General features: G+C 33.4%; 3 protein-coding genes and 2 non-coding genes across 5 annotated transcripts; 4 read left to right on the top strand and 1 right to left on the bottom strand.

The window, feature by feature from the left end:
* Positions 1-1,500: 1,500 nt before the first annotated feature.
* Positions 1,501-12,204, bottom strand: LOC132633412 (ABC transporter G family member 35-like). The gene is made up of 22 exons (XM_060349821.1): positions 11,537-12,204; positions 10,124-10,333; positions 9,500-9,584; positions 9,237-9,396; positions 9,062-9,138; positions 8,888-8,941; positions 8,308-8,398; positions 7,013-7,314; positions 6,034-6,632; positions 5,513-5,673; positions 5,234-5,343; positions 4,949-5,102; positions 4,707-4,862; positions 4,452-4,627; positions 4,029-4,361; positions 3,662-3,952; positions 3,467-3,550; positions 3,228-3,361; positions 2,917-3,144; positions 2,638-2,809; positions 2,203-2,457; positions 1,501-2,106 (listed from the first exon to the last, which is right to left on the bottom strand). Exons 1-22 carry the CDS (start codon positions 11,926-11,928, stop codon positions 1,834-1,836), a joined length of 4,497 nt encoding a protein of 1,498 aa, XP_060205804.1. The 5' UTR covers positions 11,929-12,204; the 3' UTR covers positions 1,501-1,833.
* A 26,539-nt stretch (positions 12,205-38,743) lies between these two features.
* LOC132633411 (gibberellin 20-oxidase-like protein) lies at positions 38,744-42,180 on the top strand. The gene is made up of 3 exons (XM_060349820.1): positions 38,744-39,646; positions 40,454-40,823; positions 41,790-42,180. Exons 1-3 carry the CDS (start codon positions 39,111-39,113, stop codon positions 42,012-42,014), a joined length of 1,131 nt encoding a protein of 376 aa, XP_060205803.1. The 5' UTR covers positions 38,744-39,110; the 3' UTR covers positions 42,015-42,180.
* A 2,982-nt stretch (positions 42,181-45,162) lies between these two features.
* On the top strand, positions 45,163-50,575 carry LOC132633410 (protein SAWADEE HOMEODOMAIN HOMOLOG 1). The gene is made up of 9 exons (XM_060349819.1): positions 45,163-45,326; positions 45,522-45,607; positions 45,700-45,745; positions 45,842-46,052; positions 46,875-46,947; positions 48,688-48,739; positions 49,584-49,727; positions 49,874-49,993; positions 50,079-50,575. The coding sequence occupies exons 1-9, from the start codon at positions 45,273-45,275 to the stop codon at positions 50,139-50,141; spliced, it is 849 nt and encodes a 282-aa protein (XP_060205802.1). The 5' UTR covers positions 45,163-45,272; the 3' UTR covers positions 50,142-50,575.
* A 2,026-nt stretch (positions 50,576-52,601) lies between these two features.
* On the top strand, positions 52,602-52,674 carry TRNAK-CUU (transfer RNA lysine (anticodon CUU)). Its single transcript has one exon. It is a non-coding gene; the product is annotated as a tRNA-Lys (tRNA).
* Positions 52,675-53,280: 606 nt separating this feature from the next.
* Positions 53,281-53,353, top strand: TRNAK-CUU (transfer RNA lysine (anticodon CUU)). Its single transcript has one exon. It is a non-coding gene; the product is annotated as a tRNA-Lys (tRNA).
* The last annotated feature ends 18,736 nt before the right edge of the window (positions 53,354-72,089 follow it).

Below are 72,089 nucleotides of genomic sequence, written 5' to 3'. Positions count from 1 at the left end.
CACACTTCCTACTTGCTTCACCTTCTTGATTTCCTCCATGGGATCATCAAAATCTGTACCAAATCTTTCCACCATCGCCATGACATAATCATTCCAAGTAGCAGGTTGAAGGTATTTTCTATATCTCATAAAGGACAAATGCCATTGTATGGCTTCACCCTCCAATTGTAAAGCAGCTACATTAACTTTCTCATGGCCTGGAACATTTTCCATTTCAAAGAATTGTTCGATTTTGAACAACCAAGAACTTAAATCTTCCCCAGTAAACCTTAAGAAATCCATTCTTGACCATTTAGAGAAGTTCGAATGGTGAGAAGTATAGCTAGCAGGGCTCCTTCCTCTTTGGACCCTTTCTTCAGTTCTGGCCCTTCTTTCTTCTAAGTGATCCACCCTAATTGGATCTTCTTGTTCGTGTTCCATTGGAATTTTATCTCGCCTACGTCCATCTGTATTTGTGAGTTGATTCTTCAATTCGAGTACTGTTTGATCCAGTTTCTTCAAATTGGATACATCACCTGCCAAGGTTCCCAATTCTGCTAACATCTTTTGCATCATCTCTCTTAGTTCTCCCGTTTCAGAAGAAGAATCTCCACTAGTTTGTTCTCCATTTTCCCTAGTGCCTTTTGCCATTGATGCCGAGGATTCAATGGCTTTGATACCACTGATAACTGAATTGCAGGATTAAGAACTAATCGAGAATTCAGGTAACTGTAGAGGAGTTTCAACAGAGGAAACTCGAGCTTAACAGTTAAGAAAATGGGGGATTTAGGTGATTTTAGGAAGAAAAAGTAGGATAAGAGAAATGATATATTTTCATAGATGATTCTAGAATGAATTGAATACAATGCTATATAGATCACAACTGATCCAATTTCAATAACTGCTCCAACTGCTTAACTACTTTCTTGACAGCTGTAACTAACAAACTAACAGTTCTGGACTAACTAACTGAGTAGGAAATTCTCTAGAATCACAATATTGGCAACTGAATTACAAGACCACAAAATACATGTATCAGATGATCAGCAAAATATAACCCAAAGTTAGTCTCCAGTTCGTCTGAATTCACTTGTAACATCCAAGCAGCAGAGTTGTAATTTTCTCTGTTTTAAGGAGAGTGCTAGAAGAAGCAGGTACTATGTTTATCCTAATGTAATTTATACTCATGTTTTGACACAATTTCTCTTATTGCGGTTGTGATAATATTCTTGCTGCTTTAGAAGTAGGCAGTAAGGCTTGATGAAAAGGTTGAGCATACTACTCTATGCAATTTGGAACCCAATTTGTTAATTGGTGAAATAGGTAATGGTTAGTTTAATTAGCAAGGACCGTAATTCTCGAAAATGTTAATACAGGTGGCAACTAGGACACCTCAACAATAAGGAAAAAGAAAGGATTGTGCATTTCTGTGTGAGTGTAGGCTAGTTTTATAACTTAAAAGTACCAAATTTATGGATTGCTGATTCTTCATGTAAACCATACGTATTACACTGCATGAGGTAAACAAAATAGATTATCTTATTGAATAAAGCACTAGTAATTTACAATTACATTTTGCCCTCTGGAAGAAGGGTTATCGTTTACATTTTTATGCTATTCTGAGGAAACTACGCTTGAGTTTCATAACAAAGAATATCCCTCAGTGCTATAGAAATAATTATCTGCAAAACTCCTAAATACAACACATACTAAAGATCCTAGAGGTGTATACCCTTTTTATGTCTCTTCCCATATGATTCTTAAGGATAATATATAACAATTGCCACGAAATATTGTGAAAAAATAGGTGGCTTCAGGTAATATTTACAAGCCTTTGTAACTATCCATATCTATCTATCTAGTTTGGAAGTTCAATGTCTTGATAGCATAAGCATACATAAAGGCGAAAAAGACTGCAAAACCAACCAAAACCACAGCAACTGGTGCCATAAAGTCCGGATTGTATCCGAAATGATCTTTAATGTAGTCCTTAATCATAGGGTCTGGAAATACACCTGGAACTTGGATAGTATCCTCCACATCACCATACTGTGACACAATGCAACCATAAACAGTCCATGCAACTGGACAGATCCAGTAATACCATATCCACCACATGGGAATTCTCTGAGATTTTAATGAGAAAAAGTAGTATTAGTATCTTCGTCATGTTCAAGATTTATTTTTATATGTTTGAATGCCTGTAAAGAAGAGTTGACTTACTGGTCTGGGGATGAAGAAACCCGAGAAAAGATTGAAAAGAGAATAGAAAGCGGCAGCAAAAATCGCAGCTACTTGGTGGTTTGGGGTGATAGAAACAGTCATCATTCCATAGTATGTCCAGTATAGGAAGGAGAAGAAGGTTATAAAATAGAACCAGAAGAATTTAGCCGCCGTCCACTCAAAGCCCACCATGGCATACACTATAAGAGTATAGTATGTTGTTTGGACGAGTATGTATGGTATTTCCGCAATTACCTACAAAGCCAAATGTATTATAGCAATTACTGAGACTGAGTAAGAAAATATGTCCTAAAAATATCATACGCATGCTTAGTATGTGTTAGTTTTGTCTTGTCTTTTTCTTTTCATCCTGGTGCTAGTGATTTTAGATTAGATAATCTATATGTTGTCTCAGTTTTGTTGGATGATCCTTACCTGTGCCATAGCATATGGTAACGCTGAATACATCCCAGCAGCCCTTTCTCTATAAAAGACGGTTCTTTCAACAGCTACAATTGGCTGTACGGTCGAACAATTATTGATTCCAACAAACAGCACAGCTGCATACATTGCCCCGATGACTGTCATTAGATCACCGCTATTTTGTCTGTAGCACAGAAAAAATAAAGGATGGACTTAGTGATCGATCTTTTAGATTGTCTGGTTTACACAATCCCATGAAATCTATGGGTTAGTTTTAAATTAGGGATATACCTTTTACTGCCAGCATTCCAGAAAATTGTCCCTATCAGTAGTGCTGCAGCCAGACTAAAGAAGAATCTGACAAGGTTATAGTCTGGACTTCTCCAGTAAGTCCACCATTGTTTCCATAAGCAGGATTTGAACTGGCCCCATGCAGGCTGGGAATATTGTGTGGTAAAGTTTAGGTCTTTGGCTCCAGGAGGAGGTATGCTCAACTCTTTGACAAGAGCCTTATTTCGTCTGCATGAATCGATATACATTATTACAGTGTTTTATTTCAAATGTGCCAAAGACATTTTGCAGTTTCACTCATTTTGACTTACTGATGCAAAGCTGACGATCTGTAGTATTCAGCAAAATCCATTCCTAGTCGAGTTTCTGTGGAAATTGAACTCGCCTCTAGCATCCAGGTAGCTGGATTATATTTCTCTTTAATTTTTTGAACTCCTGGAATTGCCTGCATTAGATGGTTGAATTAGTACACTTTTAGGTGACACTTATAAGCAAAAAATGAGGTGGTTCTTTAGTAATTTGTATGTATAATTCAGCAATCATTAAGTACCTCGAAGTACTCGATAATTTTCTGAGAATGTCGACCTAACGGGCCTGCATAGATTACTTGTCCTCCTCTTTTCATAAGAAGCAGCTGGTGTGCAGAAGAAAGTAGTACATATTAGAGAAAGGGGGCTTACGGAGCTAAGAGACATTTTTTTTTCAGACTGGATGGTCCGGAAGTTAAGAAGATCACGTATTTTACCTCATCAAATGCTTCAAATATATCGATACTTGGTTGATGTATTGTGCAGACGACAGTTCTTCCTGTGTCTACTGTGTTTCTCACAGTTCTCATAACAATAGCTGCTGCTCTTGCATCAAGACCAGAAGTCGGTTCATCCATGAATATAATTGAAGGATTTGCAACAAGCTCTACTGCAATGGTCAATCTTTTCCTTTGTTCTGTTGACAAACCAGTAACTCCTGGTAGCCCCACAATTGCATCCTTCATATTGTCTAGCTCAACCAGATCCATTACTTCATCCACAAAAACCTGGAAAAGGCAGAAAAACTCGGTATTTTTCCTATAAAATTATTACAGTATAACATAAGGAGGTATTGTTCCGTACCATCTTATCTTCTTTGCTGACTTCTTTAGGGAGCCGGAGGAAAGCCGAAAATATCAAAGATTCATGTATAGTTACTTGAGGTGAGTGTATATCAGTTTGTTCACAATATCCTGAAACTCTGGCAAATGTTTCTTGCTTCTTTGGAAATCCAGATATTCTTATATCACCGTCAATATAACCTCCAGTCTTACGTCCAGCTAGAACATCCATGAGGGTAGTTTTCCCTGCTCCACTGACTCCCATTAGTGCTGTCAATACTCCCGGCCTAAATGCACCAGTTACTTCGCGAAGCAATTGAAGTCTTTCCTCTGTCACTCCTTGGTCCCTCATCTCCTGAAAAAAATCATTAAGTAGGTTCCAGTTCAATCATCGGATACTCCCTGATAAGCGGATTGAGGAGCAATAAATTAGTATGGCTCTTACAGGTGGCATGTCGACAAAGTAGCTGACATCCTCGAAGGACATTGCCAGAGGGGTAAATGGCAGAATCATTCCTTTCTTTGCTGCAACACCATTTGCAGCCTCAAGATTTGCATCGTCGTTTCTATGGAGTCCAGTAGAGCTGGTACGACTGCTCATTCGTCGGATTTCCATTTCTCCTGCAAAAGAATAATTTTATTGTAAGCATTACTGATATTCCCCAAGCATATTCTGTGGTTGATGGGCTAAATAACATACTTGTCCTGTTTCCATCTGCTGCAGATAAGGATCGAGGGAGATCATCTCTTATCGACTTGTTGATTCTGAGTCTAGGGGGGTCCGTGCTTTCTTCTTGATCAGCTTCCATAATTCTGGCTTGCTCTTTGGATAGTATAGCTTGTGGCTTGTTTAGAGCTGATAGGGTAACAAAAGGTCTAATAGGTTTAGATAATACACTCAATAGCAAATACCATAGTACATTCTGAGGAGTGAGTACTTACGGCTGAGATACATAAGGACAAAGGTGAAAAGAATGTTGAAGAGAATTGTGAACCCCAGAAGAGCAGCAGCACCAATCCAGAACCATCTTCTTTCGGTAAAAACGCCAAAGTTTTTCATCACTTGCACACCCAATCTAGTAACTCCATCTGGGGCCTGTGAATGGGATTACATATGGTTATGAACTTAAGACAAATAACATTGTTTCTTTTTGGATTGCATCATGTTTCACTTGATAATATGGTCAAGAGAGGTAAGTGCCAAGGAGAACGTAGAAGCAAACTTACAAATGTGTTCATCCACCTTGGAGCAAACATTTCGTTTACAGTAAAGGCGTTGAACGCGTAGGAAAGAGGTGAAACCCAAAATCCCCATCGCCACCAGACTGGAATTGATGCTGTTACAAGTAAGCCAGCAAGCACTTTGTCAGTGATTGAAACTTTGTGAACTATTCCCCAGAAAAATCAGGCATTTCTAATTCTTTATTCCGGCTGTGATTTTCTTAATTGGTATCAAATAGAAAACAAATGGTAATATCTTCTACATGTTACTGTTCTTGAACTAACCTCTAGGCAGGATGAAACCACCCAATAAGAACACAAAAAGGAGCATGAGTGCTCCACCAGTGTTTGCGATAATCATAGTCCTACAAACTCCTGCTGTGACCCTAAATAATCCAGCAGCCATTTGTTGGATCAGAAACACCAACAGTGATTGCTTGAAGAACCTGAGCAAAGGAGAATAACAGCAAAGCTAATTTTAATAGTCAGCCAAGGAACGCAAATTTCCCATTTAAAACTACCAAATCATATAATTTTGCAGTGTTGCATGCTTTGGCTAGTCCCTTAAGATCAGTTGTACAGTCAGACCTCTCTATAACAACATTTCACTATAACGGCCTAGTTTTCTTTGGAACTGACTTTTATATTATGTTATATTATATGTTTTCTATAACAACATCTAGCTAGTAGCAGCCAAAAAATATTTGGACAAGCGACACCTTTATAGAGAGATTTGACTGTATTTGACATCTTTTCCTTCGATTCAAATATACAAATTGAAATGTGCGAAACGATTGTCGAGTTACCTGCTAGCTTCAGGGGCAAACCCGATTGTATAATATGTCATGACCATCCACACAATAGTCTCAAACACAGAAATTGGAACCTTTAGGAGCACAGTTGGTAAAGTGAAAGCCCAAGGTGGATGGAAAAGAAGGTCTCTCTGCTTGTAGAAAACAGGAAGCCTCTGTATCATGAGCGAGAGTTCAGAGAAACCATTAAACATATTGGTGACCATTCCAAATAGGAGTGCACCAACGTAGGTAGTACCGTCATCTACAGTCCTGGTGCGCATTTTGGTCCTCAAGAACACGGTTGATGCAATGAGTGCAACGATAACGATTTGTACAGTCTTGAAAATGTAAACAAAAGAGTTTCTCTTGATCAATAGCCATTCTTTGTCTAAGTTCGCCTTTAGAAGCTCTAGTTTAGGGATAGTGTACTTCTTGAATATTAGAGCTGCTGGGTGACTTCTTGATTTGTCATAGGGAACTGAGAGCTCATTTTCTATACGTAGGCCAACATGGAAGCGCTTGAATCTCTTTGCAAATTCAGTTACTGAAATGTACTGATATGGCTTATGTCTATTTGCCCAGTACTGCTCTTGGTCCTTTCTTGATGTAACCTATTCAACAAATTACATGTTAGATTATGTTGCAAATACAAAAAGAGATTCAACTAATATGCATGGCATTGTAAAAATCTTTACACTATTAACTTGTTACAGGTTGTCTATTTATTTTTCAGGTTAATATATAATAATTCATGTTATTACAAGGTATGTTGCTTGAATCCTCCAAAACTGCCGCTGCACCAGTGCCTATACTCCACTAGCCGACATTTTTGAAGGATAGCAACATAGATATGAGTAGTTAGTTACTTATCATTACATCTTTGAAGTAATCTGATAGTGTAAGATTCTTTTCCATTGCTAGTGTTAATCAACTTATTTGAAATAGTGGGTTTTGTAGGCCCATTAGTTCTTAAGGTCCATTTGATAATTACCTCTTGCAAGAAGTCAGCAGTGCCCTTTCTTTCTGGACATCTAAAACCACAAGTTTCAAAGAACTCAAGTACATGTTCACGTGGGCCCTGATAAACAATCTGGCCTTCAGATAAGAGAATAATATCATCAAAAAGATCAAATGTCTCAGGAGCAGGCTGGAGGAGAGACATCAAGATGGTGGCCTCTGTAAGATGTACAATTTGCTGTAAGCATTTTACTATCTGAAATGTAGTGGAGCTGTCCAGTCCAGTTGATATTTCGTCCATGAATAGTGTTTTTGTTGGCCCAACAATCATCTCCCCTGTTCCAAGCCAATATTATTAGCCCATTACTATTTAGTTTGATAATGCACTGCATTTTGATTGGATGTCTACAAAAATAATCTTATTTATTTAAGAGAGATGATTAAAACTATGGGAAAATAGCATGGGTAGAGAGATTCGTGCTCCATTTTTGCTGAAAATAATGATATTTTTTTTCTTTCAAAACATAACATATATACTGTATGTGCGTGCTACTGTATCAATATATATATATATATATATATACAAATGTATATACACTGATACACTGTGTATATACATTATAATACATTGTATAGATAAATGTGTATACACACTGATATATTGTATATAATTGATAACATATACACAGTACATGTGCGCATACAGGAATAGTGCCCACATTTAGTGATACATGTATCAACGTATATCTGTTATAAAATGTAAAATATAGCTAAGTTTCATAATTATTTAAAAGTACCGCTATAAAGCTTAATTATGAAGCATAAGCAATTATATTAGGTACCTAACTTTAACCTTTTCCAGTTCTCATAGTAAACACGTTTTATTAGTATCATTTTGAGGCGATGTGTAAGGAAATAGTCTTTAACTCTTAATTGATACTTTAGTCATTTCAGAATATAGTCAAATAGAGTTAGGTGAAGTACATTTTGGTGGTCATCCAACAAGAAAGTGCGTTAAAGTTGCGCAGACCTATATGGGAGATGTGGTTTGGTAGTTTAACTCCTTTCATATTAAGTCAACAGAAGCATTATTTGGTTAAAAGTCTTTAGATAATTGAGTATTCTTCTTCATTAGAAGGTTGATTATATGTCGCAAAATATTTAAAATTAAAAATCTTGGAAAGACTTGTATTTCAATTTATATGTTCTGATGCCTCATTCAATGTAATTTTAACATGTTATTAGCTTTTATTTCTCAAATCGTGTTTGTTATAGATAGTTACTTGTTATTGAATATAATTTAACCTGATAAAGGAGTTTAGAATTAACCTGTTGTGACACGCTTCTTCTGGCCACCAGAAATTCCACGTATCATTTCATCCCCAACAATGGTGTCCTGACACACATCAAGTCCCAAAATCTGCACTTTTTTTTTCCATTTTAGTTCACCACAAATCCAACTGCAATTCTATATTTAGTTCAGCAACTAATGTTGTGTTTGTTTACCTAACACCTCTATCTTTCCAAAATTTTCTTAAGATACTTTTTTTTCACTACAGAAATAATAAGTTCTAATTAATTTAATAGATGTTAAAATTTTCAAATCAAAAAATCAAATCTCAAAGAGGTCAAAGTGGTGAATGCTCTGTAGACTTAACATCAGAACAATAGAGTTGGTGAGTATAGAAATTTGACCCAAAAAACAAAAAATGATAAATTTTCAAGAAAAGGTGGGAGGAAACAGGAAACAGGGAAGTGGTTAGTTCAGACACATCAAAACTTTCAAAAGTCAATTATCAAGTTGTAAGTAAATACCCACTCCTATATATTTTTATTGCTTTATGAAACAAATAGGCATAAAGTGAAAAGTAATGAAATTAAGTAATGGTAGGGTCTCAGTCTCACTTACCCTGAGTGTGTAATCAGTGATAAGGCTGTTTTCAACTCCCTCCATAGCAGTTGCCTAAATTTAACATTAAAAGAAGCATTAGTATATTGTTGTGACATCCATGCAAGTGATTAAAAAAACAAAATCATAGAACATAGAAAATGTAACATAGTTAGAATGTCACCAAAAGGTTACCTTCATGAAAAGATCGATTTCAGCCTCCGGGAAGATTCCAGCATCCCTTTCTCTCCTTGCAAGCTCCGTTAGAAGTTCTACGAATTTAAATAAATATTTTATTGTATGTAATTAACAAAAGAATATATCGAAAATGAAGGGATTAGGGAGGATTGAAGAGTAAAAATTAAAGTACCATAACGAGAGCCGACCCCTTGGCATCTAGCAGAAAAATCAAGAGTTTCTTTGACAGTCATTTCAGCAACATGAACATCATTTTGACTAATATATGCCGATGTTTTTTGAGGTACAAATTCCTTTAACCCATGCCCGTTGTATGTGATTTCTCCTTTAACCTGTTCCATAATTTTCATATAATTAGCATGCTTGTTTAAGTTGACAATTCATTAATTTACAATAACATGTGTAAAATGTGAGTTAATATGAGAAGTAACTGACCTTTAGGCTAGGGTCTAATTTTCCAGCTAAAGCCAATAGAAGGGTCGTTTTCCCAGAAGATGGCGGTCCTAATAGAAGGGTCATCCTGTAAAGATTGTGTTTACACATGTTTATAAAAAGTCAGCATTGGATATGTCATGGTTACGTAACATATGACCAATTGGTTAGTTCTCATTTTCATAGAGCAAATTAAATTTAAATTTTAGTGAAACTGGAATTTTTTTATTATGGATATAGATGACCAGAAACAGTGAAGTGTTGCTTTAATATTACTCTCTTCGGTTAAAAAAAAAATGTCCACTTAGCCTTAATTTTTTTAGTCAAAAAGAGTATTCACTTATTAAATCGAGAAAAAATCAATCTTATTTTTTCAGATTTGTCTTTATTAAGTGTTAAGTGACCAAATTTCAATACTTATTTAATTAGGGATAGTTTAGTCAAATCACTTATTTTTGCCTACGAGTTATGATTTCTTAAGGAGTGTGCAAATGATTAAGTGGACACTCTTTTTGAACCAGACGGAATAATAATTTACGAGTAATTAGTACTAGCACTTACCAAGTAAAAGTATATGAGGTCAATAGTAAGAAGACTAATGTAATACTAATAATTAATTACAATTACCTAGATGGCTTGATTATTCCAGAAGCATCTTTAAGGATTGTTAATTTTGTTTTCTCTGCCAAATTAATTCCTACACAACTCAAAGCTGATTCAGCAATATTTCTGGCAGCATTAGGCAGCGAGGGAAGAGCTCTGTCACCAATATAGCAATCAGCCTCTATTGTTAAATGTTCGTACCGAACTTCTACTGTAGGAAGGGTAATTCCAACTCTGCAACCACAAAATAATATATGTATTAAAACTTAAGTAAATAATCAAATTGTTCGATATTTAGGTTTATTAGATTATAAAAGGAGTTAACTTCAATACACGGATAGTGTAAAAAAAATAACCATTCAATGTATCCGTCAACAAAAAAGTGAAATTAGTAACATATAAATTAAACTTTTTGTGCGTATAAATTAAATCTTTATAATATTGTATATGTGGACCTGTCCTAAGAACGAAGATTTTTGTTTTCAATGGTTTGTCAGATAGTACATGTAGGGTGGAGAGAACGTTTTCGGCAATAATTAGCATCATTGACTTTTGCGATGGATTTATGTGATCAATCTTTTTCTTTTAATAAATGGTTTCATTTTTCATACGCCTTCTGCATACATATCAACTTTTCCTTTGTTTTTACCTCAACTTAACTGCGTAAGAGTAACAAGGATCAAATTTTCAAAGTAACAACACTAACTATGTCCCAATCATCATAAGCAAATTAGACGATTATATGAATTTTCACCGATAATATTGCTTTATTTAAACTTGTCATAGCTAGTCCAATGATATATAAGCAAAACTTTAAAAAATGCATGTTTATTTGTGGATAGAGCGGGTCAACTATACTGTTGTGGATTTGTTAGGTTTTAAAGCATTTTGGCTTTACATGACTTAGAAAAACAAAAAGTCAAAAAAAAAACGGTTTGGTGAGAGCAAGTTGCATATTGTGAATTTGTGATGCAATGCATGTGTAATTGATTTGAAATGGTTCATGATAAGATATTGAAGAGTCCATAATTATGTGTACATGATGTGTTGTCATTGGAGATTTGACTCGTTCTTATAATTCAACCAAAGACACTTCGATAACAAACATGACTTCACAAATCACAAACCCACCCCACCCACAAAAGAAATCAAATGTTTACTTTTAAAAAAAAAAAAAAACTCTTTCCTATCAGCTCTACGATCACAATCATAATCGCTGCATAGTAAAGCTACGTGCAACGAAGGGGTTCAATTAAATTCCTGTCTTCAAATTACGTAAATAGGCTAAAAGCCGAACTTGTTGTAAATTTATAAATTTTCAAATCTCTTTAACATAATGACGAATATGATTCAAAAATGATAAATTTGAATTTGGTTTATCCTTATTATGGCTTTTTCACGTGAAGTGCAGAAAAAGTAACAGTAGAATAAACTTACTTGTCAATTCGACTCCTGAACTTTCTCAAGAACTTTTCATTATCTTCCTCAGCAACTCTAAAAAATCGATCAATGAACTCTTGGCGCTCATTCATTCCAAGATTTCGAACATCAACTTCCTTATGAAAAACTTTCTTATTCCCTTGATGATTCTCACTCTCAGCAAACGATTTAAGCACGGTCTTTCTCAACCGATCGTAAGTCGGCAATTTCTCTAATGCAGCCCATGTAAGAGCTTCTTCATCTTCTTCACCACGTGTGCTTCTTCTACTCGACATTGGATTAAACACATCTTCTACATTCCAACTTGCTCTACTCATCGTTCTGCTCATTGTTCTTCCCAAACTACTCCTACTACTCCCTAGCCTCCTTGGTCCCCCATTTACTTCCATTTTTTTCACAAATCTAACTCGATAAATTAACGATTAGAATGCTCAAAAACGGAGCAGAGAAATGTTTTTCATACGGGAATAAAGCCTCAGAATTGTCTCATCCAAATGCAGAACTGGAGAGACGGTTTAAATAAATTTTTGTTGTTTGGAAATTTGTGTTGTTTGATTATTTCAAAGGAGTTGTAGTAATTGAAAGGGTCTCACGCTCTTCTAGTTGTGAAGAGGGAGTTTGGAGAATGAGTGCTCCAACAAAAATGGTGGTATGAGTCCATTATCTAAGAAAAGTTATAGGCTATTTATATAAAAATAAAATGGGGATAGGTGTCAATAGTTGGGTGATATATACATACTTTACTGTAGGAGTATTTTTCTTTGATATTTTGTTTCTCCGTTTCTTATGTTATTTATTATGTTATTACGGATTTCCACTTGCTGCTCTTGAATTCATTTCCAATTCTTAAATTATTCTACTACGGTAACTAAAAGTTTTTTTTCTGGGTTAATTTCAATCAATTGAACTTTACCATAAAGTCACAATTTTATTTTATTTTTTTTGTATTCGTTAACGTGATCACTGATCCCACAACTATTTTTTGTATCACTAAAACCTAGGATGTCAATGGTACGGTTTGAGCGTATATTTTATAAAATTTATATCATATTAATTTTTCGATTATTTTATTTTGTATAATTAAAATTAAACATTTTGAAACCGTCCCATCATCTGGGTTATTCTTCGGTATCGGTACGGTTCAGTTAATCTTTTGATATTTCATAAAAAAATGTCATATAAAAGTCATAACTAGAAGTTGTACACGATACTAATAAGACTTTGGCAAAAAACTCTCTAGACATTTTATTGTATAAAAGGTGAAAAATCAAGAAAACATGAATCATGACAAGAATAGAGATCCATCCCACTAATATTAAACAAAGACAAGGAATTTAGATCGCACGAATGCGAAGTACTCAATCAAGATGAGACACGAGAACTGAGTCTAATAAGATTCAGTATCCGTTAAAAGAACTTAAATCATACGAGAGGAAAGATATCTAATGCTTTGTAGCTTGCTACTCAAGATCGTTGGAATACCTTGTAACTAAGTAGTTACTACTCGAGGTGCTAGATTAATATAATTTCAATAGGAGTAACATAACACGTTTCGGAGTTGGTACTTTAGTGGTAATTACCTGTTGCCGACTTGTAGTCATTTCCATCATCCTACACGACAAAAAATTAAATGTTTTATTAATTTTAAACTTAATATATAAAATATATTTTACACATAAATATATTTGGTACGGTTGGGTATTTTTTCGATTTATTTTTATAAAATAAAGAACCTACGCAAATTTTCGATACAGTTAAAAATTTATATAAAAAATCCTAATAATTGGTTCGATATGATTCGGTTCGGTCAGTTAAATCGGTTTTTACAAAATCATTGACACCCCTATTAAAATCCACGAAGTAGCAATTAAAAGTGTGGCGTAGTCGTCAATAAAATGAGCAGGTTAAAATTTTAGCATAAGCAAAAATAATTGGTGATTTCTTCATATCTATTTAAGTCTTGATGATCAAAGTTACGCGGTAACCTGTTGAGACTATGCGTTAATTTGTTAGGAAATATAACTCACTGTCAAGTTTCGGCAAAATGACAAGTCATTGCCATTTCAATTCCCTTTATTTTAAAGATCTAGTTTGTCATAACCGTATTTTAAACTAACAATGGCACAAAAGATGAATCAAGATAGAGCAATCATAGACTTACCTCAGAGATCACGAAAATAGAGCACACGAAGAAGATCACAAATTGGGAGCTTCGTCTATGTCACTGTCAAGGACTATCTCTATTTGTTCTTTTCCTTTTGTTTCCTTAGGCGTTTTAGTTTTTTGCCTTCCAGGTTAAAAAAAAAACTAATTGATAATTACAAAAAACATTAGAACTAAAGTATTATGGATGTCTTTTTTTTTTCAAAATTTTTATTACATAGGGGGTAGGGGAAGGGAAAATGGGGGAGGGAATTACAATGTGGGGACTCGAACCCTCACCAACAAGGTGAAAGTTCAAGTAGTCAACCAACTGAGCTACTAGATCCCTACTTATTATGGATGTCGACTTGGTGGTCCTGATATTATTAGAATAATGTACAACTAGCAACATAATTTGAAATTAAAAAAACATTACTCTATTTCTCCTCTTTTTGTTGGGTTCGAAAGATTTGAATTCAAAGATGAAGGCTTAGTCCACTTGCAAAACGATGCTTCACTGGACTGGGCTTGGGTTGGTGATGGTCAACATAATTCTACACTGCTTCCTGGAAATTACGTACTCCATCCGTTCCAAATTATACTAGACTTGTCGATTCCCGAGATTTGAATTACATGAAATTTGATCAATATTTAAGATGTATTTTTTCACCGAATTGATATGAGAAAAGTTGAAACTTATAATAGTACTTTTCATATAATTTTTAAATATATAAACTTTAATCTCAAAATATTAAATTAAACTAATTCAATTTAGGCCAAAGTTTATTAAAATTGACTCTCAAAAAATAAGTAGTGTTACATAAATTGGGACGGAGTAATACTATTCGGTGTCACTATTATACCAACATTGGGTTCTCCAAATTCTTGTTTTTATACGTGCATGCTTGTATTAATTTTTCTCAAGACGTAAGATGATTAATTAGATAACTATATATATTAGCGACTTGTTCTAGATAGAAAAACTTTTTTAACGAATATGCATGCGGCTTTCCAATTCAAAGTATTAAATTCAGTAGATTAAAATATATAGAGAAAAAATCGCAAAATAGCATATTGTGAATTGACTTATTCTTAAGATTTAACACGGTAACCCTATATTTTTTTTTGGAATTTAAGTTGTATTGACAGTGTAAAGATACACCATTAGTTGAAGATTAGTTCTCGGTGTACATAATTATTAATTATGCTTTATCAAGATATTTATGTGTAGCTACCTAATAATAATAATCTAGTTGTATAATATTTCTTACAATGTCAGTACACCTTAAACTTTTTAAAAAATTACATATGGATAAGAGGAGGAAATAGTGAGGAAAATGCAATATTGACTGATTAACGAAAGAACAGATTGATGTTGTTTGGTTAATCAGCAAATTAAATAATTTAAATGTAATTTGTGGAACCCTACCCACATGGTGGAAGTAATTTGTGGAACCCATCAAGTCAGCAACCTTAATTATTTTAAGTAATGCAATATTGACTGATTCAAGAAAGAACAGATTGATGTTGTTTGGTTAATCAATAAATTAAATAATTTAAATGTGATTATTTGATACAGCCTGCCAAACCCCACTCCTGATTCCCCCCCCCCCCCCCCCGCCCCGCCCCGCCTCTACATTATCTATTTTTATCAAAACCATTTTCATAAAAAGTTTGCAAAGTTGCTTAAACATTATTTAATCATGTCAAATGGTAATTTAATTTGGCTAAACCACTCAAAGCTAAACTTCTATCATTTAGGACCGAAGGTCTCTGATTTTTCTTTAATTAGAGGAGAGTTTGATTATTTAATTCATTAAATTAATTAGAAGGTACGTCTAAATAATTGAAATTTTCTTTTCCTTGAGGAATTTGTTTATATCTTTTCAGGCATTAGATTATTATTAAGATAAACTATCAATTCAAGCAAACTAAACATCTAATTTTAAGGACCTATTCGGCCATGAGAATTTTTCAATTTTTTTTTTTTAAATGAGCGTTTGGCCATGAAAATTTCAAATACAACTTGAAGTTGATTTGGAATTTAAAAAACACTCAAAACCTTGTTTTCACTATTTACTTTTGACCCTCGCTTTTGTTTTTTCTTTTTCAAATTTTACCCCTAAATTTTTATTTCTATAAATTTGACCCCATTAATATCACCCAACAACGCGGGTAAATACCCAACTTCATCATTTCTTGAATATTTCACCGAATTGAATATTTCCCAATTTGGTTCTTATTACTAATATTTTCTTTTCTAGATGTGGAAACAGTAATATATTGCTTCAAGTTTAATTTCCGTTCTATTCTTTTATATTTTTAAATTCATTTTCAGACTTTTTGAATCTATTATTGTTAAATCATACCTGGTAAAATTAAAATTAAAAAAAGGTCGGAAAGGAAGAAGAGGAAGGGCGTGGGGAAAAAGGTTAGGAAAACTAGTGGATTAAAAAAGCCTAAAAACAGCAAATAAAGCAATTTTTTTCAGCCAAATAAATGAATTATTCGTTAATTATGTCTGTGAGAATTTGTTTACATTACCAGTTTGAAGCCAAATAAAAGGGAAAAAATTATGTAGGTCAACCAACATAAACTTATCATTTCATGATGAATTTTCATAATACATACAACTTTTATTGAGACATGTTTACCTTAGTTATGCGTTAGAAGTGTTTGGAGTTAAAACGTAATTATTATTATTTGTTGGATAAAAAAACATGTCAAAAGAAGAAAGAAATACTACCCTAGTGTGAAAAGTAACGCCTTATTTTATCTTCTTCCCAATTACCCCACTTTACCTTTTTTTTTTCTTTCTTTTTTTGTAATTTGTTGGTGATAAAAGATATATAAGCACCCTCCATCTTCAACCTTAAGCACTAGAGTTAATGAGTGAAGTCTTATATATTGCATAAAATAATAACGATTAACGAATGTGGTTTTAATAGAAGAAGAAAATAATAAGGATGACAAATTCGGGTAAATTAGTTAAGTTGGGTGATTTTACTAGTTTTTAGAAATTGAAGGTATAAATCATATTTCATGTGTTTTAGGAAAAACAACCAAAAATTATTTGCAAAACTATGACCAAACACAACTCCAACTTCAAAAATTCCAAAAAAAAGTGAAATTGTTTTTGGTTTTTATGGCCAAACGCCGACTAAGTATATATGTAACACATATACCATATTACATAATTAAATTTTATAACTATATAGGCCATAGTAAACATAAAACCACATGAAGCTTGTCTGAAAAAAATTACTCCATCAGTCTCATTTAACCTTTAATGAGATGTTTTTATAGACACACAAATCTTATGGCATGTCTAAGAACACAAATTTTAAAAAAATTATAGTCACACAAATATATTATAACTAGTTAATTTGCCCGTACATTGCACGATCATGAATGACCTCATTGAACTGCAAGTGATCCTTCTCCATATTTGAACATATTACAAATGGCACATTGTTATAAAAAATAAAAATATTGAAAATATTTCAACTAAAGTTAATATTAAAAATAACAAAAGGCATATTCTCGTAAAAAATCATATATGTTGAAGATATTCCAACTTAAATTAAAAGATAATGAATGATATAAAAGTATTACTCTTTAATCAATTTCCCCCCCTATATATTTGTATACATAAAAAGAATGGATTCTTCGTCTTCACGGCGTATTCTATACATCTTCAACAAATTTATGAAATGATCTTTCCGAAAATTTAGTAGAAAAATGAGAGATTAAATTATTATAATACCAAAAACAAAACAAAAACAAATATATCAGTAATATACATAAAAAATCTAGAAAAAATGCTTAAGACAGAAAACCAGATATGGATTAAGGCATTAATTACATTTGTACTTACTCAATGGTGGAGTCCTTACAGTTATTTTGCCTATTAGTCCTAATTAAAATATTATAAATATCAATCGATCTCACTTGTATTGTGCACAACAAGCTTCTTAAGGTCATTGAAAAGATAGTGTCAAGTCTTCATTTCAGAATTTACGTTGTGTTGAGAAACATTCCTTGAATTTTATTCTAACTTTGGAGGTACTACACTTTTGTCTTCATAAACACATTGAAGAATAATTTTCGATTAGTAAACATTACGCAGGTACGTGTGAATACGTAAGCGCATTCTTCAAATGTTTATTATAGTATAAAAAATTCTCCCCTATTCAGCATGCTTTTTTCTCTTTACCAAAATTTTAACTTTAAAAAAGAAAAAGAAAAAGAAAAACCTCTCTCAACAGCAATCAAATTGTCATTTTTTCTTCTTTAAATTTTTTGCAAAATTTTGATGCTTCAGCAAAATCTAGAAATAAAAACATGTTCTTTCCCATCGTTAGTTTCTCTTATCATTCATATAGCTAATAAGAAAATTGAAGAGAAAAAAAAAATGCTGGAGTGACACTATATATGTACGCCAGAGAATAATCATACCCAAAAATAAAAGCCGTAGTACTTTTAAAAATCAATACATAAGAGTACATTTATAGAAAATAAAAATTATGTAAATAATAGTGTTAATGACCCCAAAGAAGATAATTAAACTAAAAATGTAATTCATCAACTTTGTTACCTTCTTTACCGGAAATTCTAAACACCTCAAAAAGCCTACAGCTTCTCCAAAAGCACTCAAACAACATCATATATTAATAATTAGGTTAAATAAAAAATCAAAAAAATACGTATTGATTCTCAATAAATGACAGGAAATAACAGCGTATAGGCAAAGTAATGTGGAAGAATTTAATATAAAAGTAAAAAAAGTACTGTAATTCATCAACTTTGTTACCTTCTTTACTGGAAATTCTAAACACCTCAAAAAGCCTACTGCTTCTCCAAAAGCACTGAAACAACATCATATATTAATAATTAGGTTAAATAAAAATCAAAAAAATACGTATTGATTCTCAGTAAATGACAGGAAATAACAGCATATAGGCAAAGTAATGTGGAAGAATTTAATATAAAGGTAAAAAAAGTACTGATAAAGGAACGTGAAAATGACAGCATTAGAAGTAATGGAATTAGAAATGGATGAAGATGAAAGTAAAAAGGTGAAATACATCAAATGATACTTAAACTATATCCGAAAAGTCGAGTTCATATTTAAACTTTAGTAGTGATCTATTACACATCTAATATATAAAAAAGTAATATTATTTGCTCCCTGAAAATTAATGTGGCATAAAATATAAAAATAATTAAAAAATAGACGCGTTTTAATTAAAATTAATTCATGTTTTTTTTTAATACTAAATTTATATTTTTTTAATCTCACCCCACCCCCAACCCCCACCCATCCCTTTCTTCTTCATTTCCCCGCCCCTCCCCCCCCCCCACCCGTCCCTTTCTTCTTCATTTCCCCACCCTCCCCCCACCTGTCCCTTTCTTCTTCATTTCCCCACGCCTGCCTTTCTTCCACCCCCCACCTGTCTCTTTCTTCTTCATTTCCCCACTCTTCCCTTTCTTCTGCACTCCCTTCTGAAGAGGAGAAGAAGAATGTAACCATGTTTTGAAGAGAAGAAGAAATCAAATTTTGATGTATTTTGCCAATATCTAAAAGGTAACATAAATTGTTAGGATCAGAAAATCAAAAAGTGAAGAATATTGCTCCCAGTAACACTGCTCCAAATTTGTAAATCTTTGTTCTATTGATTGGTAATTTGTTCAACTGAAAGCAATGATACTGACCAACTTTAATGAAACCGGTGTCGTCTTTTGAATAAAAAGCTTCTTTTTGTTCTCATCTTTTTTTTGACTTGTTTTCATGTACTGATGCAAAAAGATTGAAATTGGATATTTTGTTTAGGTGCTGACATTGGTTGTGGATAGGGGTGCACATGGACCAAGTTGATTCGGATTTTTTAAACACCAAACCAAACCAATTGCGTCGGGTTTTTAAATATATACACCAAACCAAACCAATAAAATTCGGGTTTTCTTGGGTTATTCGGTTTTCTCGAGTTTTTTTGGTTTTTTTTTCTGGAATAGTCTTGATACAAAACATATAACTTTTACTTCAAATATTTCTTTAGTTCTAGTAAGATACAACTACATAATTAAGGTGTTTCTTAAAAAAATAACACAAAATGTGTGAAGAGTGATGACATTGTATTAAAATATTCAACAAAAGCTAATAAAATCGGTTAAAATAAATATTGCTAATTAACAAGCCATAAAGAAAATAACCATAATCTAAAAATACCAAGTCATGCTAAAATAAGTACGGCTAATAAGTATTAATTACACGACAAAGAAAAAAATTTAAGTTATGTATTTTCACTCTCTAAATCAATTATGCAAAACTAAAGAATAGATATCCAACATTATTGTCATTCCTAGTGGTAAATTGAATTTCTTTTATTAGCATTAGTGTTGAGTTGCTTTTGGTTTGGACTTTATTTGAGTTACTAACATCCATAGAATATAAAACTTATTAACATTCAAAATTCTAAGTTCAAGCTTGAATAATATGATAATGGATAAAAAAACTACGAAAAAATTTAAGAAATATTTATAAATTACATTACAAATAAATATTTTTATGTGTAAAATATTTTAAAAATTTAATACATATAATGTCGGGTTGGTTTGGTTCGATTTGACTTTTTTTCGTTAAAACCAAACCAAACCAATTATGGTCGGGTTTTTTTTTCAACACCAAATCAAGTCAAACCAAACCATTAGTCAGATTTTTTTTCTCGGTTTGACTCGGTTTATCGGTTTGATGCGGTTTGTCGGTTTACTTTGTACACCCCTAGTTGTGGATTTGGGGTAGGATGGGGTTTTGGAGGTTTGCTTCTTTCTTTTTTGAACTTTCCATTTTTGGGTTCTCAAAATTTCTTTTATTTCTCAATTTGCGAGTGCTTCCAATTTCTTGCTTATGGTTTCAGTGCTTTTGCATTAAAAAAGTTTTCTAATTGCTACCAAAGGGTCCAGCATTGAAACAGGAAAATATGTGTTGTACATTCACATTCATACTAATTTTGATATTTGAGCTCAAAATGTGAAAAAGAAAGGGAGTAGGGATAAAGAAGAAAGGGAGGAGGGTGGGGGAGGAGGGGAAAGGAAAAAAATATAAAATTAAAAATTAGAGGATTTTTTTAGGTGGCGCTGATGTGGACTGACGTAGCGCTGATGTGAGGAGAGAGTGTGTACGCTCTCCCCTAGTGCAACTGGTCATATTATATGAGGGAGTAAAAAATATCACTTTTTCATATATTAGGTGTGTAATGAATCGTCAGGATAGTTTAAGTGTGACTTTTGAGGTATAGTTTAGGAGTGTTTTGATGTATTTTGCCAAATAAAAAAGTTAGTAATGGCATGTATCAATGAAAGGGACATGGGTTTGTGGTCTAGGATCAGATGGGAATTAGTTAACTAATAACTCAGGAGAGAGAAAAGCAAAACTGTTGGGAGACATCGTTTGAAAATCATACGCAACTATCTGGAAAGAAAGTGTCGAGTATTTTTTTAACTAATTAATTAATTAATATAATAAAGGCAAAAAATTGAGAATTAAGATAAGTGCAAATGCTGGGCTTTTAGGCTACCACATTAGCGGACCTATGTCCTGCTTTTATATATACATACATAAGATAATATGCTTAGTACCAAAAGCTTCTAAAGCTTTCATCTCTTTCTTAATCTCCATGCGGATTCTAACTATATATCACATAAACTGGAGCTGAGAGAGTAAAATATATTGAAAAGATTGTAAATTTATCTAAAACAAAGATTCCTTTAGTGGACCTCTATTTTAGAAAGAAAAAAGAACTCCCCATGAGTCCCAAGTATCATAAACACAAATTATTTATGAATAGTATTTGAATAATTTGAATCTGATTGTTACGTTGAATCTGATTATAATTGGTCTCATTCTGGTAACTGTCAATACTAATTATCATAAAGATGAATGGATTTCATACAGTTGCTTCCAATTTTGTTTGAGATTGATTGATATATAATGAGCATAGAATTTAGGGAAGCTGGTTAAGATACTTAGGACTAGTTGGATAATCTTTAAGACTCGTTAGATAATTCGACATTTGGACCAGTAATATATCTTGTTCTTTTATGAAAATTTTAAAGCTTATTTTTCAAAATTATGTTATTAATTGGTACTGTCAGTGTCTACATTTACATAATCAACGAAATATATTAGTAAAAGCCGCCACATTGCATTCGCTTGGTGATTGGATTCTCCTTCCACAACCACCATATAATGACCTGCAATTATTGCGAATCCAACGTTTAAAAATTTAATAATTTAGAGAAATATTTTGTTGTATCTTGAATTGTTAGTTCATTAGAGACAATTATAATACAAAGTTAGAGTAGATGAATGGAACTATCGTAATGATTTATGAGGGAAATAATACAAGAAAAGTTGGATGGACAAAATAGGTTAATTTTATAACAAAGAGAAGTAAATTAAAGCATGTGGGTCGCATATATTATCTAATAAGTAAATTAAAAATGTATTAAAAAATACCTACTTTTGGTCTTTTAATGGTCACATTAATTTATTGGTTGTTACATTTTGGAAACACCTACTTTGCAATTTGGGAGCACCTATTTCTGTTTTCATTAATGGTCACATTTTTTTTTCTTCATAATTGGGTAATTAAAAACAAGTAAAAAGGAGAAAGAAATGCATTTGAAAATTATCCTTGACAATTGAACTTGCCTAAATGAGACATATAAGATGAGTATCATAATTACTGAGTGTCTAATTTTCTTTACCCCCCATGGGAATGGTTTCCTCCTCTTATGTTAAGAATTAGCTTTTTTTATAAACCAGACATAAAATTAAATTTATTTTTACGAAGGGTATACATACAATTCTCTGGGCTATTTTGAATTGTTTTTCTTGAACTGAGGTCTATCTGAAACGGTCTCTCTACCTTCCAGGCAGAGGCGGATCCAGGATTTAAATTTTGTGGTTCAATCTTAAGATTTTTAGTATTGAACCAATTACATTTTAAAAGTTATGAGTTCATATCTACTATATATTACAATTTTAATAATTTACTTTTCCCAGACACCATTTAATTATGAGATTATCCTGGAGATGTTGTTGTTGTTGCAGTAAAGGGCTACATACAACCTAGTCCCTAAAAATACTTACCATTCTATTCGAGTTACAATTTTCTTTTAATTCCTAAATAACTTTCGTCATTGAGTGTCAGTTATGTTAGGTATATATTGTGACTAGTAAGTAACTTTGTTTGCATTTTATTCAATGAGATCGAAAACACGTTAGTTGGTGGAGCTTTGACTATGAGAAAATTCTGTATTTTTTTAGCGCAAGATACCAATTTGTTCACACTTACTAAGGGAAATAGTCAAATAGGGAAGATACAATTAACCTTTAGTAAGTAGTTGGGAATGATGAAGATACTGCTTGCATTTCCAACATGTAATCTTCTTACTTTTCCATCAACTTTTGCTCGAATAGGACGCAGATAATAGATTTACGTCAAAAACAAAAAAAAAAAAAAAATAGAAAGAATGATACATTTTATATTCAAAAATAATTATATTTTAAATTTGTATTAACTTTTAATGTCATAATTGTTGAGTAGGTCCCTCCAACATGTGGGGCCCACCAGAGTTGAATAGTAAATACACGTGGTACTGTTCACGCGTATAAAACACGGTTTACTGTTTACTATTGTTCACGCGGTTTACTGTGCACGCGGTGTTACTGTTCACGCGTTTTTCTGAAGCTTATAAATAGAGTTCTAAGCTTCATTTGGAAATATGGCCAAAATAACTCAAGAACTCAAGTAGAGAAGAGTTAGAGAGAGCAAGCAAAAAAAAAAAAAAAACGAGTATTCCATCACCTTATTAGCAGAATATTGTGGTGAGATTTGTATTGAGAGTATACCCAAGTTTTGTGATACTTGGAGATTGTATTGTGTACCGCTATTTTAATAGCGAAGCTGTTTCGGAGTTGTCCCGTGGTTTTTCCCGTCAAGGGTTTTCCACGTTAAAAATCTCTGTGTCATTTACTTTCCGCTGTATTTTCGTATTGCCGTATAAGTACTATTTATATATACTGTACTATTCCCGTATACGACACTGTTCACTTATACGGTAATGTTCATCTGACGTCGAAAATACTGTCAGTAAACAGTATTGAAGCTGGAAAGATCCTGTGATATCCAAGTAGTGATATCTAAAGAATCCCAACAAGTGGTATCAGAGCAAGGTTGGCTTGGAGTGACGTCAAAGTAAAAATGACAGGTGCAAAATACGAGATTGAAAAGTTTGCTGGTAATAACAATTTTACCCTCTGGCAGAGACGAATGAAGGATCTTCTCATTCAACAGAAGGTTCACAAGGCGTTATCTGTGCAAAAAGCCAGAAACCATGACAGAAGACCAATGGGAAGATATAGATGAGACAGCTGTCAGTGCAATACGGCTCAACCTTTCAGACGAAGTTCTCAACAACATCAGTATGGAGAACTGCACTACTGCACAGGAGATCTGGAAAAGGCTGGAGGAGCTGTACATGGCAAAGAACTTGTCAAACAAGTTGTATTTGAAAAAGGAGCTGTACAGTCTGCGCATGCAGGAAAATGCAGATCTGCTACAACACCTAAGTAAGTTCAATGGCCTTATCTCTCAGTTATTACAATTTCAAGTAACTTTTGATGATGAGGATAAAGCGATACTCCTATTGGCATCTCTACCTCCGTCATATGAAAATCTGGTGACTACCCTGTTATATGGGAAGGACACTATGAATTTTGAGCAGGTGTCAGGATCCCTACTGTCTTACAATAAGATCAGTAGAGTTGTTAGCAACGAGTCACAAGCACTCGTGACGGAGACCAGAGGCAGAAGCAAAGGGAGATCCCAAAGGTCTCAAAGTGATCGGTCCAGGGGAAGATCAAAAGCAAAAGGTAATGATTACTCTTGTTACCATTGTGGCAAAGCAGGCCACATGAAGAAACATTGCCGTGTATGGAAGCAAGAACAAGCTGGAGGAAACCAGAAGAAAGAAGATGAGAAGAACACTGTTGCTGCAATCACAAGAGGTGATGAAGATGTTGCAGTCATTGTTGACGAGTGCCTACATGTTAGTGACCATATGAGTGAGTGGGTGGTGGATACTGCAGCCTCATACCATGCTACACCAAACAGAGAGTTGTTCACCACATACAAAGCAGGAGACTTTGGTCATGTGAAGATGGGAAATACCACCAGTTCTAATATTGTGGGTATTGGAGATATATGCATCAAGACAAATGTAGGTCACCAGCTGATACTGAAGAATGTGAGGCATGTCCAAGATCTACGCCTCAATTTGATGTCTGGAATCGCCCTAGATAGGGAAGGCTTCGAAAATCACTTCGGTGATGGCAAATGGAAACTCACGAAAGGAACGATGGTTGTTGCAAAGGGTCAAGTTTGTTGTACACTATACAAGACCCATGGACAGATTTAGAAAAATGGGTTAAATATTGTAGCTGATTCTTCACCAAGTTTGTGGCACAAGAGACTTGGCCACATAAATGAAAAGGGGCTACAGATTTTGGCAAAGAAGAATAGAGTTCCTTTTGACAAAGGTATGTTACTTGATCAATGTGATTTCTGTTTATTTGGAAAGCAACATAGAGTTTTATTTAGCAGTAAATCCACAAGAAAATCATAATTGTTAGAAAGAGTGTATTCTGATGTATGTGGTCCTATAGAAGTTGGAAGTCTTGGAGGACATAAATATTTTGTAAATTTTATTGATGATGCCTCGAGAAAAACATGGGTGTATCTGTTGATGTCAAAAGATCAAGTGTTCCAGATTTTTCAACAGTTTCACGCCATGGTGGAAAGAGAAACCGAAAAGTCTCTAAAATTCCTTCATACAGATAATGGAGGTGAATATATTTATCATGAGTTCAGAGATTACTGCTCCAGACATGGGATTCGACATGAGAAGACCGTCCCAGGGACTCCTCAACACAATGGAGTTGCAGAGAGGATGAATCGCACCATTGTGGAGAAAGTCAGATGTATGAGAAGAACTGCAAAGCTTCCTAAGTCTTTCTGGGGAACAGCTGTGCTTACTGCCTGTTACATTATAACCAGATGTCTTTCGGCCCCACTCAATTTTGAAGTCCCGGAGAAGGTATGGACAGGTAAAGACATTTCTTATAATCATCTGAAAGTATTCGGGTGCAAAGCATTTGTGCATGTGCCAAAGGAGCAGTGGTCAAAACTTGATGATAAAGCCATACCATGCATCTTCATTGGTTAAGGAGATGAAGAGTTTGGCTACAGATTTTGGGATCCAAAGGCAAGGAAAGTTATCAGAAGCAGGGATGTGGTCTTTCATGAAAATCAGACAATGAAAGATCCAGAAAAGGAAAAGCAGCAATCAGACAAAGTTACTCCTGAAGTAACTATTGATCCTCTCCCACAACCCACAAATGAAGATGATGCTTAAGATGAAGATGTACCATCACAAGAGCATGACGATGAGGGGGAGATGATTCCAGAACAAGAGACTGGAGAACTTCAGCTTAGGAGGTCAACACGACATCACCAACCAAGTAGCAGATATCCATCAACAGAGTATGTCCTATTGACCGATGAGGGAGAGCCAGAAAGCTTCCATGAGGTGCAGGCTTATGAAGATAGAAGCAGCTGGATGAAAGCTATGCAGGAGGAGATGGATTCCCTCAAGAATAATCATACTTATGAGCTCGTGCAGTTACCAAAAGGAAGGAAGGTCCTTAGAAATAAATGGGTGTTCAGGCTGAAGAAAGATGGCAAAGGAAACTTGGTAAAACACAAAGCTCGTCTAGTGGTGAAGGGCTTCAGTCAGAAGAAAGGTGTTGACTTTGTTGAAATTTTTCTCCTGTTGTAAAATTATCATTAATCAGAACAGTACTGGGGTTAGCAGCAAGTCAAGACCTTGAGATAGAGCAACTAGATGTGAAAACAACATTTCTCCATGGTGATTTGGAGGAAGAGATTTATATGCAGCAGCCAGAAGGGTTTGAAGTCAAAGGGAAAGAAGACATGGTTTGCAGATTAAAGAAGAGCTTGTACGGGTTGAAGCAGGCTCCACGGCAGTGGTACAGGAAGTTCGACTCATTCATGGTGGGTTATGGGTACCAGAGAACTACAGCAGACTGCTGTGTCTACTTCAAACAATTTCCTGGTGAGAAGTTTATAATCTTGTTGCTATATGTAGATGATATGCTGATTATTGGCCAGGACAGAGCATTGATCAGCACTATCAGAATCCTTTGATATGAAGGATCTGGGACCAGCTAAATATATTTTAGGCATGGAGATCACACGTGACAAGAAGAGTGGAAGATTATACTTGTCACAAGAAGGTTACATTGAACTAATTCTTGATAGGTTCAACATGAGAGAGGCAAAGGCAGTCAGTACGCCTCTCGGGTCTCATTTCAAACTCAGTAAGAAGTCATGCCCTTCTACAGAAGAAGATAAGCAGAAGATGTCGGCTATTCCGTATTCTTCAGCTGTGGGAAGTCTCATGTATGCTATGGTTTGTACGAGACCGGATATCGCTCATGCAGTAGGAGTTGTGAGCAGGTTTCTCTCTAATCCTGGTAGAGAACATTGGGAAGCAGTGAAGTGGATATTTAGATAACTGAGGGTAACTTCCAAGCTATGTTTAAGCTTTGGAAAAGGAAAACCAGTCCTTGAAGGATATACAGATGCAGATATGGCCGGAGATCTTAATGGCAGGAAATCTACATCTGGTTATTTGTTTACTTTTACAGGGGGAGTTGTATCTTGGCAGTCCAAGTTGCAAAAATGTGTAGCTCTATCCACAACCGAAGCTGAGTACATTGCCGCGATTGAAGGTGGCAAAGAGATGCTGTGGATGAAGACTTTTTTCAAGGAGCTGGGTATTAAGCACGACGAGTATGTTGTATATTGTGACAGTCAGAGTGTAATAGACTTGAGCAAAAATGCCACATATCATTCAAGAACCAAGCATATTAATGTCAGATATCACTGGATTCGTAATGCTACGGAGACAAAAAGATTCCAGTTGAAGAAGATCCACACAGATGGAAATGAAGCTGATATGATGACAAAGGCGGTCTCAAGGCAAAAGCTTGAAGTTTGTTCCAAGCTAGTTGGTATGAGCTCTCGGTGATTCACAAGAACATTCTTCCCCATGTCGTCGGGAGGGAGAGAATTGTTGAGTAGGTCCCTCCGACATGTGGGGCCCACCAGAGTTGAATAGTAAATACGTGTGGTACTGTTCACGCGTATAAAACGCGGTTTACTGTTTGCTACTGTTCACGCGGTTTACTGTGCACGCGGTGTTACTGTTCACGCGTTTTTCTGAAGCTTATAAATAGAGTTCTAAGCTTCATTTGGAAATATGGCCAAAATAACTCAAGAACTCAAGTAGAGAAGAGTTAGAGAGAGCAAGCAAAAAAAAAAAAAAAAAGGGTATTCCATCACCTTATTAGCAGAATATTGTGGTGAGATTTGTATTGAGAGTATACCCAAGTTTTGTGATACTTGGAGATTGTATTGTGTACCGCTATTTTAATAGTGAAGCTGTTTCGGAGTTGTCCCGTGGTTTTTCCCGTCAAGGGTTTTCCACGTTAAAAATCTCCGTGTCATTTACTTTTCGCTGTATTTTCATATTGCCGTATAAGTACTATTTATATATACGGTACTATTCCCGTATACGACACTGTTCACTTATACGATCTTGTTCATCTGACGTCGAAAATACTGTCAGTAAACAGTATTGAAGCTAGAAAGATCCTGTGATATCCAAGTAGTGATATCTAAAGAATCCCAACAATAATTTATACCTACTACAAGATAGGGTTGCTCAGATTGTAAGCACCCTCTACTACCTATCCGAAGATTGTGAATTCGAGTCAACAAGGGAGCAAAAAAGGAAGAGCTCTTAGGGAGAGGGGTAAAAAAGAATTTATTGCCACAAAAACATCATAAATTGTTTAAATGACAAATTTCATATAATTTTTATTTCTTTTTTAAAATTCAAATCTAGTCAAACAAGTTTATATAATTTTTTAAACGGGAGGTACCACACCAGAAGTGCATGTAGCAGAATTCGACGTATACTACTTTTTCACTAACTCGTCTCATTCCAATTTATGTGATGGAGTATTGTTTAACTTGACAAAAAGTATAAGAAAAAAAAGAATGATTTTTGAAACCTATAGTCTAGAACAAGTCATAAATATTTATGTGACTATTAATCATTTTATTAAAAGTAAGATCAAAGATGTTCATCTTAAAATTAAATCATTTTTAATACAAAGAAAAAATTAAAAATAAAAATGCCTCACGATTATTAAATTCGTGAGTTGTTAGTCCAAGTTACGGGAATAAGAGCCCATTTGGATGGACTTATTTTAAGTGGCTTTTAAGTATAAGCCATAAGTTAGGAATTGTAGTTTTTGGCTTATTTTGGTTATTTTGACTTAAAAAAGTACTTAAAAGCACATTTTTACTTTATCCAAACACTACAAAATGGCTTAAAAGTTGTTTTGGGTTAAAAACACTTAAAATAAGTCAATCCAAACAGGCTCTAAGTCTGCCGTTTTACCTAACTTTTCCAATCGTCATATTTGCTTTTGTTTACACACTGAAAATTACGGAAGTGTTAGATATATTAATTCCAAATCATATCCTATATATTCCTCTTAATTATGTCTCATAACATTTGTGTTGTAGGTCCTTAAATGTTCTTAATTACTCCCATTTGAAGTAAAATATCTATTTGAAAGGAACGCATATGGGTTAAAATTGGAGAGTATATAATACTATGTTGGAAAATTATTTTACTGTTATATTTTACCTGATATCGTGATGAATATTTTGTTTGATAAAATCTGATGACATTACCAAGTTGCCAATTCAAGATACGTATAAAGTTTCTTATAAAGCCCCTTTAATTTTCACCTAAAAGAAAGAAAACAAGACAAATTACATAGCTTAGCCTTTTCTTTGAACACGTTTCTTTTTTAAATCGACAAACATATATTGTAGTGTCGTTATCTTTGTCTCTCTGTGGAAGATGCACTTCAGCTGTTGAATTTGTTGGAAAAATCACAATAATTCTTAAGAGTATTTTGTTAGTCTAGATGTAGAAAAAAAAATGTAGATGCAACTCTAAAACAATCAGTAACTTTTTTAATATAAATTAGGAGCATAAATAACCAAAAAAATATATATATAAGAAAAGGAAATCCAGCATACCAATAAATAAATAGAAGAATCTTTTCTGTTTTCGTGTCTTTTCAGAAGGCATTGTTCAGCATTTATGGGTAATTAAAGTAGTAAATTATGTTATAATGGCTTAAATTAGTAAAAAGAATCATATAATTACATTAATGGCTCAACCGAGTCTCAAATTATGATCCATTCATATAGATTATGACATGTTTAAATCAAGAAACTGAAATTGCACATATCTGTGACTTGGATTAGAACTCCCTCGCATGAGTCAAATCATGGCACTTTTGCCAATTTCTTGTGCATGCGAACCCAATTTCATTACTAGCTCTTTGCTAGCTCACTAAAGGACAATCCTTTTTTAAAAAAAAATTAAAAAAAAAGAAGATAAAAATGGGTAGTTTTAGTTCTGCGCTTTTTCTAAATTGGTTTAATATTCATAATTGTTACACTAAAACAAATGTATAATTAATTCACAAGATGCGATATTACATTTCCTCTTATAGTGAAAATAAATTAAACAAGCGACTTAATATGCTTGATATTCTACCTTCTACAGTGTCAAGTGAGGCGTACGAAGTTCAATTGGTACGGTAACCGCATGAGTACATGAATGATTAGAGAAATATCGTTCACCTACCAAAGTCATATTATAAAAATAGTGTGAAAAGGGATGAATATGAAGACCCTTTCAACTATAAGTTCCAATTAAGTCTTTGTCAGCGGTAGGTGAGTTCTTTTTTTTTTTTTTTTTTACTTTCGTCTTTATCCTTAATTTATACAAACACTGTTCACTTTGATACTTTTAACGAAAAGGCTCAAATATGTCATCGAATTATCGGAAATGGCTCATTTATGCCATTCGCCAATAGTTTGGCTCATTTATGCCATCGAACTATCAGAAATGGCTCATCCATGCCATTTTTCATTAACGCAGGTTTTACTATACCAGATATGACACTTGGCCTCTAATTAGAGGTCCATGTCGTTTAATTAAACCAACACAGATTTGTGGGTCGGGTTTTAGTTTAATTTAGGATTTAATTTGTGTTGGTTTAATTAAACGACGTGGACCTCTAATTGGTGATCAAGTGTCATATCTGGTATTGTAAAATCGACTTTATTGAAAAATGGCATGGATGAGCCATTCCTGATAGTTCGATGGCATAAATGAGCCAAATTATTGACGAGTGGCATAAATAAGCCATTTCCGATAGTTCGATGGCATATTTGAGCCTTTTCCGTACTTTTAATCATCTCCTTAAGTGCCCGAAGGTTAGACATTGGATTTTGTTTGTTGAATTATCGCCAAATGAGTTGTTAGATACCCGCCCCTCTCTTTGTGTCATAAGCCATCATTATGAATTTCCAAACTCTCAAATCTCTTAGTAATTTATCCATTATGAAATCTTCGCCCCTCTCCCATTTTTTTTTCTTTATTTCATTTTATGTGAAGATGTATAGTTAAGCATGGAGTTTAAGACATCAAAGAAAAGTTTTGACATAATATTTTAGTATATGTAAGTAGCATAGTTATTCTTTTAAATGATCTATAGTACAGGTAGGAGTTTCACATATTTTTTTTATTTTCTCTCTTTTTTATTATAAAGGAATGAACGTAACTTCTATATTAAGTAGGTCCCAACAAGTCAAACAATTACAGTTAAAATGAAAATACTAAAATTAATCGGTTTCTAAAAAGCACATATTATCATTCTTTTTTTAGGAGATAAATAAAACTTTAGTGTGCGATTAAAATAAGGCAAAAGGGGAGCAAAGGCAACTCATTCTCGAGTAAGCATTAAGTCATTAACCTACATTACAACTTTTACTGTACTTTGCAGGAGTAAACAAAATGTTTCGATTTATCTACTTCACTTCTATTGAAACTCAAAAGAAAAAAGAAAAAGAAAAAAACTTTGAGCAAACCAGCCTATCCTTTGTATAGGGCTTATAGAAACAAAAACAATAAATGGACTAGAGAATACAATCGCACTATAAGCCTCAATTGAACATATCAAGCAAGCTCAAATTGACATCACTTTGAAACCTATTAGGCCAAAAGTTCCGTAAAGAGCAACAAAAGTCAACGTACTTTCAGTATTATGAAAGAAAAGAGAATAGTTTCAACATATAAAACAAGAAAGGAAAAATCAATGTGAAAGTTATGACTCTTACGTTTCAAAATTTTCTAACAGCAAAGCTACTTTTGCTATATTTATTTTATTTTTAGGGTTCATGGTCTCAGTTTCCTCTCATTTTTCCTCACAAAGTCACAACTTGTCTTTGTTTCTGTTAGAACGTCTGTGACTAAAAAATCGAAGTAGGTGAGCTTTGTATGGTTCTTCTTAAATTTTTTATTAATCCACCATTTTTCAATCAACTTCATTGATGACGAAGTATTATGCAAGAGTTCAAAGTTTGGGAGATATTGTTGGGCATGTCACGAGGATTGAGCCATCAAGTTAGTTGAGATCTTTTGACTTTCCACTACACACATCAATAATTGTTGCATGTGGAAGAAAGAATCGTGGGCCATTGGGCTTTTGTTGGTGGCTAGTTTTGGCCCACCCATTATACCGACCCAGAGACAACGACACGCCCACTCTTTTATGAAATTGTCATAAAAACTTGATTCGAAAAACCCAAAAAAAATTGTTTAGACTCTAGACACGTACGAATGTGAATTTGTTTCTTCTACTATGACACGTCATATATATGCTTTCTTATCCTTTAGTCTTGGCCCCAAGAGGGAGAGACGCATGAAAGGTGAATATCATCCTCTAAGATTAAGGATCCGCTTGGCCACAAGAATTATTCAATTTTTCCCGGTTTTTTTTTAAAAAATTAGTGTTTGATCATAAAAATTTCAAATATAATTTGAAGTTATAATTGGAATTTGAAAAACAAGAAAAATTTATTTTTCGAGTTTTTCATCTTTTTTCACAACCAAAACAAGTACATTTCAACAAAAAAAATATTATTTTCAAAAAGTATGATTAAATACAACTCCAACTCCAATTCCAAAATTCCAAAAAAAGTGAAAAAGTTTTTTATTTCTATGGCCAAACGCCTACTAAGAGGTTATTTGGTTGAAATAATTAATACATTAATTAATAATATATGAACAGAAATACTTAATTATAAATTTATCATTTGAAGAGCAAAATAAAAAATGATGATGATGATGATGATGTTCACTGCTAGGCTCTTCCTCTGTTGAATCTATTTGAAATAAAAAGTCTGTGAATTGACATATATTCCCCCGAAATTCCAAATGTATAATCGTAAAAATATTTTATTTAAAAATAATGTATAATGTATACTACCTCCGGTCCAAATTAATATTGGATGTAGCCTCCAAAAGCTGGTCCAAAATAATTGAAGTTTTTAGTCTATCAAGAAGGTATTTCATTCCTTTTCTAAATTTACCTTTGACACATTCTTAATTCAATGAATAAATTTAATGTTTATTATAGTTTCAATGCCCCTCGGGTATTTTAGCCAATACAATTCTTAATTTTTAGGAGTTAGTGAATTCCTTAATTCATGTGCCCAAGTCTAAAACCTCAATTATTTTGGACCAAAGGAGTATTAGTTTCTAATAAATCAAACCAAACATCGACTGGAATATTTCATGCACTATAAATCTCTGCAAAATTAATTCTCGCTTATTCCTGCATAAGGAATCTCTACGTTAACTACCCTTATGTTCTTAAATATTTTGGGAAGTTAAGGCGTTTATCTATTTATCAACGAAGAATTCAGAATTTAAATTTAGTTAATTCAATCTTTATATTTTTCATCACTAAAGTAATTATAATTTTATGAGTTACCCATTAAGTATCTAAAAAGATTGCATAGCCTTTTTACCTTTTAGAATGAGAAGCTATAGCAACCTACGCAAATTCAATCATTCAATGCAAGTGGTGGGGCACATTACATAGAATGTGAAAACAAGTTGGCAAGTTTCAATATTGAGGTAGCCGACACCAAATTAATTGATTTCATGTATGACGTAAAGTCAGCTTTTAACAAATATAAAATTGAAAATGTTTATCTTCCCTTCCGAGTCAATTATGTGGATTGTTGGAATAGGTCCTAGGAAATGTGAATATCCAATTTGAGTTAAAGATGTATTTCAACGAAACAATCAGCATATATGCTGGTCGGTTGCAGCTCTAGTAGTTCTTGTACTTCTACTAATGACTAGATACAAACTTATACAAGTCAAACTCGAAGTTTAACTTTGTGAGTTTGTGTACTGCTATGGTTGCTTTGAGATCAGACATTAGAGTTTCTTAAAAACTTATGTTTGTTTTGGAAATTTTTATATATTTTCTTTTGTTCGGATAAATGGACCTTGGACCTAAACCAATCTCAAAAGCTAATTCATATGGCAAGATTACCCAATACCATATAAGTAGACCTTCCCTTCCATACATGAACGATGTGGGGACTCAGCACTGCCTCCACGGCTAGGATTGGACATCTGGAGCACGAACAACATAAGATGGGAGCACAACATTGGTAAATGAATTGGGATGAACCTAGCTTTGATAACATGATAAATGGATGTTGGGCCTAACTCAACCATAAAAACTAACTCATTAGGGGAGGATTGTCCAAAACCATATAAGAAGACCAAGTTCCCGCCACTTAGCCAATGTGGGATGCAACATGTTCTCCGCCCTTCTATTTCTTGTCTATGCAAAGAAAAAAAGACGAAGAATAAAAAGAGGAAGAAGAAAACGACGATGACGATATTAATTATATTTCAACCAATTGTCCTATAAATTGATATTTGTGAAAATTAACTCAAGAATAGTCAACGGATCCAAAGAGGGTTCGTAGTTAATGGGCTCACGTAGTGCTTTCCAAATATAGCTCTAGTCTTCTGGATATTGTGAGTAAGCAAGCACCTTCTTAAGCACTTTTGTACAATATTTGTCGTGTAGCGCTTTTACTGTTCATCCACTTCATTTCATATGAACCTATTTGACTTGATACCAAATCTTAGAAATACAAAATAACTTAAGAAACTAGTGGTCTTAATTAGAATATCACCACATAAATGTGACTATAAAATCATACTATTAAAGATAAAATGAGAAGTTTAGGTTCAGCTATTTCAAAACAAACTAAAATGAATAATTAAATGAAACATTTGGAGTAATTACTACAACTACTTTAAAACACTTTTTTCGGGTCTAATTTTAAACAACACGTTCGTTCGTGGAAATCGATATTAAAAGAAAACTAACCTCGAACGAGATCTTACATGAGTTTGATGGTAGGAAAGTTATCTTTTGAAATAGTGCTTGAATTTTAGGGTTAAAAGTAGTGTTGAAAGTTATAAGTGTTTATTCTTACCATAAGTACTTCTTGGCCCAATTGTGGAGAGTTGGTTTTCCACATGCATCACCGTAATACACAAGGGCCTAGCCCCTCTAGTTTTGGTTTGTCTAGGCTTTGCTTTTTGGGCCTTTCCTTTTGGACTGTTGAGATTCAAACATCTCTGAGTCATTTTGGGTAAATCTCTCGACTACCAGCAACTAGCAAAGATTAGGGGTGTTCATGGTCCTGTTTGACTCAGTTTTTGGTTAAAAACCAAATCAAATCAATTAAGTCAGTTTTTTATAATATTCAAACCAAACCAAACCATTATAGTGTAAATTCTATCCGTTTTGTCGATTTTATCGGTTTGGTTCGGTTTTTGCGGTTTTTTTTTCTTCAGATTTTAAGAATGTATTAATACAAAAAACCTTTGATTCAAATGGTAACTAAATACGGCTTTGACCGTGATCCATTCAAATTTAAAAATCTTCTTAATTAATTCATTAACTTTATTTAGGTATAGGCCTATGACTATGGGTATAGGAATTATAGAAACATAACATCTACCTTTCATGATTTTAGTTACCTCCCTAAATATAGCCTTTTGATATTACGCAGCCCTCCGGAATTTTTGTTATCTAGACTCATCGTGTTTATGAAGCATTGAGAAGAAAGCATATAAACAGAAAGACAAAGTCATCTACCCAACGTTTTTAAATTCCAATTGCCATTATTTCCCTTTAATTTGTTACGGATAAAATGCTAGCTTATTAGTAGTAATTTAGAAAATTTCTTTTTATTTTGCCTTAAACTTAAATGGGCTACACTTTTCTTTCTAATTATTTGAATTTGTATTGGACTTGGAATGAGCCAAATTTTGAAGAATATCTATATCTATCTATCTATCTATATATATATATATATTTTTTTTTTTTAAATACGTATGTATCTATCAGTTTGATTCGATTTTGGTTCGGGTTTTTTTGGTTTAACACCAAACCAAACCAAATGTTATCGGTTTTTTAAAATTTAAAACCAAATCAAGTGAAATCAAGCTGGTTTTCGGTTTATTAAATCGGTTTATCGGTTCGGATCGATTTTTCGGTCTCATTTGAATACCCCCAACAAAGATGATTTTAGCTGTTCAATTGGAATCATCAAAGTCCAGTTTTAGCAAATCCTTCTGATTGCTATTACAAAGCAAATCTAAATTACCATACAGAAAGATGCTAGACTAAATGTCCATATCCATGAGTTAATAGAATCAACTGATTTCTTTATTACAATAACTACCTCGGTCCAAGCAAAATAGCAAATTGGGATCGACTATATGAATTTTCATTATTACCCTCTGCTTCAATTTTTTTGTCTTATTTTCTTTTTAGTCCGTTTTAAAAAAGACTTTTTCTTTTTTTGACAACTCTTGAATTTCAAATTTCTACATGATATGTTTAAGACCATAAAAATAAAAAAATATTTTGATATACATTTAATATATCTTCGATATACCTAGGGCTCTGATACCAACTTGTCACAACCCATTTTGGCATAAGTCGTGCGAGCACTTACGTCTCCTACCTCGGTAAGCGAACCCTTAACCCGATGATAATTAAGACATAAACAATTAAATGAAGCAACGAAATAAAATAAATAAGTAAGTCTCACGATATATATAGTAGAATACTGCGGAATACTAATAATAATACCCCTAGGGTCTAGTTTGAGTAATACAAGAGCATCTAAAAGGGAAATAATACAAGTCTGGAATAATAATACATAATGTATATATGTCTCAATAGAATAGGACATAATGATAGAGAAGTCTTCAAGGCATTGAACGACCATGCTCACCCTTGAAACTCGGAGATAATGCTGAAGTGACTATCAGTCATGTGTATTGGAAGCAGATCCAACCTGATACTGTGCATTCATAAAGGATTGCAGCAAGTGCAGGTCAGTACAAAACAACAGTACTGGTAGCATCATCAGCCGACTAAACATAGCTAACACAATTCAGATAATAAAGCAGATAGGCAGACAAACCAACAAGTCTAAATCAGATGTAATCGAATCTAAGTACGCTTCATCACCTAAGTAAAGCATCTAATCCCAAATGTGCCAAGTCTGAATGTATCAAGTCCGAATCCAACATCACAAGTACAATACCAAAACATCTCAAAATCAAGCTATTGACACCTTGTTTTTGACCTCCCGTAAGTCCTTTTAATCACTTGGGGTCCCTGGGTAATGAGTGAATAAGCTGAATAGCTCTAATAGTCTTAAATGATTTTTACAAAAAATGCCCAGATCAATATTTCTTCATTTTAAACCAGTAAAAAGGTTTTTTCATGCATCATGTTTTATTTAGAAAATAATAAATAATTTTCAAGATATTTGGTTGAATTATTTGAAAAAGAGGAAGAGAGAAAGAAGAGGAATTCTCGTTTAATCATTTAGAATTATTTTGTTTAACTTTTTCTTTTTATTTTCACCTCTAAAATTTGTATAATTTAAATAGTTTAAGTAATTAATTATTTACCTTTTCTTTACTACTCCTGATTTTTACAAAAATAAGTATGATCGCCCTTTAATGATTTAATTAGAATAGTTAATTAAATAATAATTATTGCAAAAAACTGAGCCCTTTTCATATATACTTTCCCTTTTTCTTGATTTGTTGCCTTTTACTTCGTCATTTCTCAACCAAACCAGTTCCCAAACACCCCCAAATGCTCTCTATCAGATTCCAAACCACCCAAGAGTGAAATCCAAATAAAACAACGCAAATCAAACAGCGGGAATCCCGTGGTGCTAGTGAGTTTCTTGTTGTGGTGGATTATTGAGCTGCTCCAGCTCATGTTGGAGGTTGTTTCAAGTGGTTTGACGTAAGATTTAACTTCTCGTTCATGTATTTAAGCTTGTAGGAGTTATGGCTAGCTCGTATAATTGAAAACCCATAAGATAAAGGTTAGAAATCGTAGTTTTGTTGATATACACACACGTATAGAAATCAGTTTTTCGGTCTCATCTGAATACCCCCAGCAAAGATGATTTTAGCTGTTCAATTGGAATCATCAAAGTCTAGTTTTAGCAAATCCTTCTGATTGCTATTACAAAGCAAATCTTAATCACCATACAGAAAGATGCTAGACTAAATGTCCATATTCATGAGTTAACAGCATCAACTGATTTCTTTATTACAATAACTACCTCGGTCCAAGCAAAATAACAAATTGGGATCGACTATATGAATTTTCATTATTATCCTCTGTTTCAATTTTTTTATCTTATTTTCTTCTTAGTCCGTTTTAAAAAAGACTTTTTTTTTTTTGACAACTTTTGAATTCCAACTTTCTACATGATATGTTTAAGACCATAAAAATAAAAAAACATTTTGATATACATTTAATATATCTTTAATTTAAAAGCACTACGCTCAAAAGACTTTTTCAGTTTCTTAAATTTCGTGAATTGAAACGGAGTAAGTACTGTCGTAAAATTGTAAGTATGATAGACTCATAAAAAGCCACAGCCAACACAAGGCACTAAAATAACCCAATCGATCAAGTCCTGTTTAACAGTCCATGTCAGGCTGGCAATTATATACAGTGATCAATTCAATTCAAAAAGAAGAAAAGTAGCAAAAGGTAGTAGTACTTAGCAAGGAAGAAGAGAAACCATCATACCTGTAAAGCAGAGCATATTAAAAGTGAAGAGACATGCCGATTCTCCAATTGTATGCAACTTTCCAAACATTCCCATCATTACTGCTTCCTCTTCTTTTTATAATCCTCCCACTCTTCTCGCCAAGAATAATTAACCAGGCTGTTTAGATAACAAAAAAGATGTCAGTTTCACCGGATGCGATGCCGGAAAATTCCATCATCGATTTCCGTGCACCGCCTCCATCTCCGATCGCCTCAGGACGGCGATCCTGCGTCAGGAACGACCAAGTCCTAACGGAATTTCTTCAAAATTCACTCAGAGTACCAGACCTCGTACTTCCTGATCGCGTTTTTCCAAGGCAAAAATCCACTCTCAATCCAGCCAAACTCGATTTTCAGTCATTAGCATCGTTAAATAATGATTCGGTTTCGAAGATTATGGATTCGGTTGCCAAGATTGGGTGCTTTGAGGTGGTTAATCACGGAATTACAGGGGATTTGATCAAGTCAGTTTTGTCTGTCGGGGAGGGTATTTTTGGGATTTCAAATGAAGGAAAAGCGAAATTGATAAGGTCGTGTGAGAAGCCATATGGATTTGAGGAGATACATGGAGAGGAGGAAAGAGATATGAGTGAGGAGTTTGTTTGGTGTAGAGGTGATCAAAATTTTAACAAGGAAATGGAGGGAATTTGGCCTCTTGGATTTTCGAATTTCAGGTAATTGAATTTATCGTGTTTGTTATTTAGTTAGTCCTTTGTAGTAAAGATTGATTTAGATGCAAATATGAAAATTTTAATGTCATTTGAGCGAAAATGCTAGTCAATTCTAGGAACCAATCAACCATTTAGATTTGAGCACCTAGGGTTGTGTTTTGTTGCTCTAGAAAGTACGTTCCCAATTGTGTTGAATTCTTAAAAATAAATATTTTTAAATTATCTGAACGACATAACTCGCACGGAAAATAAAAGACACATGCGTGCATGCTGCCAACATCTAGCTTGAATTTTCTAATGAACCACATGTTTTGTATAGCGTGATGTTAAAGAGATGTATACAATATTCACAATAAATGGTTTTATAAAAGATGTGCTATTTAGGAGTATATTCCAAGGACAGTTTTTAATCACACTCATTGTTGAAATCTAGTGATATAAATGTTTAAATTTCATATATAAGTTTGTGTCGATGGTGTAATTGTGCAAGTAAACAAGCATTCGCGATTAATTAATTACTTGACTTGAACATATATTGATGATATGTGAAAACAGGACCTATTAGTTGATTATTACTTGCTGCAAATTACAGCAAATTCAACCTTTTTGTTTATTAAATTGGTTATAGTATGTACACATATATTTACAAACTAAAATCATTAGTACGTATCACGTGCTATTTTTTTTTCCTTTCATTATTCTTGCTCTTCATAATTCGGACTTTCAATGTGAGATAATCTGATCATATTAGCTGATAATTCACCTTGTCGTGACGTACGTACTAATAAAATTATTCAATTTTAATGACAGTGAAAAGATGGCAATTTTTTTGGTTGGCATGGAAGACATAGCTGGGAAAATCCTACAATTCCTACAGCAGAACACGGCTAAAAAGTTAATTCATGAAAATGATGAGATGCATGAGCAAGGGGATTTGCCAGCAACCTCTATATGTTATCTACATAAGCATAAGGGAAGTATAAAAGGAGATGAAGAGTACATGAACACCTTAAAATACGATGTGATTAGAATGTTGATAAGAGGATCTGAGTTTCCTCATGCTTTGTGTTTGCATGTTAGCAATGGATGCTCAGAGTTTCATGTTTATTCCAAGAAAGGTTGGGTGTCTTTTCAGCCTGAAAAAGATTCCCTTATAGTCACCATTGGAGATCTCTTACAGGTAATTACGTCCTTAACGTGCTTCCATAATTGACAGAGTGATCTTGGTGTCATGACCTACTGAAAATATTAATGTGCATTCTTCTAACTTTTGGTATCAAAGAGTAAATTGGCAGAGTGGCTTTGTTGTCACGATCTACTGAGATTTTGTCCTTTGTCATTCCGAAAAAAAAGAATAAATATAAAAATTTAATAAAGCTTAAATACAAAATTAGTCGGAGGCCGTCTATGTTGCTTTGATTTACTACACATGGATGGCAAGAAGCAACAACATATTTTAAGGGAAGAGTGTTAATAGCAATTTTGTAGTCCAATAGATACAAACCGTAATTAGGGAAATGATAGATGTATTTAGAAACACAAAAAGAGGTAGGAAATGCAGTACTTGGCACTCTTCCTAGAAGGTGGTCAAGGTTATAGATGTTCTCTTAGGTGTAATGGTTTTTTTTGTTCCTGCTATGGTAATAATTCACAGTTTATTGTGAAAAAACATAGAGTCAGAGGCTTTATTTTGTTAGTCATATGAGAGTTATTTGCATTTCGTATGGTCTTTTGGACATACTTTAAATTTTGTCCCGTTAGTTAGGTAGGACATAATTTTGTTTTTTAAATAAAATTTCTTTTAACAAATTTAGTTCACTTGAGTAACTGTATAATTTTAAATTGTGACCTCATGACAAGACTCTCTGAAAATGTCCCATAATGGTTCATTATTACGGCCATCATATGTTTAAGTTATAGAGACCCTACAAGCTGCACATCCCATTCACATTCCACAACCTTTTGCGTTTAAATATCTTTCTTTACATTTTTCAAGAACATCTAAGGGCGAAGGCCCCCCTAATTAACCCCTTTGTTATACCATCATGTTAGATAAAATGGAAAAGTAATGGCAACAATCTTTCTTGGATGTGGAATATTCTATGATTTGTGACTTGTTTTTTTTAATCTATTGCATTTGTTTTAGACATGGAGTGGTGGACAACACAAGCATGTGATAGGAAGGCCTGTTTTTCAAGGTCAAATAGAGGACTGCGTTTCCATGGCTTTACTAATTTCTCCTTCTAAGGTCACCAAAGACTCGACTAAGCACGCAAAGGAGAAGACCGTTTCAATTGGGCAACAAATCGTTATTGCTATAGCATTTACGCTTATTTACAATTTCTTTATTTATATCTATAAGAAGTTTTGAAGATTTTCTCTAGTGTCTGATACAAGCATATACATTGGTTGTGAAATCATATTGGAGTCGTCGATTTCAGTTTGCTTTTTGATTTATTTTTGTATAATTTCTTTTGTAAAATTGTACATGGTTTCGGATATGTTAAGTCAAATAGATGACTTTAAGCTTTTGATCATGCTATTGGTTTCATTTAAAATTTCTCTCAATTTTTTCTGGCTTGGGGTAGTGCAAAGATTAAAAAAGATGAGATGTTAATTATATTCAACCATATAAGGTGACCAAACACCATCCACAAGTAGACCACAACCGATGTGGGATAATCAACGCCCCCTGCTACACCCCAAGCGTAGAGGACAATATAAGATGTGGACCCAACATCTGATAAATAATGAATTGAAATAAGTCTGACTCTGATATCATGTAAAAAGTGAATCTTGAGGCCTAACTCAACTTGAAAAGCTAGTTTCTAAGGGGAGAATTACCCCAATTGATATAAAGAGACCAAACACTCATCCACGTGGCTTGGCTTGGATAAAAAATGGTGTCAGCCGTGACCTACAAAGTCCTCAAGCAGGGACAATTATTGTGAACCGACTTTTGAATTGAGCTCTCATGTTTAGCCTTAATATCTCGCTCTCATTCATGCAATTTGACTTTCCAATTAAATTCCTCTCAATTTCTTTTCAAGGATGGGTATATATAAAATAAATAAGTAAATCTCACGATATATATATAGTAGAATACTGCGGAATAATAATAATAATACTCAGGGTCTAACTCAACTTCAAAAATCAGCTTATGAGGGGAGGATTGCCCAAGTTCATATAAGGAGACCACCCATCTCATTAACCAACGATGAAGGACTTTTTTTTATTCTTCAACAGGTAGGACATAATTTTGTTTTTTTAAATAAAATTTCTTTTAACAAATTTAGTTCACTTGAGTAACTGTATAATTTTAAATTGTGACCTCATGACAAGACTCTCTGAAAATGTCCCATAATGGTTCATTATTACGGCCATCATATGTTTAAGTTATAGAGACCCTACAAGCGGCACATCCCATTCACATTCCACAACCTTTTGCGTTTAAATATCTTTCTTTACATTTTTCAAGAACATCTAAGGGCGAAGGCCCCCCTAATTAACCCCTTTGTCATACCATCATGTTAGATAAAATGGAAAAGTAATGGCAACAATCTTTCTTGGATGTGGAATATTCTATGATTTGTGACTTGTTTTCTTTTTGAAATTCCATTTTTTTAAATCTATTGAATTTGTTTTAGACATGGAGTGGTGGACAACACAAGCATGTGATAGGAAGGCCTGTTTTTCAAGGTCAAATAGAGGACTGCGTTTCCATGGCTTTACTAATTTCTCCTTCTAAGGTCACCAAAGACTCGACTAAGCACGCAAAGGAGAAGACACTTTCAATTGGGCAACAAATCGTTATTGCTATAGCATTTACGCTTATTTACAATTTCTTTATTTATATCTATAAGAAGTTTTGAAGATTTTCTCTAGTGTCTGATACAAGCATATACATTGGTTGTGAAATCATATTGGAGTCGTCGATTTCAGTTTGCTTTTTGATTTATTTTTGTATAATTTCTTTTGTAAAATTGTACATGGTTTCGGATATGTTAAGTCAAATAGATGACTTTAAGCTTTTGATCATGCTATTGGTTTCATTTAAAATTTCTCTCAATTTTTTCTGGCTTGGGGTAGTGCAAAGATTAAAAAAGATGAGATGTTAATTATATTCAACCATATAAGGTGACCAAACACCATCCACAAGTAGACCACAATCGATGTGGGATAATCAACGCCCCCTGCTACACCCCAAGCGTAGAGGACAATATAAGATGTGGACCCAACATCTGGTAACTAATGAATCTACACTCCAGGCGTAGAGGACAATATAAGATGTGGATCCAACATCTGGTAACTAATGAATCTACACTCCAGGCGTAGAGGACAATATAAGATGTGGACCCAACATCTGATAACTAATGAATTAGAATAAGTCTGACTCTGATATCATGTAAAAAGTGAATCTTGGGATCTAACTCAACCCGAAAAGCTAGTTTTTAAGGGGAGAATTATCCAATTCATATAAAGAGACCAAACACTCATCCACAACCGATGTGGGAGAATCAACACCGTCACAAGTGGTGGCTTGGCTTGGATAAAAAATGGTGTCAGCCGTGACCTACAAAGTCCTCAAGCGGGGACAATTATTGTGAACAACTTTTGAATTGAGCTCTCATGTTTAGCCTTAATATCTCGCTCTCATTCATGCAATTTGACTTTCCAATTAAATTCCTCTCAATTTCTTTTCAAGGATGGGTATATCAGCTTTAGAATTACTAATAAACTATTTGCCTTTCATAGAGTTTGCAATATTTTCTTTTTTCCATTTCCGATGTTTTAAATATTCAAGTATCGGAAGAAGATTTCATTCAATATATTCTTTTTGCATGAGGTAATTGTTACTAGTCGTTTTACACTAATTTGATATCTTAAAACATAGTAAAGAGCAGGGAGTTCTTACAATACTTAGTTTCTACGGAGTAATTTTTTTGAAAATCTTATCATACAAAATCCCATGTTACAAAAATTTAAAATAAATGAGATAAAACATAATGTTTCAGAGGACAATGAAGGTTTGCTGTTTACTCCCTAGGACTATAATGACACATACTGACCCAATTTAAGCGAAGAGATTCAGAATATGCTTGTCAAAATATCTAATGTTAATATGGGTTTGAATATAGATTCTTCAATATCTTTAAATAAAACATATATTTTTAAAAATTAAGATAGGTCAGCATAATTAATTGTTTAAAATATTTAAAAATTTGAGAGGAGTGCAATAATTGTTTTAATTTAATTTCTCAAATAATAACATCTTCGGCTAAAATAAAAAGGAGTTATTTTTATTACTCCTTAAGTTATGTGATTTAATGTAAATATATTGAATATGTATTTGTTACCCAATATAGCGAAGCCAATTCAGTTCAGTTTCGTTTGGTACTTGCTCCAATTGTCGTCATAACATGTACACGTGGCAACTATCTACTGGATGAACACGTACAACAGACACTAACCTCGACTCAGAGGATCTAACTCTTTCCCAATTAAAGCACTTACGAGTCATAACTCTGCTTCACTATCAGGCAGACAGCAGCACAAAATCCCATAAAAACACACACACACACACACAGAGTCACTCTCTTTCTTATTCCGTGTTTGGGAAACAGGAAAAATGGCTGACTTCATGGAAACAGATGAAGAATTACCGGATTTCACCTTAGCTGAGGTTAATTCACGTTTTACTGTCAATTTCTGCTTTCAGATAACTTATTTTCGGATTGTTACAGCCCCTAATTGTGTTCCTTTTTTGGTTTGCTACATTTTTACTCAGAAGAAAGTTCCCTTAACATTTACTAACAAAAATCAATAATGACCAAATTTGGATTAAATTTTGCTGAGGATTTTCAGTGTCTTTCAACAGGCCATGGAAATGACCACTTTGTTTAAAGGATTAAAAAAAAAAACAATCAGTCAAGAGCTCTGTCAAGAACTTGCAACCAAATTTAGGTAAGTCTAAATTTCGGACTTTGACTAATTGAATTAATTTTCTACTTTTCTTATATGTTTTTTTTTTTTTTTTGTTAATTTCTAATTTGCAGTTGTTCACCTTACCGCACTGGAAAATCTTCAATAAAATGGGAACAGGTTTATCTCTAAACTTTCTCAGTATTTTCCCTTTTTAAGGTATTTTTGGTATATGGACCCTCTTACAAATTCTGTTATGTTTTTACTATGTGAAAGGTGCAAACTTGGTTTCTGAATAGGCAGATAAAGAGAGCAGCTAAAGCCAATTCTGGGCTTGTTGATAAGAAAGAACCTGATGTTCCTCGATCTCGACGAGGAAGACCAAAATCTAAAAAGACGAGTTCTCTAGTGTTTTCGAGAAATTACAACACTGGTGGTTACACAAGACTCCCAGATTGTGCATTTGACATGCCTCAGAGGCCCAAAGGTTACTAATTTCCCATTGACTTGTATTAGTCCAATGAATTGAGACTGCTTATTGGAGTTATGGTTAATCATGGTCCACATGTTTGATTTTTGTCGTCACTTAGTGGATTAGACATTAGTTTACTCTATTTTTATCAATGTATGAAAAACAGGAAACTACTTTTGAGTTCCTCAACTATAGATAATTATGCAAAAAAGAAAAATCAAAGATGAAGAAAGTTCTTTATGTAACTTGCCCACGATCACCAGTTTTTTGTGTAGATGAGCTAATTAAACTGTTTTAACCTGCCATTCAGTTGAACTTTTCTCTGCTTATGAGGTTAACAAAAAGTTTCATTCAAATGTGACTACATAAATACTTTACTAATGCATAAAGTAGGACTAAAACATTAGGCCCCGGCAACATAGAGCTCCTTACGCTTGAGTATCCCTTTCACGAACTGTTGAAATTTTGTTTCTAATACTCGTTACCGACTTTACTCTCATTTGATTACTTTTGTTCCCAAGATACACCAGTTTTATTCAGTTGCAAGCATCTTGGTGAAACTCAGAGAAAATTTACATAATGGCTATCCTCTGGTTAAGACATTTTTCTTGATTTTATCTGTTTTCTGTTTGCTTTCTACTTGTCATGGTTGAACATAGAGATTACTCGTTTACAGTGTCCTATTCTGCTATGCATGAGCAAAACGTCATAAGAAAAAAAATGATGTATTGTATAAGTGATTAACATACTCAGATATTTTAAATAAAGTGCCTTGAATGTTGTAATTACTTGGTTTCTGTTACTCTCGGGCTCAGTCCAATGTGCATTCTATTGTAGTTTCTGCAGCAGAGATGGCCAAAGAACTCTCGGGGTTGGCTTTTGAAGCTCAGTCAGCAAAGGATTTAGCTTGGTGAGTATTTAACATAGCTGTAGCCTTTTCTACACAACAAATGGTGCTGCATTTCACTGAGAGACCACATGTTTAAGACCTAATCCTTCTGTTAGATCTTGTTGTCTTGTAGTTTCTGATTTTGAATCAATAGTATTGATCTTCAGTTCTGTCACAAAATTTGGAAAGTATCGCTGCTAGTCCTAGATAGCTCTTTAGCTTGGGAAAAACAAACTGTTAATGAATGACTTAGTTTGCAGTATCTTACATACTTTACTGACCTGCATCTAAAAAAAAAGGTTTACTCAATAAAAGTTTCAGCTTGACCACTCTGTAACATCAGATCTACTGCGGTTGATTTGTGCTGGTGAAAGCAACTTATGAATATCTGAGTTCAGCAGCTTGGATTGTGGAGTTTAAAATAGTAAAGAAGTATGAAGGCATTCTGGGGGCATTACAATGATAGGAAGCATAAGAAGCTACGAATAAGTGAAAAACTATCACCTGCTTGAGGCTGGACTAGTGTCGTCCATGAGATTACCGAGAGATGATAACTGACATTTGTCGTCGTAGTAATTGGATGCCAAGACGAATTATTAGTACTGATCCATCATGTTCTCTCAAGTTCTACCATGAATTGTCGAAGCCAATGAACATACCATACTGTAGAGGCAAGTTTTTCATACCTCGGATTGGTCGAGGGAAAAAGCTGGCAATATTCAGTGGTTAAATGGTTCAGGCATTAACAGGATGAGTTGGTGCTAGGTCTTAGCAACTTTGATGCTCTGAGCATAGAATTCCAATGTCATATAGTTCAACGGAATCCTGTGTAATAAAACTCCTTTTTAGATTCTGATATCCAATACTTCTCTAAGCAAAAAAAACTGGCTTAAGTTTCTTATCTGCTTTCTAAAAATTATTTTCATGCAAAAATTTTTGTTCTTTGATCCAAAGTATGTTACAGAAATTTGTTTATTTGCCGAAGTATTTACAGAAATACTATCCAGTATCCATCTATGTATGGATTTGATAAATTCTCTCTTTGGCTTTTGACTTGTGATAGAATCTATTGAAAACTTGTACTTCTTAGGCTTTATGTTAATTGTGAAGATACTAGCTCATCCTCAAAGAACTATGCTGCAGATCAAGAATTATATACTGAGATGTTATTAAGACAGATCTCTCCGTTGCTAAAGCCATGAAGCACTTCAAAGAAGTGTGCATTGCTCTCATTGGTGAAGCAGGCAACTTCAAAGAAGTGTGCGCTTCAGACATTGAGGAGCAAAGTGTTCCTTTCTCAATACTCTTCAGCGCCTTTTCCGTTGTCTTCTTTCTGTTCTTTCGTTTGCGACAACTCTTCTTTGACTATTTCTGTTTCTCTGCTTCTCTTGATTTGCTTCTTTCTTGATTTCGTTTGTTCAAATTGACTTTTGCTTCTTCTTATCTGCGAACCCTTTCTGCTGCTAGTTCTGCTTTCAGACTTCTTTTCTGCTAAAATCATTTGCTGTCAACTATTCCTTTTCTCCGTTTCTCTTCTTTTTTCTATCTCGTTCTTATTCTCCAATTCTCAGACTATGGACTGACTTTTAAGAAGAAAAAGAATGACTCTCGCAACTAAGCCTAGTACTGGTGAAGTCCTTAAGTAATCAAATAGGAAATTAATCTGTGTAGTGTATTATACTCTGTCAGGTTCTTACTGCAGCGGTATAATTGATTTAGACCCTGCCTGACCAAGTAGCTTTCTCTCTCTGGATTTTGCAGGTTTGATGTGGGCTCATTTCTCAACTTCAGAGTTCTTCGCACAGGCGAGCTTGTAAGATCTTTGTTTCTCAGTGATCCTTTTTCTGGTTTTCCTATTTGCCTAGGTGCATTTGACATTTTGAACTTAAATGTCCTTTGGTTCTTGTTTACCTAGAAGTTATAGTATGTAAAGAAATGGATCATGGGCCTAACTAAACCCCAAAAGCTAGCTTATGAGGGGAGGATTGCCCATGTCCATATAAGGAGACCACCCATCTCATTAACCACCGATGAGGGACTTTTTTCATTCTTCAACACCCACCTCACGCCCAGGACTGGACATCTGGTGCGTGGGCAATTTAATTTGGGGGCCCACATCGGGCGAGATGAGTCTTGCTCATGTAAAAAAATGGATCAGGGGCCTAACTCAACCCCAAAAGCTAGCTTATGAGGGGAGGATTGCCCAAGTTCATATAAGGAGACTACATATCTCATTAACCACCGATGAGAGACTTTTTTCATTCTTCAACATAGTAGTCTAGTGATCATGGTGTATGTGAGAGATTTAAGATTTCTCTCCACCACTGTTAAGAAGGGAACGCCTTAGATTGCCATGGACCAGAGTGAAGTAGCAACGGTTCTAGTTTTTGGAATTCCTAGTCAATAGATTACAACCGGTAATCCTCCGCTAGGTTTTATATGATAGAGATGCATGTATAACTGAATTTGAAACGTAGATGATGGACTCATTTGTCACTCAACATACATTTTAAAGTCGAAATGCATTTACTTAAACAATATTTGTAGTGATATGGGATCCATATTAAGGCGCAACAATTAGTCCTATCAACTGAATTTTAGGCCGGACAAAGATTTGTTGCCTACATATTGAATATATGAAGTATTTTGTTATGCAGGAAGTTAAGGTAAGATTTGCTGGCTTTGGTAATGAAGAAGATGAATGGGTGAATGTTAAAAAGGGAGTGCGTGAACGTTCTGTTCCCTTACAGCCCTCAGAATGTGACAGGCTGAACGTTGGAGATCCCATTATGTGCTTCAGGGTATCATTTCATTTCTCCAAGTTCCATCAAGAATAATAACTCAATTTTTCAAAAAGCACCATAGAAATCATGAAAGTTCATCTTTGTAATGTTAAGCTTCAAGTATTGCTATGTCCATTTTGAAATGTTATGTTTTGAATTCACAGGAAGATGAATATCTCGCGGTATATGGGGATGCGATGCTTGTGGATATCCAAAAGGAATTGCATGATAATACAACGTGCACGTGCATCTTTGTCGTCCGCTACGACTTAGATAAAGCTGAGGTAAATCATTGTACATGGCACGTAGTGGTAGTAATTCGATGTCAATAGTAATAATCTTATTTTCATTGCCATTGTTCTAATGCAGGAGAAAGTTACACTTGACAAAATATGTTGCAGACCAACCTTCAGCAATAGTGAAGTAAACTAAGTCGTGCTAGTGAGCTTTGGATACCAGTTGAACAAAAAAAGAAGAAGCTTGGAATAGGAGGCCAAGTGTTCAAAACTCTACTAGTACTACAACAACAACATACCCAGTGTAATTTCACAAGTGGGTCTAGGGAGGATAAGATGCATGCAGACCTTACCTCTATCTTTGGGATAGAGAGGTTGTTTCCGATAGACCCTCGGCTCAAAAAAACAATAACTCTGCTAGTAGTTACCTAAATTATGTGTATAATGCAAGTTTCATGGAAGCAATCGTAAATAACTGTGACTCAACCGGGGATTCCGACTGGATTTCTTAATGGTTGATAGAGTCTTGAACAGTGTATTTTTAGAAACAGAGAGCCTCCGGAGCGTAATTATGCTGAAATTTTGGATGTTAGAGCAATGTAATATTTAGCATTCGTTTGGTTGTTCTAATTTTCTGCCCGCTGTTTTGATCTTGCCTCTTTGCTAGTCCGGAACCAAAATGACTTAATAAAAAACTAATTGAGCCCCCGTATTAATTAAGTGTCTTACTTTTTTTTAGAAATAATTATAATTATTTTTTAAGGCAACAAAAATGTAATATTCAGATATAATTATAATCAGTTCTAAGATAATAAAATTATAATACCTAGCATATGCTTAGGAAAAACAATATCCTTTCTGTATCAATTTAAGTGTCTTACTTTCTTTTATAGAAAATACTTGTAGTTTTTTTTTTTTTTTTTTTAAGACAACCAAAAATATAAGATTTAGCTTATGCTTGCGAAAAGAAAAATCCCATCCGTATCAATTTAATTGTTTTTCTTTTCTTTTTAGAAAATAATTTAATCATTTTTTAAAACAACCAAAGATATAAGATTTAGAAAATAATCATAATCATTTTCTATGACATCAAGAAATATAACACTTAGCTTATGATCCAAAATAATATCCCCTTCATATCAATTTAAGTGTCTTACATTTTTATAAAAATAATTATAATTAATTTTTAAGATAACCAAACATATAAAATTAGGCTAGAAAATAATTTAATCATTTTTTAAAACAACCGAAGATATAAGATTTAGAAAATAATCATAATCATTTTCTATGACAACAAGAAATACAACACTTAGCTTATGCTTCGAAATAATATCCCCTTCATGTCAATTTAAGCGTCTTACATTTTTATAAAAATAATTATAATTAATTTTTAAGATAACCAAACATATAAAATTAGCTTATGCCTACAAAAAAAATAATCCCAAATTCGTATCAATTGAAGTGTCTTGCTTTTCTTTTTAAAAATATAATTTAATCATTTTTTAAATCAACCGATGATATAAGATTTAGAAAATAATTATTATCATTTTCTATGACAACAAAAAAATATAACACTTAACTTATGCTTCGAAAAAATAATATCCCTCCGTGCCAATTTAAGCGTGTTACATTTTTTATAAGAAAATAATTATAATTATCTCTGTATCAATTTAAGTGGCATATATTTATTTTTAGAAAATAATTATAATCATTTTCTAAGACGGCCAAAAATAATACTTAGCTTATGCTTACGAAAAATAGCTTCCCCTCTTTATTAATTTAAGTGTCTTAGGCAACCGAAAATATAATATTTAGAAAAGAATTATAATCATTTTCTAAGACAACAAAATTATACTCCCTCTGTTTCAATTTATGTGAATCTATTTCCTTTTTAGTCCGTGTCAAAATGAATGATCTCTTTCCTAATTTGAAAACAAATTCACTTTATGAAATGATTTACAGTCACACAAATATTCAAGACTTATTTTGAACCACAAATTTCAAAAGTCTTCACTCTTTTTTAAATATCTTGCTCAGTCAAATAGGTTCACATAAATTGAAACGGGGGGAGTAATACTTACAATGATGCCATTTGTCAGAAAGTTGGCAACAAAATTATAATATAACAATCTTGTTAATTGGATTCACATAACGCATCTATTTACTGCGCTATGCAAGTTTTTTTTTTTTAAAGCTCGGGTAACGAATGTTAACGGGGGACGTTAACACTTTTTTACATAACGCGTAAAAAAGGTGCGTTAAAGGTATTTTGGTGTCCCTTTTTTTTCTTAGGATATTTTGGTTCAATTGGTTTTTTATTGGATCATTTTGGTTCCGGACTCCCTCTTTGCTGATTACAGGTGGAATGGTTATTTGACCACAATCAGAACTGACCAGCTACCTAGTAGTAATCTTAGTATACGCCAACGATCAGTTTAAATGGTACTCAGAAAATAAATGGCTTAGATATTTAAAAATGATCGAAGTAATGCTAATTGCTAAAAAGCAAATTAAATCTACAGGTATGGAACTAACCTTAAAATGACCAAAAGGGTTCATCAACTGCTAAGTAAACAGTAAACACCAGTCCTGCAAGCAATGTGCTGCTGGCGTTAGTCTTGGGTTTTCAAATAATGATGAAACACACGAACAACCAGCCCGTCTAGCTCAGTTGGTAGAGCGCAAGGCTCTTAACCTTGTGGTCGTGGGTTCGAGCCCCACGGTGGGCGTTCCATTTTTTGGCCATTTTACCAGGCCAACCTGACCAATCCGGGCCTTAAGACCATGCCTAAGATGGTGCCAAATGGGTTATACACTTGTAGGAATATCATCCGCTTCTTAACTTTTGTATGTCTCTCACTATACTGGAACTTTTGATATTGGGGCAATGTAATATTTAGCATTCCTTCGCTTGTTCTTATTTTCTGCCAATTGTCTTAATCTTTGGCTCTTTGCTGATTACAGGTTGAATGGTTATTAGACCACAATCAGAACTGACCAGCTACCTAGTTGTAATCTTAATATTGGTCTAAGATGTGTTTATATGGTAGTTGGGTAAGTGAAGATTCATCATATAAACGATCTCAACTTATTTATATTGAAATATAGTTGTTGTAATAAAATCACTGAAGTTTACTCAGAAAATGGCTTATCATTTAAAATGATTGAAGTAAAGCTAAAAGCAAATTAAATCTACAGGTATGGGTTAAATTGTAAGATGATATTTTCAAAAGGGTTAATCAACAGCCAAGTGAACACAAGTGCTGCAAACATTGCACGATTGAGCTGAAACTTTAGTCTAAAGTTACTACAAATGATGAGAACATGACTAACATGCCCGTCTAGCTCAGTTGGAAGAGCGCAAGGCTCTTAACCTTGTGGTCGTGGGTTCGAGCCCCACGGTGGGCGCAAGTTTATTTTTGTTGACACTTTTGAATTTTGATCCATTGACTGCTAAATGGTTCGGCAGAATCTTTGGGCCTCTTCACGTTTATTTTTGTTGACACTTTTGAATTTTGATCCATTGACTGCTAAATGGTTCGGCAGAATCTTTGGGCCTCTTCACTTTTGTACGTCTCTTTATTATTTTAGTCACTGGCCATGGCTAGGGATTTATGGTGCTGATTGCTGAGTAAAGGCTTAATACGCAGAAGAAACCAATTCATACATCTAATGTTATTTTTCTTTTGTTGATAAACTTACCTTTAAAAGTAGATAAAGTACAACTCAACTAGTTTCTGAGTTCGATGAATTTGATCTCTCCTGTTTCTTTTTCATCTTACATATCTGAAATTTAATGGTCTGACTAATCTAAAGTGTGGTTAAGTGATTGCCACTCTTTATTCATCATTTTTCTTTAGTTTTGGTTATTATTTTTCTTCACAGAGGTTAAGAGTCGAGAGAATATGAATTTCGAAATTTGCTTGGTGAAATCTTTTGATCTCCGAAATTCACGAGTCCGACAACGTGAAGTGTGATTGTCATTGTTGTTCATTTCCAGCTAACTTTACCGATATTTAGAGATTAGTACTACATTATTGGCGAGTCCGGAGCCAAAATGACTTATTTTTGCAGCCATTAGACCAAAATAGGCTGCCTTTTTTTTTTTTTTATACCACAATATCCAACGAAATACCCACACAAGCACTGTTCATAGCCGGATTTTTTTGTTGCATTTCGTGAGTTAATCAACGAAATGCAACAATTTTTTTTTTTTTTTTTTTTTTTTTTTGCATTTCGTGAATAAAAAAACGAAATAAGAAATTATATATATATATATATATATATTTTGCATTTCGTGTATTAAAAAACGAAATAGGATAAAAAAAAATTAATTTCGTTCATATAAAAACGAAATTGGAAAATATATATATATATTATTTTTGCATTTCGTTGGTATATAAATGAAATACAAAAAATATATATATATATATTTATCCTATTTCATTGGTATATGTATTCCTATTTCGTTTTTATATATAAAATTATTTTCCTATTTTTTTATATAAACAAAATACAAAAAAAATTATTTTCATATTTCGTTTTTAGATGAACGAAATAAAAAAAAAAATCTTATTTCGTTTTTTAATAAACAAAAAAACAAATAGTTGTAAAGTCAAGACATAACTTTATTTTGAATATAAATATAATTCTAAAAAATATAGGGAGAAAAACTAGTTGTAAAGTCGTCAAACTTTAGATGGTCATAACTTTGCGCTCGGACGTCCGTTTTACGTGATTTTTTTTTGAACTTGCGTATTTTTTCGAGATCTATGCGGACTATGAAATATATATATATGTATTCCTATTTCGTTTTTATATAAACGAAATGAAAATAAAATTATTTTCCTATTTTTTTATATAAACGAAATACAAAAATACAAAAAAAAAATATTTTCATATTTCGTTTTTTAATAAACGAAATACAATTTTTTTTTTTACTATTTCGTAGATATACCAACGAAATGCAAAAATAATATATATATATATATATATATATATATATATATATTCGAATTTCGTTTTTATATGAATGAAATTAATTTTTTTTTATCCTATTTCGTTTTTTAATACACGAAATGCAAAATATATATATATATATATATATTCTTATTTCTTTTTTTTATTCACGAAATGCAAAAAAAAAAAAAAACACATATTTCGTTTATTAATTCACGAAATGCAAAAAAAAAATTAAAAAAAAAAATTGTTGCATTTCGTTTATTAATTCACGAAATACAAAAAAAAAATAAAAAAAAATTGTTGCATTTCGTTGATTAACTCACGAAATGCAAAAAAAAAAAAAATGATTGCATTTCGTTGATTAACTCAGGAAATGCAAAAAAAAAAATTGTTGCATTTCGCTACAAGTGTAGCGAAATGCAACAAAAAAATCGAGCTATGAACAGTACTTGTGTGGGTATTTCGTTGGATAACCAACGAAATACCCATTGTGGTATAAAAAAAAAAAGGCAGCCTATTTTAGCTGCAAAAATAAGCCATTTTAGCTCCGGACTCCGTTATTGGCCGCGAGCATTTTATATTGGTTTCTTCCAGTTTATGTGCAAGTAATACTGTTGTCACACTGTTTGCGAAGAAAAAGTCAAAAAATCAAACAAACGATGGATAAAGCAAAGGGATCTATGGGGGCCTATTACAGCTCTCCATAAGTGCGCCCAATCATCGAGGAGGAATTGGAGTTCATAAACAAAGTAAAGTAGAAAGGATAAAAGGGACAAACAACAATAATAACTACTTAGCGGACGAATTAAATACGTGACGGAACATTATAAATCACAGAGTGATCATGCTATCACTATTCATTCACAATGAGATTCAGTCCTTTGTCGCTTGACTCATCCCTTCCCCTCCGATCAAATTAATTTCTACTTTTTTGAAAGAAGGTTATGTATTACTTCCTTGAAGTACCCTAAGTGTTGAAAAATAGAATATGTTCGAAGAATCATGTAGAGCGTAAATCATGCCATAGGATAGCCCATACGTTTGACGTTAAGTTGGGGACTATAATTTTCTCGTTTAAACAACTCATGTCATGGTCATACCAAATAAGTGAAATATAAGTTAATAATAATAATATATAATATTAGAAGTTATTTATTTTTTATGTGAACATGTATATAAATCTAGGATAAGATCAAAATATTCGTAAACCTCAATAGATTTAAACCAGAAAGAGAAAAAAAAAATAAAAAAAATCAGAAACTGCATATTCAATCGCGCAAGAGGATATTACGATTCCGTAATCCATTATACATTATCTAAGTTGGACAATAACTGTATAAGAAGATGAGGATGAAAGACGTGTATATATATATATATTTTCATTCATATGAGTTCATATAAAAGAGCTGGTCCTTTTTGTCATAGCGTTGGATTAATTATCTACATTTCCTCAGAGTACGTAATGCATTGCCACATAATTGTCAAGTGACAGGTCCCTTTAGCTCACTTTATCCAAAAGGTCCAATAAGTTAGATGTTCCAGCTTTATTGAATTGCTCTTTTTTCCTTAATATGGCAATCAATGGCGGAAACAATTACATAATATTTAGTATATACCTTCCTTAACATTGGTGTTAGTGGAGTCCGGAGCCTAAATGGTATAAGAATACACGGTCTTTACCAAATGGGATGACAAAAAATTAATATACCAAAAGGGGTATATCGTGGATCAGCCCACGATATACCCCAAAATAATTTTTTCCGTTGTCAAACACAAATCAACGAAAAAAAAAAAAAATTAATTGTATAACGTGGATCACTCCACGTTATACAAGTTATATTGTTAACGTGACTGATCCATTCTGCCCTAAAATTTTTCATTCTCTTCCATTCTCTTCCGCCGCTTCCTCCATTGCAAAAACTTACAGAGCCTCTACCTCTCCATCTCCTTCTCCTTTTCCTTCTCCTCCATTTATTTTCTTTTTAAACCCTACATTACAATCTAATTTTTGGAGCAACTTCTTCATCTTTATCTTTTATTGCTATTTAAATTAAGGTATTTTTCTAACTCATATAATATTGTATATTTATAGTAGATGTAGATCTGTTTGTCTTATATATCTTAATTGTTATTTTTTATTTGTGTTATTTTAATACGTTTGTGCTATTTGTGTTATTTTAATTTGAACTTAAGATATGATTGTTAGAAGCATTATTATTTAAAAGGTCCGATTTGTTTAGTAGCACTTTTGAAGAAATTTGTTGTTATGTTGCTGTTATTTTTGTGGATTGTTATATAAAAGATCTGAATAACTAAACAATATATTTTGTTATGGATTGTTATGTTGCTGTTATTTTTGTTATTTTTGTGGATATTTGTAAAACGTGGACTGATCCACGTTATACAAAATATATTGTATAACGAGGATCAGTCCACGTTTTACAATATATAATTGTGAAACGTGGACTGATCCACGTTATACAAAATATATTGTATAACGTGGATCAGTCCACGTTTTACAATATATAATTGTGAAACGTGGACAGTTCCACGTTATTCAATATATTTTGTTATGGATTGTTATACAATATATTTTGTTATGGATTGTTATACAATATATTTCATTGTACCTTTAATGTGATATTTATATAACCAGAAAAGTGAAACTTAATTGATGCCTGAGTAGGCCAAAAAAAATAATACTTAAAATGTCATGATAATGCTTTATTATATGGGACCTAAGTCTAAGTGGGTGGACAATTATTTTGTCTATACCTTATAGGTATGAATGTGGTCCACTATCAGTGGTTTCTAAATAAGGCGTATGAAAGTTGGCTTTATCTAGCCAGTGCATATTTGTTCTGCTAAAATTGGAATAATATATTTTTTTTAATAGTGAGTTACTCCAAATATCTTAATCTGGACTTCATTTTTTTTTATATATATAAAGGTATGGAGTTTCCACGGGTATGCGTACATCCGGGGCCAGAAGTGTACGATGTGTTAACACTCCAGGAGAAGCATCGATCAGAGGCTGTGTGGGATGGTTCCTTGAGAGGTCCGACCGGATGCCTGTTTCCTCGCCGCGCGGATACTGAATTTTGGAAGCACGTGAGGCGTCATCCTTTTCATCCTCGCATCCTTGACTACTTTGGCCTGTGTGGATTTAGGGGAGTAGTAGAGGTAGGATGTGTATCATATGATTGGGCAGTCATCACTGCACTTATAGAGAGATGGCGTCCTAAGACGCACACCTTTCATCTGCGTACAGGTGAGGCGACCATCACATTACAAGATATTGAGGTCATGTTTGGCTTGGTTGTTGATGGTAATCCCTTGAATAATCTTAATGCTAGATATATATATATTGTTGGGTGGCAACAATTGATCTATGAGCTTACTGGTTGGGCACCCGATCTGGATTGTTTTAATGGTGTTAGTAGGTTAGAAGTACATAAATTAATTGAATATATTAGAGGCTTAGATGACATTACAGATCAGACCCCAGAAATTGATGTGCAACAGCGGGTTAGGTTGTACTTGCTATGGCTTTGTGGCGGCACGATATTTCCGGATAAGTCCGGTGACTTACTTAATTTAGACTATTTGCTTGACTTGCATGACCTTAGAGCAATGAGTAGACAAGCTTGGGGAGCGGCTGCATTGTAATATTTGTATACTCGTTTATGCCGCGCTTCGTTGAGGAAAGCCAAGGATGTGTGTCGATTCATTTCCTTATTGCAGGTACGTGACCTTTAAAATTATATAATTTTATTTAGTTGTCCTATTTGATAGTTATAAGGTTTTTATGTATTTATTTTAATTTTTTAAAATAGGTTTGGGCTTGGGAGCGCATTATACCGATGCAGCCACCATGCAGGGCTCTTCCGCCACACACGGCTCTTGCACGAAGGTGGACTCATCGTAAATCCCGCGAAAATGAGGCACGTGATGTTTTACCCATATGTAGGGATGTATTGGACAACCTAATAGATGGCCAGGTATTTTATCATAATTATGGTTGTTAATGGCGTTTTGATATAATAGTTACGCTTATGTGTAACTTATTTATTTTATTATCATGTAATTTTATGTTCTTTCTATCGTAATTTGTGTGGCAGCCTTATTCAGAGGCCATCATTAATAGACTCCCTGAGTGGTGTCTGCGTGGCCGAGATATTTGGATGGCGCAGGTTCCCCTTATTTGTGGGATCTATCGAGAGTGGCACATGGTAGACCGCGTTCTCAGACAGTTTGGTAGGAAGCAACATATTCCGGGTCCATGTGCTGAGATTGATCCTTTTCATTACAAACGTGACAAGCGGTATGTTATAAAAGTGGAGGATCAACAAAATTTTGCAGAAACAAACTTTTTGTGGGAAAATCATCGAGAAAGGGTAATTCTAGCCGAGTATGAAACTCAAGACCCAGAGTCCCTATCATAGTATTTTTGTTGGTATCGACGTCACTCGCGCACTTTCATAGGAAATCCTGCGCATAAAGTGGATAGAGGATACCAACACATGGCAGGCAGGCATGAGACACTTGTACGTACATTACATTCCATTAGATGTTTGATGTCTTTATATGTGTCTTATACCACTATCAAATCTTGCAATTTTTTTTAGGCTTTAGGACATCAAGAATCGTACAGGTTGGCTCAGCAGACTATCCAAGATCCAACCAAGTCTGATGAAGTGAAGGAAATAGCAGAGATGTTTAGCCACATTAATACAGAGTCCATGGCTGCTGCCTCTCTGGGGACGATGTTGAGTTTCGCTCCCAATTATAAACAACCGGCAGAGTATGTTTAGCCGCCTACTGTGCAAGTGCCTCGTCATCAACGTCCTAATGTACCAAGACCTGCGGCGCGAGGTAGAGGACGCCAATCAGGTAACAGACGGGGTCGAGGTCCCGTGGATCACCAGTTGGTTGATGAGGAAGAGGTTCGTTTTGATCAAGATATGCCCAACTCTTATGGATGACTGAGGGGCCTTTACCTGCATTCACTAGACAGAGCTCTTCAATTGGGAGGATACTGAGTTTTACCGACGTGAGTATTCTAACCACTCAAATAGCTTGTATGTTGTTTAATGTAATGGCTACCTTATGTGTCCAGCTCTTATGGATGACAGAGGGGCCTTTACCTGCATTCACTGGACAAAGCTCTTCAATTGGGAGGATACTGAGTTTTACCGACGTGAGTATTCTAACCACTCAAATAGCTTGTATGTTGTTTAATGTAATGGCTACCTTATGTGTCTATATTATTTATTTTGCGTAGTCTCCCGTGGCATTTGATGTTGGGTCCTCACATATTCCTGTGCCGGATGTACAGACTTTAGAGCCACAAGTTAGCTTTTAATTCAAAGTTTTGGAGACTTGTGGTTGTTATGTGGTGTTTTGTCTTGGTTGCTTTGGTTGTTTGTGTTGGTATATGGTATTGGAGGAACTCGTTGTTACAGGGGAGATGCTGCCCGATTTTACGTAGACAATCAAAGTAATTGCTAAGAAAATTTATCATACAAAAATAACTTCTATTTTTTTTTTTGGCATTTACAGGATGTAGGTGTGATACAAGAGGAGGTTCACCAACGTAGATCAAAACGAGAGCGCCGGCAAACTCGGTGTGGCACGGGGGGGGGGGGGGGGGAGGGACACTGTAAAAATTAAATTTTAATTGTATAGTGGGTAACTTCATGTTGAAGTATTAGTATTTAAACTTTATTCAATTCTGAAAAAGATGGACACGTTTCTGTTTTTATTTGCCAATGTCTTTTTGCTCTGAAAAATAACTTCTACTATGTATGTGTTTCTTTTTAAGTGAATTTGGATTGCAGAAAAGACAAATTGAGGATCAAAATAACTAGCTTTAAACTGTTATCTTCTTGTCCACAACGCATATATATATAGGTTGCCTGCATATTTAATGTGTATAATTAATTTGGTGTAAAACGTTGGCCAGCCCATGTTTTACAACAATTCATATTTTGTTGCAACGTTGGCTGCCAACGTTTTTCCTCCAAAATATGAATTGTTGTAAAACGTTGGCAGGCCAACGTTTTGCAACAATAAAATTTTGTTGATTGGTAATTGATTCGCGCAATAATTGATTCTTGAAATTTTTTTTACGCCAGAGAATCGTTGCAGTCGTCAAATCACGCATGCAGCTGTAAAAGTAAAAACGATTAATAATTTGTAAAAATTTTGGTGTAAAATCGCAGAATGCATGCAGTCGTTGAATCTGCATTGCAATCGTCAAATCAAGCGTGCTTTGTGTAAAATCAAACAGTAAAATCCGTGAATCATTTGTTTTATATAAAATCGCAGATTTGTATTCTGCATGTCTCCTGAATTCTACACTTCTCTATTGTAGACTTCATTTTTGACGAATTCTCAACTTCTCTCTTGCACTCTCCATTAATTTTTTACTTTTGTATTCTGTTGAAAATAATATGGCGAAAAATTATGTAAGAGTTAATTTATATTGGGGTGGTGCAGTTGTGTACGAAGAAGGTTAAGTGAGATATAACCGTCGTCCGGGAGCCGTACAAAGGTTTCCAATTTCCCTCAAATACGATCGTCTACAACATGTTTTCATAAGCAAAATGGCCATATCTGATCCTAACCTTTCAGTGGTTATCACTGGACGATATCCAACATCAATTACGGCTAGGGGATTTCCCATTTACGAGCAAACTCTTATTTCGGACGATGACTCCTTATCGTTATTTCTTCGAAGTCCTGATATATTTAACAATCATATCAGTATAGCCACACTTGACATGTATGCAACTGTTGAATGCTCTACTAATGTTGAAGCACTCACTGACGATGAGTTTGATATTCAGGGTACTACGTATCTTCCCACTATGAATATTGGGCTTCAAAGAGGTACACTTCAACAAGAAACAATGGTAGGAGTTGGTAGCCAATCACATAACTTTGGTTGGACTATGCAGAGCTGTGATATTCCTGGACCGAGTAGTTCTCCAGATACAAGTGAATTAGGTGGCGGGAGTATAGTTCGATAACACCCTACTCAAGTGGAGTCATTTATAGAAAGGTAAATATAACGATGTTTTATGAAAACTTTCTCATTTACGTTCTATTCAATGTCTTTGTGCGTTTAATCATCACAAGAATACAACATGTTATTTAGTTCTCATGTACTATTTTTATAATATAACTTTCAGGATAACTATGTAAATTATTATACTGCAAATAAAACGATATTCTGTGATAATGTTCTTTTCTTAATGTAACAATTGCTTGCAATATAAAAATATAAGAAAGCTTACTAATGCACCTAGCAGCTCAGACTGATAAAATAACTTTCTTCCAAAGAAATTTATATATTCTATTATTAGGTAGCCACCAATGGTAATAATATTCCCCTTCTGAAATATTACAAATGGCAGTTACATCATTTAAACACCTAACCAAATTCATAGATGCAAACGTATGTGCTCAAATAAATCTATAATTAGTTCTGATATCAATTTTATTTATTTATGTAGGTGTAACGATTTTGAAGAAAACCCCGTATTGACTCAGCTCACACAAATTGTGAGCAATAACGATGTAGCTAATGATCACTCCGATAAGTCAGATAGTGATATCGCATTAGATCACACAGAAACAGACGATGATCACTCATCTGATGGTGATGGTCATTCTTATGAAGACATTACTACTCCAAGTGATGGTAACGTTAGCTACCATTCTAATGCGATTCCATATTTGGACAACACAGAAGAAGGCCCGAATGATTTTGCCTTCATGAGAGATGACGGTCCAATTCGATTTGCACTTTGGGATTGTAAAAAAACTGAATTTATCAGATCAGATTAGTATGGTGACAATGAATATTCTTTTTATTTGTTGGACCATTTTTAGGGGGTTGATAATTTTCCTTGTACTATGCAATTAGGTATGTTATTTCAGAACAAGCAGGAAATGAAAGGCGCAGTGAGACAGTATTGGCTCAAATAAAAGAAAGAGTTCATTTGTGATCAGTCCAAAGGTAAATTTTGGAGGGTTATTTGCAAGCGTCATATGTTGGGGTGTGAGTGGATGATCCATTTTAGAGAAATTTCAAGTGGTATGTGGAAGGCAGGCAAAGCAGATCTCCGCCACAGTTGTCTGACGGATGATTACAGAAAGGATCATTCCAATTTGAACAGTCACCTAATTGCTACTATGTTGATACCATATATTATGGTCGATCCATACATCAGTATTAAATCAGTTCAGCAAAAAATAAAAGGATTGCATTTGTTTACTCCTAGTTATAGAAAAGCACAAAAGGGGCGTAAGAAAGCTATTGAAATGGTATTTGGTGATTTTGAAACCTCTTTCAAGACATTGCCCCGATACATGGCTGCCTTAAAATATTTCAATCCGGGTACCGTTGTTGAGTGGGAGCACCAATCAACTACAATGCAAGGTGAACACATCTTCAAGTTTCTGTTCTGGGCTTATAAACCAAGCATCGATGGATTCAAAGTTGCAGGCCTGTCATCTCAATAGACGGTACTCATCTGTACGGTAAGTATGAGATGAAACTACTAATTGCTGTTGGAATTGATGCGAACAATAACATTTTTCCACTTGCATATGCTATTGTTGCACGTGAGAGCTTTGAGTCCTGGACGTGGTACCTTGTGTTGTTGTGGAGACATATTGTTCGTGAGAGACAAGGATTGGACTTATTTCTGACCGTCATCAGGGCATCTTGCAATGTGTCCAAACACATGATTGGTTACAACCACCATCCACACACCATAGGTTTTGCGTTCGGCATTTGAAAAGTAACTTCAATAAAAAGTTCCTCAGCAGTGACCTTGAGAAACTAATGTGGTTAGCGGCTACACAGCACCAGAAGAAGAAGTATAAAATGAGGATAGAACAAATCAAAACAATGTCATCTCCAGCGTATTTGTGGTTAAAAGCTCTTCCGGAGGAAAAATGGACATTGCATAAGGACAACGGTCATAGGTGCTATGACAACGAATGTCTCCGAGTCTTACAACAGTTTATTGAAGAAAGCTTGTGGATTGCCCGTTACTGCCATGGTCCGTTATACGTTTAAAAATCTTGTTGATCGGTTTGTTGAGAGAAGCACCCTTGCTGATTTGTTGATTGCGGATAAAAAGTTTTGGCCGCGCACTGTTGAAAAGAAGTTTGATGAATACTTGTACGATTGTTGTTTCCTTATGTACTCTTCCAAGAATATATGACATGTCTTGTGCCGTTTAATAGTTAGTATGTAATTTAACATTTACTACTCAGTTAATGTGTGACGTTTATTTAACTTATATTTTATTTTTTATTTCTGTTCGCATATATAACACATTTAATTATTTGCATGTGTTAAAATATTTATTTGAGTTAATCATGCTTTAAAAATTAAAAAAATCAATAATTGTTTTTTATTAAAAACATAACCGAATATGATTTAAATCTAAGCAACGTCTTACCGAGTATTTGTAAAACGGGGAAAAAAAATATATATTGGTATAACGTGGACTGATCCACTTTATACAATATAAATTGAATAACGTGGGTCAGTCCACGTTATACAATTAATTTTTTTTTTCGTTGATTTGTGTCTGACAACGGAAAAAATTATTTTGTCATACCCTTTTGGTAAAGACCGTGTATTTTTATACCCTTTAGGCTCCGAACTCGGTATTAGTGGCTGTTTGGTTGGTGGAAAATGAGATTTAATCACCGCATAGAACTCCTTAATATAATATAGTATATATGGTTGATGTTTTCGATTTCTGCATAAATAATACTCCTATGCACATAAGTTATTTATGCGAAAATCTATGTATTATTTTATCCAAAATAGAATGTACATAGATTAAGATAAAAATGAGAAAGAAAATTCTCTCATTTTTCTTTAAAATATTGTCTCTACATTACAATAACTTGTCTCCGAATCAAACGGCCCCTTAATTTTTGGAGGGCACACTACTGATTTGTTATGATTGTATTTATTTTCATGCAACCCCCCCCCCCCCCCCCCCCTCCCCCCAAGAAGAAAAGAAAAAGAAAAAAGAAGATATTTTGTTATTTTAGTAAATACCTCAGATAATTTTTTATGTTTTCAAAATATGAGAACCAATCTATATATATAAAAAAGGAGAGGTATAAACAATGTGGTTAAGCCAAGTGGCAAGCTAATAACAAGCCACTTGGCTATTTTAGGACAATCAAATATAGGTTATGTAATAATATTAAATTTGAATTCAAAAACTGATATTTCAAACTAAAAATATATATCACCTAAAGTTGATTAGTGATGAATTTGAATTGTAGTTAAATCTTTCAAAGCAATCTGAAATTCTTATCAAGAGATGGACTCTTTATCGATAACTATAAAATTCAACTTATTTTCTTATTTTTAATCTCTTTTAAACCTATTTTTTACTTATGTTCATTATCAATTAAATGACATATAAAATTTTTAAAACCAATTATATAAAGTTCCATTGCGTGATTTTAATCAATGAACTTGAAATTATTTTGAAATTTTAAAATTTAAATTAAAAGCTATCCAAATTCAATTTCTTAAAAGTGAACTTGCATTTTCTTAAATCCTCTATTTCATGACATGTTATACGTGAATAAATAGTAGTCAAACATATTCTAATAACACTAAAATGAAAGATAAATATTCTTGAATTCAGGTAAATTTGAATTTAAATTTAAATTAAAGACTAAATATTTTTGACCTATAGATAAAAAAAAATAAAAAAATAATAAAAAAACTGCATTAGAATTGGATTGAATGATAGACTTTTGAATTGACATTAAGAATTTTGAATTTGGATTTGGGATCAAACGATAACAAGGAAATCATACAACGACAATATTTCAGAATTTTTAATTCCTAATGCGATATCACATTTTAATGAAATTGTTCGGGCAGACTTATCCTTTAAAATAATGATAAGATATGTTTTAAAAGAATAATCAACTTTGATAAATTTATCTCATATAAATATGCAAAAAGTTAACATTAGTAGATAACTCCTTAGTGCGAGATTTAAGGAATATTTTATCAGCCAATCCAATTTAAACAAATAGTTTATTAGAGTAAAATGACGAGCTTGACTCCTTCCTTCTCTGTTTTGCTAATTTGTCTTCTCTGTCTGTCTGTCTCTCTCTCTTTTTTCCAGATTGTTGCGGAAACAATTCTCGGGTGCAATCTGATTAAATACAAAATTAGATGGATATTTTGTTCTTGAAGTGTCTCAATAGATATTAGGTAGGCAATACTTAATTGCTTTCGGAATTTTGGTTATTATTTAACTTGAAATATTATATACTGTTCTGAAAGTTTTATGGTCTTTTTGTATTTACATTGCAATTGTTACACATTTCACGAGCTTTAATATTTATTTTTTTTGTTCGGTTCGATGGGTTCGAGCTATCGTCGAGTTATCTTTGTCTCTTTCATTACAAACTTGATAATTCAATTTTTATGTCGTCAATAATAAAGGCTATTTTGTGGCATTGTTCTCCCCAAGTTATCAAGTGAACAAATAAATAAATAAAAAAACTTGATTTATACAGAAATCAAGTTAGATTGAAGCCAACGTAAGTTATTATTACATTTTTTTTTTTTTGGTTATAGGATATATTTCTACATAATTAGTGAGGAGCATATATGGATTTCTTTGTGATTTTAAAGTTGACAATTTTAGTTACATATTATTTATGATTTGTTACATAGTATTATTTATAATTTTGCATCATTCGCACATATGGAGATTTTAAAAAAGCCACAGAAAGAATAGAGAAGGTCTTTTTGGTGTATTACATTTTCTTGGTTGAACTATAATTTTTTGTCCTGTTTGAACAAAATGGGAAGTCATAAGTTCCTCAGTGTAAAGTACTTAAAGACTTGCTGAAGATGGCTCGAGTAAATTCTTAGTATGTGCTTTATCAAATTTTGAGATTAATAAAAAACTATCTGAATTTAAAGCTAAAAAAAATGTGGAAAAACGTTTTGTGTTCATATAAAGTAATTTTGGCTTGATCAAAATTATGGGATGAAAGTATATGTTCTTTGAATTTCTGTTTGTTTTGCACATTGACTTTAGCCTCCACAAATCTTGGGCCAAACAAATTATAAGTTATGCTAAGTAGCAAGTTAATAACAAGTCACTTGACAATTTTAAGACAAACTTTAATTTGATAGGTAATAACATTGATTTTTATTTTAAAGGAAGATAAAGATGTGTTTTTTTCAACAGCATGTGAAATTAAAGCGTGCCATTATTTCTTTGTCGCATGTCCAAATCTTTCTTCCGGCATATGTTTACCAATATGTAGTGATTGACATTGGTGGTGGTTATGAGTGGTAGTGGTTAATAATGGTGGATGCTAGGGGCAGCTGTAGTTGATAATAGTGTGTGATGGCGGGTACCAGTAAATGGGTGGAATTGATGAACTATCATCTTTAAATATAATGATATTAAGATTTTGTTATAGATTTTAACCATTCAGATTTATTCAGACTCATTTAAGGAGTCTTTGGCAGTTGGCACAGAGGTGCTCGTGTTTGGAAAGGAGATTTTGTCGCATGTCATTTATCGTTAACACTTGGTAATCGGGAATGCAAAAGAATGCTCCAAGGTGTTTGTTTGGCTTTGCTAGCGTCAGATAGATTGTCGTTCAAGCTGGTGGTTGTGACTCACAAGTAGTAGTTGTTAAAATGAGCTAAAAGTGAGTCATAACTCAACCACCCAATTCTTACTAAGTTTTAATTTTTTTATTTGTTCTTTTATAAATTTTAGTACCTAATAAAACTACTTTTTATGCTATATTATGGCTACATATAACAATAAAAATTGTCTTTTAAAATAAATTTTGTCCAGTCATTTACGCTTATTAGCCCAATTTTGATGGGTTGAAATGGATTGAGCTAATAAATGTATGGATAAATGACCAACTCAAACTTCAGCGGGTTAGGTGGGTTAAGTTTTCATGAGCTAATTTTACCACCTCTACTCACAACATTTTCAATTAAAGGAAAATTTTAATTTTAATCTGCACATTATTGTTAAAGATTAACTCAAGGATAGAGTTTTGAAACCTGATTTTAAGGCTACATTTTCTAAAGTTGAATAGAAAGATAAGATTTAATCTTCAAAAGTAGAGTAGTCTTTAACTTTGTATTCAAAATCAAATCAGATGTTTATCCCTTTCTAATTAGAAAATAAAATTAATGATACTAAAATTATTTGATAACTCTGAAAAATGACATAATTCACTAACAAAATGTAAATTAAAATTTAAAAAAATTGAAGTAAATATGTCAGTAATAAATGTATTGAACTGAAGCAGCAGAATAAATACACAAAAAAGAAAATCCCATTTAGGTAATCTCAATAATAGCAATTTAAATTAAAACATTAGTTGGAAATAAAATAAAAAGATAATCTAATTATTTCTACATCTATTAATTAAAGAATCCGTCATTACTCCTACTATTAGTTAAGCAAAAGTTTAAGTACTAAATTTATTTATATATTATAGGATAAGGATGTACTGTATTTTAAAAAAGAAATCCTATTCCTAACAACTTATTATTTGGTGGAGTATTACTTTTGAATTTGAATTTAAACAAAATTTGAGTTAGTTTGAATTTGGTTTCTACGGTCCTACTCCTACTGCTAACTAATTACTAGATAAAGTTAAATATGAGGATAGCATCCGTAAATTCCTAACGGGTAATCCTTTTGAATTGAAAAACAAAGCAAATCAAATCTTATCAAAAGTCATTTTTTTTGAATTTGGAAAAAAGAAATCAAAGTTTGAACTGGGTGGTTAAAACTTTTGACTTGGAAAGACAAAACTCCAAACGAGTGATAAAGAGGGGTGAGTGAATGACAAAAGTACTACTAATGGAAAAATTAATTCTTCTTTGCTTAAGAGTTTTATATCTCAAGACAAAGCCTATTTTTTCTTCTCCCTGAAAATCACACAAAGCGGCAAGCTAACACTCTATGGTGAAATAGGTTATCGCATAATGGGTAATATTTTGAAAATATTGAAATTGTGAAGAAAACCTTAGATGTCTATTTTCACATGCATGATTTAAAAAAAAAAAAAAAAGGCTTTCGTTACCATCTATATTCTCTAAAAAAAGTCACTCATATATTATTACCGAATAGTATAATTTATTAATTTTCATTATGAATATTTGGACAACTTTTCTTTGAAAATAGCATGACAGACAAAGGTGAAATCAAATCTCTTCAGTTAAGTAGGAGGTTAGTGGCATTAGGTAATAATATTGAAGTCTTAATAGGTAAAATTTGTATAAAAGAGGGTAGTAGGCTTGGAGATTAAGCCAAGTGACGCTGAAAAAAAAACATGAATTTTATTTTTACAAACTGTCAATAAACATTGTAATAAAAATATTTGAATTGAGATAGAAAAATTAAGTCTAAATGGAAAGAGATAATATTTGAATGAGATAGAAAAAAATGATGTGAATTGAAAGATAGAAATAGTTACATTGAGATACAAATCTTCGAATTGAAATTTAGAAATATTAGTAAATCTATATATATAGTAATATAACACTTCTCTATTTATATTTTGTACAAGAATACAACATTATTTTGATTATAGGCAAAATATTAATAGAAAACGAATTAAAATATCACAGTGAAGCTATATAATGTAGAAAAGGTGGATAGAGATAATGTGAGGATATTTATACATTAAATTAATCTAAAAGGTAAAACAAAGTAAATAAATAACTAATACACAAAATATTCTTGATAAAATTTGGAAAACTGAAAAATCGTGAATAATAAAGTAAAAGTTTTAAAATTATATTTTTCTTGAGAAAAAGGTTTTTTTTTATACTAAAGGGAGTGGAGTGGTCGAAAATATTAAATCAAGTGACAAGTTAATAAATTAACTATATAATTATTTTAATTAGAGGATACTTTAATAAATAAAAATAAGGAGCAAAAAGTTATTCGATGAATATGAGTTCTTTTAATTTCATCCAAATTTTGTTATCGGATACATTACATTAAGAAAAAAGATATCAGTTGATTTTTTTAAAGTAATCTGATCTAATATGCTAAAACAAAAGCATATGATGTATTTTAATTTTATGTAGATTTAATTATCGATAGAATACATTAAAAAAAAAATGGTAGTTGGAATTTTTTTAAAACAATATGATCTAATATGTCGCTATTTAAAATAACTAATATTTCTTATTATTGTCCGTGCATCGCGCGGGTACTAATACTAGTAAATTAAAAGCTTTCGTTTTTGTTTTTGGCATGTACGGAAACAGGAGTTCAATAAATATATTATTAGAAAAATAAAAAAGAAGAACGAAGAGATGTGATTAGTGCAATATGAGGAGTTCAATAATTGAGCACTACTCTCAACAACACCACTTGCCAGGCTCAAATTTCTTCCTTTTTGGACAGTCGTTTTCGCTTTTGGAGTTACTTTTGCTTTTAGGTTTAATAGATTCTTCTTGCAATTTGTTATTGAAAAAAGTTAATTAGTAAATCCCAAATAAACTCTTTGGAGACCACAATTCATACAAATAAGCATACGTGAGGAAAATAATCATAAACAAAGCTGCCATTATGTATTTGCACACTTTAACTTTTTTTTTTTTTCCTTCTTTTTTTTCCATCTTCCCCACTAAGCGGAAGTGTTTCATTAATAACAGCTCCCGAAAGCAAAACCAAGGGTCGTAGTGGGCGTGACAAGTGTTTTCTTATATTTAGTCAATGGTCTCGAGCTTGAGTTCTGAACATGGAGTAACCTTTATTATGGAACGCTCTACCTTTTAACATAGACTTCCCGACGCGCCACATCCGAAATTAGCCGCCCCAATGCGGATATCGAATACCACATGAAAAATAAAAAATAAAAAATCTCAAGAAAGCGATTAATTGAGTTATATTTCCATCCAATTGATCATGAAAATTTGTTATTTAATTTATTCAATGCAAATTGTGTTTAAAGTTGATACATTTGGACTGCTGATTATAATTTCTCTTTTTGTTTCTTTAGAACTTGGGTCTTGTAATGCAAAAACACAAGTTGAATGGGTCGCAAGAGAAAACCTAGTTTGGTATTTTTGTGACCACTACTTTTATTAAAGATGGTGAGTAGTTGTGGGCAAGTCTTAGCAATAAAAAGCTGTGCGTAGTGTAACTTTCACAAAAAACCACCTTGTTTCTTTTTGCATGCCGCCTTCCCCAGCCTTGTATAGCTATTTATAGATTAAAGAATTTTAAATTAATGATTGAAACACATAAGTATTTCGTTACACGTTTCTTCTACTTGTACAGTATATTGAAAGTTATTTCTTTACTTGTTCATTATAGCAAATCAAGATAAAATTAAATATTTTTCTCTAATTTTAGAGTAAATTTACATTTTTGAAATATCGTAAAATATGAATAATTGAGTAAAATAAATACATAACTACTAATTTCTCAAGAAGAGTGTAAATGCATACCTGCTGCTAAATACGTTTAATTTTCACCTAGTACTAGTGTGCTACAATTAGCTCATGGTTTCTTCTTTCACTCTTCTTGTTTTGGGGTCCTTGATTTTTTCTTTTCAATTTAGGGGAAAAAGTCAATAGCATGCACCTTGTTTTCTTCAAAAATATAGCATACATGCCATGCACCTTCTTTTACTTCATTATCATGCGAATCTCAATTGGCGTTCCGCTTTTTAAATTTTTAGGATGAATAAATATCTGTATTACAGTATCCGCCAATGTTTTGCCTTTATTACTATTTATATGTTTGTTATTTTGGGAAATTAGCAATTTCTTTATTGAATAGTTTGACTCGCAATTCCCAAATGGAGGAGAAAGCAATTCCTTTATTTACCATACAAAAAGCTTTAATTAATTTGCTTAATTAGTCTACGTACCGGTGAAAAGTTGAAGCATGACAAAAACATACCCTCATCATTACGTTAAACACTGCACACTCAATATCTCTTCAATTGAAATATATTAGGCAACTAAACACAAAGTTATTATCTTCTGCACAGGCCCGAGCTGTACGTAGTAATCCAACACGACACGTCTGATTAAAAATGAAAGAGTACTTATCACTCCACCACATAACTCTTAGTGGTGTTTTTTTATGCTATC

The sequence above is a fragment of the Lycium barbarum genome, chromosome 3 (assembly GCF_019175385.1).
Source record: "Lycium barbarum isolate Lr01 chromosome 3, ASM1917538v2, whole genome shotgun sequence".
Classification (NCBI taxonomy): Eukaryota; Viridiplantae; Streptophyta; class Magnoliopsida; order Solanales; family Solanaceae; genus Lycium; species Lycium barbarum.
This window is presented reverse-complemented; position numbering and strand designations above follow the sequence as displayed.

Excerpts from the sequence above, each read along its gene's own strand:
- LOC132633411 (XM_060349820.1), top strand. The coding sequence starts at position 39,111 with ATGTCAGTTTCACCGGATGCGATGCCGGAAAATTCCATCATCGATTTC. Across the intron at positions 39,647-40,453 it reads CTTGGATTTTCGAATTTCAG|TGAAAAGATGGCAATTTTTT; the intron begins GTAATTGAATTT and ends TTTTAATGACAG. Across the intron at positions 40,824-41,789 it reads CCATTGGAGATCTCTTACAG|ACATGGAGTGGTGGACAACA; the intron begins GTAATTACGTCC and ends CATTTGTTTTAG.
- LOC132633412 (XM_060349821.1), bottom strand. The coding sequence starts at position 11,928 with ATGGAAGTAAATGGGGGACCAAGGAGGCTAGGGAGTAGTAGGAGTAGT. Across the intron at positions 7,315-8,307 it reads GAAGAAGCGTGTCACAACAG|GGGAGATGATTGTTGGGCCA; the intron begins GTTAATTCTAAA and ends GGCTTGGAACAG. Across the intron at positions 3,551-3,661 it reads TATTTGAAGCATTTGATGAG|CTGCTTCTTATGAAAAGAGG; the intron begins GTAAAATACGTG and ends TCTGCACACCAG.
- LOC132633410 (XM_060349819.1), top strand. The coding sequence starts at position 45,273 with ATGGCTGACTTCATGGAAACAGATGAAGAATTACCGGATTTCACCTTA. Across the intron at positions 45,327-45,521 it reads CGGATTTCACCTTAGCTGAG|GCCATGGAAATGACCACTTT; the intron begins GTTAATTCACGT and ends GTCTTTCAACAG. Across the intron at positions 49,728-49,873 it reads ATCCCATTATGTGCTTCAGG|GAAGATGAATATCTCGCGGT; the intron begins GTATCATTTCAT and ends TTGAATTCACAG.